Source organism: Cylas formicarius, unplaced genomic scaffold (genome assembly GCF_029955315.1).
Source record: "Cylas formicarius isolate icCylForm1 unplaced genomic scaffold, icCylForm1.1 PGA_scaffold_1__22_contigs__length_36826433, whole genome shotgun sequence".
Lineage (NCBI taxonomy): Eukaryota > Metazoa > Arthropoda > Insecta > Coleoptera > Brentidae > Cylas > Cylas formicarius.
In genome coordinates, this window is record NW_026844264.1 from 14,137,835 (window position 1) to 14,209,923 (window position 72,089).

General features: G+C 34.3%; 4 protein-coding genes and 1 long non-coding RNA gene across 7 annotated transcripts; 3 read left to right on the top strand and 2 right to left on the bottom strand.

Annotated features, from left to right (window-relative positions):
• Positions 1 to 9,599: 9,599 nt before the first annotated feature.
• Positions 9,600 to 12,317, bottom strand: LOC132696526 (general odorant-binding protein lush). The gene is made up of 7 exons (XM_060661398.1): positions 12,176 to 12,317; positions 12,031 to 12,106; positions 11,728 to 11,780; positions 10,520 to 10,555; positions 10,352 to 10,463; positions 9,745 to 9,815; positions 9,600 to 9,686 (listed from the first exon to the last, which is right to left on the bottom strand). Exons 1-7 carry the CDS (start codon positions 12,248 to 12,250, stop codon positions 9,669 to 9,671), a joined length of 441 nt encoding a protein of 146 aa, XP_060517381.1. The 5' UTR covers positions 12,251 to 12,317; the 3' UTR covers positions 9,600 to 9,668.
• Positions 12,318 to 20,072: 7,755 nt separating this feature from the next.
• On the top strand, positions 20,073 to 23,955 carry LOC132696535 (glutamate receptor ionotropic, kainate 2-like). 2 transcript variants are annotated; one of them, XM_060661416.1, is made up of 16 exons: positions 20,073 to 20,180; positions 20,309 to 20,443; positions 20,500 to 20,687; positions 20,739 to 20,908; positions 20,961 to 21,105; positions 21,152 to 21,289; positions 21,347 to 21,711; positions 21,760 to 21,937; positions 22,059 to 22,143; positions 22,363 to 22,504; positions 22,692 to 22,829; positions 22,892 to 23,052; positions 23,124 to 23,396; positions 23,450 to 23,568; positions 23,612 to 23,762; positions 23,816 to 23,955. In XM_060661416.1, the coding sequence occupies exons 1-16, from the start codon at positions 20,105 to 20,107 to the stop codon at positions 23,842 to 23,844; spliced, it is 2,493 nt and encodes an 830-aa protein (XP_060517399.1). In that variant the 5' UTR covers positions 20,073 to 20,104; the 3' UTR covers positions 23,845 to 23,955. The 2 variants fall into 2 exon arrangements, with proteins under 2 accessions (XP_060517399.1, XP_060517398.1); XM_060661415.1 differs by having other exon boundaries at positions 23,622 to 23,762.
• A 438-nt stretch (positions 23,956 to 24,393) lies between these two features.
• LOC132696534 (glutamate receptor ionotropic, kainate 2-like) lies at positions 24,394 to 33,233 on the top strand. 2 transcript variants are annotated; one of them, XM_060661414.1, is made up of 16 exons: positions 24,394 to 24,532; positions 24,590 to 24,721; positions 26,427 to 26,620; positions 26,669 to 26,838; positions 27,130 to 27,226; positions 27,334 to 27,471; positions 28,689 to 28,850; positions 29,026 to 29,243; positions 29,371 to 29,548; positions 29,606 to 29,832; positions 29,895 to 30,032; positions 30,134 to 30,294; positions 30,354 to 30,626; positions 30,742 to 30,860; positions 30,914 to 31,057; positions 31,112 to 33,233. In XM_060661414.1, exons 1-16 carry the CDS (start codon positions 24,451 to 24,453, stop codon positions 31,373 to 31,375), a joined length of 2,697 nt encoding a protein of 898 aa, XP_060517397.1. In that variant the 5' UTR covers positions 24,394 to 24,450; the 3' UTR covers positions 31,376 to 33,233. The 2 variants fall into 2 exon arrangements, with proteins under 2 accessions (XP_060517397.1, XP_060517395.1); XM_060661412.1 differs by having other exon boundaries at positions 27,130 to 27,274; positions 31,112 to 33,232.
• An 8,981-nt stretch (positions 33,234 to 42,214) lies between these two features.
• LOC132696333 (uncharacterized) lies at positions 42,215 to 46,742 on the bottom strand. The gene is made up of 4 exons (XM_060661095.1): positions 46,608 to 46,742; positions 43,668 to 43,963; positions 43,482 to 43,517; positions 42,215 to 42,623 (listed from the first exon to the last, which is right to left on the bottom strand). Exons 1-4 carry the CDS (start codon positions 46,690 to 46,692, stop codon positions 42,300 to 42,302), a joined length of 741 nt encoding a protein of 246 aa, XP_060517078.1. The 5' UTR covers positions 46,693 to 46,742; the 3' UTR covers positions 42,215 to 42,299.
• Positions 46,743 to 59,670: 12,928 nt separating this feature from the next.
• Positions 59,671 to 60,149, top strand: LOC132697431 (uncharacterized). The gene is made up of 3 exons (XR_009618151.1): positions 59,671 to 59,746; positions 59,798 to 59,941; positions 59,995 to 60,149. It is a non-coding gene; the product is annotated as an uncharacterized LOC132697431 (long non-coding RNA).
• Positions 60,150 to 72,089: the final 11,940 nt, after the last annotated feature.

Sequence of the window (72,089 nt, forward strand, 5' to 3'; positions counted from 1 at the left end):
CAGCTGCGGGAGTCTACCGCATTCCGTGTTCATGCGGAAAGGTCTACATCGGAACTACCAAGAGATCAATGGGAACGAGACTTAACGAGCATAAAGCAAGCTGCAGGCTACGACATAGAGATAAGTCTGCAGTGGCTGAACACGCACTGGGCAGCGGGGAACACAGGATACACTTTGAGAGCTGTAAGTTACTAGCATCGGTCAACGGCTATCACAACAGACGAGTCAGGGAAGCCATTGAGATACAAAAACACCCACACAATTTCAACCGAAAGGAGGAGACCCTTAGACTCAACCAAATCTGGAACCCGATCCTTAGGAACGCCCGAGCAGTACCGATCGATATCCCGAGACCAACCGAAGCGGAACAAGCCCCTCCTACCACCAATCGGCATAAATACTACCTGCGCAGGAGAAATCGTCAGTCTACGTCCAACATCGGAAATGGAAGGACCTCTGAAGAAGCTCGCCACTCGTGCTAGCGAAACGTTAGGAAGTAATTCCAATCGACGACGGCCTTTAAACCCGAATGAAGATAATAGCTTATCAACGGGCCGCGAAAGCCTTAACCAATTTATGAATAATAGTATTCCAAGAAATGATTCTGGAGTTTTCTACCTACTTTAATATACACTTCTAGAATAGTCGTTACATATCATTATTGCGGAACCCATTCTGTAGGCCTAAATATAGATTTATTTTAGTGTAAACTAAAACTTATGAAATTTGATTTTCTAATAGGATATCAGATGGTGCTAGCTGATGATGGTGTTTGTGATTTACATATTTTTGCTTACTTATTTTTAAGTTATAATTGAGATTTTACCTCGCTCTGTAATTCAGTTGTACCTGTAAATTAAATCAATTTATTGCTTCCGTAGACACTTTAAAATCAGAATGACTTGTATTCAATACTTTTTCTCTCTTAATAATTTTCATTTTTTAGTCTTGACGGTCTGTCAAGAATAGTCGTTTTATTTGCGACGCCACTACAATTACACTCTGGCTATCTCTAATTAAGTAACGCCAAAAGAATTGCATTTTATTGTAGTGGAAACATCCTGCATTGTCGTTTTCTGCAAATTTATTTTCCGGGGAAACGAGATGGCTGATTGCACAAAACGAGGCCTTGGGCATGTTACGGTTTATCACATACCCAATTTATCACAAAACTGTAGGGTTATTCAGCTTGACATGAAGACTAATACATTTATTATTTCCACCATTAATTACCTCCAGCCTAAACGCCCTTTACAATGATTTGCATGGTTTTATGAACGAAGAGATATAGAAAGGGTAGGACACTGTCTAATGGAAGATATTTGTCATTGGAAACAAAGTATTCGCCGCATTTACGGTTCGGATTCGTGTCTATTGTAGTTTCTCGATTACGCTACCGTCATTCGAACTAAAAGGCATAATTGTTAAATAAATATTATCACCACTACTGGAAGTAGAAAGAACATTCTCGTGGAATGGAAATATTTGTTAAAGATATCGAACCACAGAAGCCCGCTTTACACCAAATATAATCATGGATAATGTGATTAGTCATTTCGTTTTGTTTTTTGGTATACATTATAAAAATAGTGATTTAAAATTCAACAAAGTTTAAAAATAAAAGGAGCCATATTTCTACGCTGTATGAAAAATATCATGAATAATATGTTTCTATACACAAGAATTTACAAAATTTATTTTATGGGAGGAATATTTGAATAAAAAAAGTTTAATGGTTGAGTAATTTTTACCAATTTTTTTATTGTCTGCAATACGTAACATATACATAACATACGCAACATGAAATGTTAGATGAAATAGTTAGTAAGCAGATGAAATGTTGGTAAAAACAAAAAATTGACCATTTACTACAAAATTCATGTACTGCCTAGAGACCCTTAATATCGCAAACTTAACCAATGATATTTATAATTTAATTCTAGGGTACACGAAATTGGCGAAGTTAAATCCAATAATAGATTTCAGACCTTATATGAACTTATAAGCCCTCGTATATCAAGTGATCCGGTTAATCTGTGGATTAAGCTACTTAAATTATGTGTGTGTGTGTGTGTGTTTATACGATACATACGCATTGAAGCTTGGAAGGATTCCGAGTTAAATAACTTGACCCGGGATCGTAGGGTATTGGAAGATAAAATTACGTTTGCGAATATTGAATACGATATGTGCATAATTTGGTTAATGACTTCATCAAAGACACCCAAGTTCGTAAATAAACCCATATGGGGAGAAAGTCACATATTTTTGGGAATTCGCAAATCGAAAAGTCTGCGACAAATAAACTGCTTCGAAACGTCAAAAATCCCGCGTGATTAGAACATCTAACGGGTGATTCAATAAGAGTTTCCACATTACAATCTGAAATATTTTTGAAACGCCACTGTATTTGTTTATTATCATATGAGATTTCTAACCTCAAAACATAAACAAAATTACTCATGGGGCCATATACGACTGAACAACGTGTAAAAATTATGCAAGCCCATTATGAAAATGGTCGATCAAGAAAAAATGCATTTCGGGCTCAACGTGAATTTTTCGACTTTCTGAGAGGACAATTTGGAATGTGATTCAAAAATTCGAGCAAACTGGATCTGTAACTAACCTCAAAGTCCCTCAACGTGCTCGTGCAGGTCGGTCAGATCAAAATATTGCTATTGTTCGCGAAAGTGTAGCCGAAGATCCAAACACATCGATTCGCCATCGATCGCAGCAAGTGGGCCTTACGTATTCAACCACACAGCGAATTTTAACAAAAGACTTGCATCCACACCCATATAAAGTCCAAATAACTCAGGAGTTGAAACCTCGAGATCATCAACAGCGCCGCGTATTTGCAGAATTGATACGAGAACAAGGGGTTCATTTTTTCATTTTCACGTTGATGGCTTTGTAAACAAACACAATGCTGGTATTTGGGGATTAGAAAATCCAATGGAGATTGTTCAGAAAACAATGCATCCTCAAAAAGTGACTGTTTGGTGCCCATTTTGGTGCGGAGGAATAATTGGCCCTTTTTTTTTTCGAGGATAAACGCTGTTACGGTTAATGGTATTCGCTGTCGAAACATGATATCTGATTTTTTCTGGGAGCAGTTGGAAGGTATATACATTGAAGGTTAGTGGTTCCAACAGGATGGAGTCACTTGTCACACATCCAGAGAAACGATGCAATTGCTGCGGAGCAAGTTTCCTGGTCGGATTATCTCATGTAACGGCGATATCAATTGGCCGCCGCGATCATGTGATCTTACTCCCCTAGATTATTTTTGGGGGTCTCTAAAAAGCAGAGTGTATAGAAATAATCCAAACACTATTCCAGAGCTGAAACAGGAGATTAGACGCGAAATAGTCGCCATAGAACCTGAATTGTGTCAACAAGTGATAGGAAATTTCAATAAACGAATTACGTCATGCCACATGAGTTGCGGGGGTCATTTGAATGACATCATCTTTCATACCTAATTGTAATCTAAATTGGCAAATAAAAATGTTTGTATATTTTTATATTCTTCCGAGTTCTTTTTTTTATTTTAATGTGGAAACCCTTATGGAATCACCCTTTAGAAGAATGTGTGTTATTTTGAAAGATAATTGGTTCGGTTTGGAGGGTCGAAAACTGCTTGTTATCATACTTAGAACGTTCTTAAAATGCTCATTTTAAAATAAGATATAAGAATTTTTTATTTTAATCATTATATTTACAAAAAAAATATAAAGGTTCTCTCCATTAATATATATTTTCAAATTTGCGAATATTTCAGAGTTTCCCTTGTCATTTGGCAAGTTACCCAGACATTGATAATCTTACATATAAAATTTAACCTCTAAAAAAATAATTAATAGTAGAAAAGGAAACGTGCCCAACAAAAATAAAAGAAAACAAAACAAATACTGAAAAGCAAATTTTGCGGCAACTTGTTAACACAACGAAAATCTATAGCACATTCCCTAGCTAGATAGCTTTCTCTCTTTTCTGACAAATGTCGTATACTCTCGTAACTTCATTTTTGTTCAATCGTTTGAGAATTTTTTATGTTTTTTGAGCATTTTAATCCGATTTATTATTAAATTGACTTCCGTGTAAAGAACTTATTAGGAAAAATTTCACAAAAATAAATATTGAATTCTTTTTGATCAATCAATTAGCGGATTAAGCGTATTAACACTTACTTTATTACTACATGAATAATGGTTTGTTATTCACTCTGCTACCATTCTCCTAGACGTATCTGAAGTAATTCCAGCAAAACCGGCCAGAGTTATTAAATACTTCCTGGTTTACTTTGCACGATTCCCGGTTGAGTTAGATTTTACAATACGGTAGAATCCTAAAACACACGGCATAATTCAAAGAGTAAACTTTAAAGTTGGCCCGCCACTGTTAAATATTATTAGATTATCACACGCGCTGCCGCAAACAGAGCAATTACTTACCCTAGAACAAATATTAAAGCCTCGTTAAAATTTTGGCCCCACAACCAGGATTTGGTGCCGTGAAATTGCTCACTGTAGCCGATTTAAAATAAATAAAACGCCGGTTTCTGGAAATGACGCTTTCGGTCTCTCATGTTCAGCCTAGTGTGAACGCGGCTGTGAGTTTGCAAAAATAATTGAATCGCGGATCGTTAATTTGGGTGGTACGCCGCAGGAGAAACACGAAAATCTCCTTCGTATTCACTGATCTCCACCCTTTTAACGATTTCACTGATTGTTTGATCTGTTAAAATTGCCCGTTGTTTCGTACCTACAGAAAACTTCTTTAATGTAGAAATTTTGGTAAAATTACAGATATTGCTCCCACCTTACTAAACTTAAAATTCTTGAAATATTCTATTAAACATGAACTAACCAGTCTCGAGATCAATGTATTTCGTGAACCAATGAAAAGTGGTTTTTATGAAAATTTTCTTTCAAAGGTGTGCCACAAGGCGTTTTCAAAATGACGAAAGGTGCATTTTCTGAAAAATTGAAATTGGTCGCATTATATAACAGTTCAAAAATCTTGAACGAATCGAAACGAAATTTTAATTCCCAGGTCTCTTCTGTTTATTTTTCTTTATTAAATCGCTTTTGTTGTTAGGTATCTAAATTGATAGTCTTCAAAATTGAAATTTTCACGTGTTGTATTTCTTTTTACCTAAATAATTTAACATTGGGGTCCTACTTAACCCCAAATATTACTGAAATAAATAGAGAATATGTTTATAAGTATTTTGTAACTAATGATAAAGTTTCCCAACTGGTATTTTGACGTTGCAATGACGTCGTCATACGCAACCCGATGTCGGCAGCCAATGGGGGCACTTAGTTACCTAATTTTACACCTAAATAAAGTATACTTAGATACATGTGGAATTTCAACTATTGTGTTACAAAAACTCATCATCCAATGCTCGCCAGTATAAAGAGCCTTATTCGAAGCTCCGAACAACAGTGAATTAGATATGATAAGAGGGAAAATATATAAAAATAAAATATATTTATCGAAACCAGATCGTTCCAGCTTTGAGTAAACTGAAAAGAGAGCTAGATGAAAGCGAGACCTTTTAGCTGTACCACCCTCCATTTGTAAAACGGAATTTGAAGATCAAGATTGGAGATTTAATTACCTTTAATTACCTAGATGAAACTTGATCAGATAAAAAACGTAATTATTTGGGTAATTGATAATTTCAATATGTTTAGTGTCTTCATATGTTCTATTAGTACTAATGCGACTGTGTTATTCCTAAATAGCCATGATATAATGTTTAATTTTAATTTTAATGTCGCTGGTGAATTGTCCTACAATACCGACTGGTCAGGTGTCTCCAAACGTTAAAACGATAAACTTGTAGACAGGTCATTCGATATTCTCGAGCGAATCTGTGCGCCTTTTTAAAAATGTTTTAAACCCGGTTTTCCTATTGTGTGTTTTTCTTATCAGATCACCTTTACTATTAAATTGATCTTCTATACTAAAAATTTGAATTATTCTCTCCTAAAAATGATTTATAATTCAAATATAAGTAATTCATTATTTACAACGAAAAAGGTGATTTAAGTACATAAAAATAAGTTCACTACTTGGGGAAATTTCAGACTAAAGCATTAAATAATTATTAAGTGCAAGACTGAGGAAGTAGCGATTTTAAAGGCTTGGTTTGCAAAGGATTGTAATTATATTTATGAAATGTTTCTGAAATTTCACTTATTTTCTTACAAAAAATAATTAGAGGCATTGTTGACAAATGGCGAATGCGCAAAATTTATGAAAATGTATTTGCCAAACAAACTTTTTGAATAATAATTTATGATTTATTTGACTAAATTTCCGTTTGATACGTTGATATAATATTTTAAAATTTTAAATTACTATTGCTTGGCTGATTCCTGAGTAAGGGCGTTCGAGCTTTTATTTCGAAAGACTCCAGTCCGGTCAATTCCGGCATTGTACCAATAAAATTCAAAGCACGATAGAGGGGGAAGAATGTGAGGGTGCGATTCTTTTCCCAAAGATTTCTCAAATATTGACCCACGCACGATATTAACGCAATCAGCAATCAACCATCTTCGAGGGCTGGCCGTTGATTAAAAACGACATTGGGCCCCACGCTCTATAAGCCTAATCTCTGCGAAAACATGACAATGCTGCAGCCAAGCGCTTAACATTTTTCAGAGGACTGAAGTGAAACTATCCAAATAACTATTACTATAGTTTACTAGTAAAAATAATTTTTTGTTGCAAAAATAATTGATTTCATGTTTTCGGCGCCAAACATGTTAAATTTTTTCCACAAAACTAAAAAATTCTTAACAAATCTACTGCAACTTCGTAAAAGCATTTTTTAATAATTCTATCTACACAGCGGATTACACGTAATCTCAAAATCCCTGCTACTGCTTAAATATTTAATATTTTATTTTTTTATAACACAAGAAAACTCTCACAAATAATGTTCTTGTATAAAACAATTAATTCTCACTACCCAAATTCCCGCCTTCATTAAGTTTAATATCCTATACCATGCTAATTAAGTTCGATAATAACTTAAGTTCGAATGAAACATTTTTAGTTCCATTTTTAAGAACAAATTGTAATTAAATTGGTAATAAACTTCACAACAAAATTGATTTTTTCAGCATGTATCTAACATCTGTTCAAAAAAAAGCACATTTTTCTCTTACAAAAAGTACATCTTTATTTTATATTTTCTATCTAACCGTTGATCTAATGGTAATCAAATAAATAAATAAACAAAAGTTCCCTTTCAGATCAAAGCTGCTACCAAGGATGAGCATTCTGATTGACACGCGGTAGGTGAGTCATTTCGTTCACTCCCTAGTTAATACCCAATCGATCCGATATCCCAAGACACGTCTCGTCCATTGTGAGGGTCAAAAGTCGCCGGTCATCTTTTATAGGTTAGTTAAGACCATTGTTTCCTCATAGAGACAAATGAGGGGATTCTCGGTTATTTAAGGAAGTACGTGACCCTTCACCCTAAAGCCGACAGTTCTTTGTGTCAAATAATTTGTATCTTTGTGAGATCAGCAGCAAAGAAGTTTCGTTCCAAATTCCAGTGCTTTATATGTGATTGGTAACCGGAATCCGTTTCTTTACTCGCGTTATAATGGAAATGATCGCTAAATGCAGTTCTCGGAAAAATTTCGTAAAAGTATAATAAATATGCTCCTATATCAGTAGAAATGGTGGTCTATATATATATATATATATAGTATTGTTGTTCCTCATAATCAATAAAGTTGTTGGGAAACTGAAACATTTGCCAGAACATCAAACCTAGATTTGTAAGAACAGTTTCATAACCAAAAATACCAAGAAGGCGTAGTTTGGTATTGATTTTGGCTATATTTTCATACTTCACCGCGAATTCTGGGCCGGACACCGAACCAACTTGTCATTACTTTATATGGTCAGGACCATAAATAGACTATCCACCATTTGCCACAGACATTTTCTTGCGTATTCTGGACACATTATTCCCCTAAAACATAGCCACTTGAAACGATTGATCGTACAGCGAAAGATCGAAAACAATACAGCTACTGGCAGATTCCCGTCACGATGGACAGATCAGGTAAACGAGATCACGGGACAACCTCTTGACAAGAATCTAAGAAAGACCAAACATCGACAGCAATGGAGATGTAACATTGGTACTAACAAAACTAAAACGAAAAAAGCCGACCTGAAGTGAACAACTTAAATCTAATATTTAAATGCGTCCTACCATATTCCTTTCAAAATGCGACAGTATTTTTTTCCCCAAAATAACTAGGAACTTTCTTACTGTGAAGAACATCTACTCATGCACTAGCTACGCAACATTTGTGGTACCCTGTTAAAGTCGAATGTTTTATTTTTGATTTGTAAGAATTCAAATCATTAAATAGACACGACTGGGACCTACGCTGTATTTGTTTTGGAAATAATCTGAATACAGTTATATTATTAAGAATTTTATTTTCATAACCGCGTTACCGCATATAGCCTTCGAACATTTGCATGTAGATGTTCGTGGTAGGTTTGTTTAGATAATCTCAGCCTGTTGTCGAAAATCGAAACAATGCCGACCAGTCCATTATTCCTACACGATCCCTTAGGCATACTGTTGTTTTTCGACCAATAACGTTGCGCATAAATCATTTCCGAAGCCATATGTTTCCGCCACAAAAACAATTACGTAGCCAATTACAACGGCGAATATTAAAACCAGAAATCAAAGCGGTCGATGTGGTGATTAAGATAATGCTATTACTAGACCCATATCTATCCTATAATCCATTACAGCCCTTTGTGTGATGCTGGAAGCGCAGTCACTCATTGGTGTTATGGGTTTGTATTTTAGTTTAAATACGCCTGGGAATTTAATTCAATAGTAGAGCGGGCGTTTGAGTTACTCACACAATCGAAAGACGGGTCTGGAAAGGATAAAAGGGTTACAAAAATGCTGCCAACGTTTGTTGCTAATTAATTATTGGGGACTGCGTTTATAATTTTCCAACGAGTTGCCAAAAGAACCTTCTTTTTATTTCCCCCTTATTTTTGAAAAATTAAAATCTTAACAGTGAAGACATTGTCTTGAAAAGAAATATATTTCTTATTATAAGGGATCTTTGGAGCATGTCTTTCTGAAAATTTTTGTTTCTATGATTTTTTTGGGAAATATAAAATTTAACAATACTTAGAGGAATTTTTTAATTTCGAAAAACTCAAAGTAACTAATGGATCGTATTTCAGTATGCAAAATTGCGAAAAAAAAAACATTTCATAGTGAAAGTAATCTTTTAAAGAAATATATATTTCTTTATACACGATTTTTGGAATCAATTGTGGTGGAAATATAAAACTTAAAAAAATATATTTCATGTTATATTTTTATGTTTTTCTTGGCATTTACAAAATTATAATATTTTATTGATCACATGTATGCCAAAAGATACTATACGTCAAAGAGTTAACACTAAAATTATAGTCTATTCAGAACTAAAAGTGGGTATTATTTCAAAAACCTTAAAAAGAAAAACACATTCTTTTGAAAAGCTTCAAAACGGAAAAGAAACACAATATAACTTCAAGAAAATTGTTATTTTCTGGATATAACAATTTTTGGGTTTAAATCTGTTACGCTCCACTTTTCACGGCAGGAAGTATTTCTGAAAACAATCTCAGTGTCAACCAAGTGTCCATCACTACCATTAGCACTGGTCTCACCTCAGGGTCGCAAAAATACATACACTTGGATATCTCATAACCTGCCACGCACTTGTCATCGAGAGTCACAGCTGAAAAAAAATCATTAATCAAATATTAAGCGAAAAATAAATTAAATTTTGACCCAAATAGCCCGAAATATAAGTAAAATTAAAATTTGCTATTCTACCAATGTTAAGGAGAGCCTAGCCTATCTAGGTACTAGCCTTGATAAAGCCTTGTAAAGGTCTAGACTAGACTGGACAATTCATTAAATACAATGGCAACCTAGTTAAGGCAGCCTACGGTCGCTTAAGTTTATTTCATAAGTTTAAGTATGTTTTAAATCGAAAGTCTATGGAGGACTTTTTTTATCCAGGTTTTATAATCGAGAACTTGTATACCGGCCTTTGTATTTTGACAGTGACGTTTCTAAAAGACCAATTTATCACCTCTAGATATTAAATCGGTCCCTAAGGGGAATACCTAAATAATAAGATTATTACTTTTATTCCTCTTTTCTTTGTAATACACGTAATTTTTTATATATTACTAGTATTATTTTACAGAGTTTAAGAATATATTGTTCAGATTGGGCCCAAGCATTCCATGGACTTTCGTTACTTACCTGAATCCTTGCATACTTGAAGGCACCTATCTGTATATGCTTTCAAGGATGGTGGAAGTTGTTTCGTTTGTTGTTCAGCCTGTGCCATATCGAGTTTATTATTTTTTCCGATCTAAATATTTTTCAAATTATTCAAACGATATGAATGTTTCATCGATTTGTACTCACGAGCTTGTATTGGTTTAAGGCGCACTGCATGTAACACTAAATATAAAAAAATAATTAACTTTTTGCAGTGTACAGTAATATAACTAATGATAAAATAATTCTTGCCTGTAATTTGGAAGTCATATTTTTAATTTAATTAAAATTTTGTAGTTTTGCAGTTCGGACAAAAATTGTTGTTATGTACAAGATCCATTATTTTTGACTCATTATTACCCGACAATGCGCACGATAATTTTAAAATATTTTCTACTTTCTAGTTATTTTAATATATATTAAAAAGAAAAGAAAGTTTTATCGTCTGAAAATTGTTTTTCAAAGCATCTCTTCTGTCATAATGCTCTGTTGCCAAGTGGCATTTTTGCTTTTTCTCATTTCCCATATAATTAACGGATATCGCTAGCTCGTTAAGAAATCGACCAATTATCACAATTTATGCAGATACTCCTTTATTATGAAATACACAGATATTCGAAAATCGAGGTTACTAATTATCGTCCCCATCACAAATTTGCTAATGGTATTTTGTTCATTAAATTTGTCGATAATTAATGTGGAATACCGTCTCATCAAATGGAGAAAAATAAGTATGTTTCCAGCAATAATTACTCTTCCCAATTCCGCTTGTCTCGTGCATATGTTTAAATTTGTCCATAGTTTGTTTTACTTAAAATGGATCTAAATAATGGAATCGCTAGCTCTGTTAGATATAGATTTTCTATTTATTAACAAAAATGTATCAAAATATTGTCTTAAAATTTAAAATGTTTGATTTAATCTACACTATAAACGTTTCAAAGTTCTACCAGCTCTTTGAGTAGAAACTAATAAAAAAAAACGATTTCGTTCAAAAATAACATGAGAAAATTGATTATCATAAATAAAAAACTACTGATTTAATCCAGAACAGGAAAAATACTAAATAAGTGTTGGCTGTGATATTAGAAAAGTATTTTTTTATTTGCTAATTATATATAAACTAAGAAAACGACTCCAAAATATTAAATAGTGAGCATGTTGATCAGAATATCAATACAATCTAATTTTTTAACCCACTTATTTTGCTTTAATTTAATACAATATTTATTACTGTTTTTATATCAATTATCATAGAGACAATGTCATGTTATTTTGCCGAATTACTACAAAATTAACCCTATAAGAAGAACATGGTAATTATCGTTATGAAATCTTTCTTTGTTGCCTCTTACCATAGTATTATGGCCAATATCCCAATCTCCCACGTGCATTTTGTCGATTTCCTCTAAAAAAGGTTGTGTATATAATGGATTTTTATTTACTGCCTCCAAAATGCATTGCACCATAAGCGTATAGTCAATGACCAAAACATCGAACAAACTTTTAGGAGGCTGCTGTTATTCCAAAAAGCAACACAACAATTTTTTTTATTCTAATTATTAAAACTCCATATTTGGACATTGGCAATATGCTGATGACCTGAGCGTCTATTTGTAGTATTTTTCGTTCACCTACAACCGTCAGAAAGGTATTACCTGGCAAAGCCTTGGTCTTAGGTAAGCACATGTTTCGTACAAGTCTCACAGCTGCCACCACTTGCTTCTCAGACATCTGGAAAGTGGTAGGTTCGCGTCAGGTGGACTTCCCTTAAAATATCACCACACGATTTGCAATACTCACCGCTGCGAAAGCTACGTCATGGTTACAAACACAAACGATAAACAACAACATCAAATTTGACTCGCGGAGAATCATATTTTCGCGGCGTTATCCCTTCAGCCGAACAAACAAATAAAACTTTATAAAATAATTATTTACCTTTTTAAAGTGTCGCGGAATACGCAGGAAACCGCAAACGTTTAATTACACAAATTATAAAAGCATAGGATATTCGTCGCGGTAATTTACTAATTAATTAACGAGACAATGTTTGAAAAAAAAACCATTGACCGAACGGGAAGGCATTATTATCTATCGTACAAAAAAAATTCAAAATTATGTTCTGGGTAAGCTTCGAATTAAAGGTCGGTCATGATTATATGGCCAAACCCGAAAAAAATCGTTGCCTTTCCTCACGCGATCGTAGTAATTATTTAAGAAAATTGTTTTTGAATTTTAACAATAATGATCATATTTTATCATATTTTGTATATAACATAATTTCTCATTCAGAGAAAAATTTATCTATAACTTCTTAATTTTTTTATAACAATAAATGATTTAAACAAATTCTTATTTCTATTATAAAACTAAAAAGACATTTTTTTGGCTAATGTTTTAAGTTAACACTAAACTCTGACTCAATAACTTTGTCTTTAAAATTTAATGAATTTTCGAGTTTGAATTTATGACTCGAGCGCCATCTACGCTGAGATTTATGAAACGTCTGGTGAATCAAGGAGCTGATGAACTAGTGCAAGGAGTTTATGAATTTAGTACTCGAATTTATTTTATGCCATCATCATCATTATCATCAGTAGCACTACAACCCTGACTGAGTCTTGGCTGCGTTTACAATTCGCCTCCATTAGTGACGGACTTCTGTCATTTGGGGTTGGTACGTGTATCCCATTACCCTGAGATCTGATATTATATTATCTCGCCATCTTAAACGAGGTCGGCCTAGAGGTCTTCTCCCAGCTGGATTGTCACTCCAGACTAACTTTATAATTCTATTTTCTGGACTACGTTCTATGTGTCCAAGCCATCTTAGTCGTCTGGATTTAGTCTCCAGGACAATGTCCGCTTCCTGATATATGTCTCTCAATTCATTGTTGTTTGTTCGTCTGTAGTTTCCCATTTCAGTATCTTTTACAAGGTCAAAGATTACTCTTAGGATTTTTCTTTCAAAGCATCTCAGTTTTCTCCCGTTTTGCTTCGTTATTGTCCAGTTTTCGCACCCATACATTAGTATCGGTCTTAGTATGGTTTTATAGATTTTAATTTTGAACTTTCGCTATACCACTTTAGATTTAAGGACTCCAGAAATAGCAAAGAGACATCGGTTTACGCTCTGGATTCGACTTTTTAGTTCTTCTGTTATGCTGTTGTTCTCTGTTATCGTCACTCCTAAATACTTGAAACTATTCACTCTTTCGAAATTGTAGTCTCCCATTGTGACATTTTGTCCTACACGGTATCTGTTTACCTGTCTGCTGACACACATATATTTTGTTTTTTCTTCATTTACTTTGAGGCACATTTTGCTGGCTTTCTTTTCTATTTTTACAAACATTTCTTTCACTCCATAGACCGATATTTCTATGATATCGACATCATCAGCGTATGCCACAAGCAAGTGCGGTTCATTTGGTGAAAAAATTTCTAGGTTCACTTCTGCATCTCTAATGACTTTTCTAGGGCGATATTGAACAGCAACGGGGATAGTGCATCTCCCTGTCGTAGGCCGTTGTTTATGTGGAAATAGTCTGATAATGTTCCTATACGGACTGCACTTTTTGAGCCGCTAACGCCGCTTTATCAGTGCTATGAGTTTTGCTGGGATGGAGAGTTCTAACATGGCTTCCCACAAAGCGGTCCTCTTCACCCTGTCATATGCCTGTCTAAAGTCTATAAATAGATGATGAATTCCTTTGTTAAATTCCCAGCATTTTTCTAGCATCATCCGTATGGAGAAAATTTGATCTGTGGTTGATCTATTGGATCTAAAACCACATTGATATTCTCCTATTATATTTTCTGCATATGGTGTCAGTCTATGTCTATTATTTTGTATAAGGTGTAAATAAGCGATATAGCCCTATAATTATTGCAGACCATTTTATTTCTCTTCTTATGAATGGGGACAATTATGCTTTCTTTCCACTGGTCAGGCATGTTTTCCGTTTCTCATATATCCGAAATCAATTTGTGTATATTCTTGTGTAATATTTCTCCTCCGTATTTTATCAGTTCCGATGGGATACTATCACTGCCTGCGACTTTTCCATTTTTTAATTTTGCTACAGCCGCTGTCACCTCTTCCAGGCTTAGTGAGTCCACTGACCAGTCAACAGTTTGAAATATTTCTTGTAGAAATCCCTTACTCTGTTGTTTGTGTTATCATCTTCGAGGTCTTCAGACTTTTTTCTTTCTTCCTCTCTTTTCTTTCTTCGGCATATTCGTCTCACTTCCTTACTGTGTTCTTGATACTTTCTGTTGTTCTCTTCAGTGTTATGTTGTATGCCGATCTGTCTCCATTTCTCTCTTTCCTTTATTTTTTCCTCGCATTCGCTGTCAAATCACTTTCTGCTCCTATTTTTTAGCTGGTCACCCAGAACATGTCTTGTTGTTTCTAGTAAGCTATCCTTGATTATTGGCCATTTCTCTTCCATTGTGTTCTATGTTTCGTTTTCGAGAGTTGTTTGGTCATTTCGTGCTCAAACCATTTTTTCCTTCTGTCGTCCTTGAGTGCCTCTACGTTCCAGTTTACAGAGGGTTCCGTTCTTTTGTTTTCCATCTTGATATTTTAATTCGTACTTTAGCTTTTAGAAGTATGTGGTCTGTGTCTCCATCTGCTCCCCTCATGCTCCCAACATCAATTATGTTGCTGCTATGTCTCGCATCGATTACTACATGATCTATTTGTGTCCTTGTTTTGTCATCGTTTGTTTATGTATATATAAATTACACCGTAGTCTTATATAAGCTAGACATTTGTTTATTGCTTCAAAAGATATGATCTTTTAACAAGATGTTGCTTTATGACAAAATCAGTACCGAATTCGTGTAACTTGTCCTTATTGCCACTGAAGAATACAACTGAGTTGTTGACGTTGTCAGTACGGCGGATAAATGAGTCAGTGCCGTAGAAAGGAAAATTTGAAAATTGCTTTTCGGTGTTGACGCTTTGAATTGTGATAAAATCCTTCAAGGCTTTTATTTTTAAGGTAAGATAGATGAACAATATGCATAAAAAATATCAAAGTCTACTTTTAAAGCCTTTGAAATTTTAATTAAAAAAATAGTAGTTAGAACGGAATTGCCCAAATAGGACGATTAACGCCGAATGTTCTATCATAAGTTTTGGTATGTTTTGGTCTCATTCACTCAGCTTTTCTTTTCACATTTTCTGAGCAGAAAACTGTCCGCCGATGTTCTCGAATGACTAGAGTTGGAAAGTCCACCGTTTTTCATTTAAGTAGAGAGACGGCTCTAAAACTTCTCGATGAAGACAGCGTAACTTGAAGAATAATTCATTCGTTCTTTTTCAAAAAGGAAATATCCACCCCAGATAAAATAATTTTGCTTTGCCATAATGACAATAACCTTTGATAACTTGAAAACCCTTTAAAAAATCTGGACTTTGCATGGGAAAAGCATAAGAGATTAAATTGTTTGCATTGGACAAAAATACTAGATAAGTACCTATATATAAATGTAGATTAATGAAGATTATATTATAGCAGCAAACAAGCAGGTCGATCAAAGGGTATTAAGATGCCTTCAGCATATTTCAGTCGTGCCATACCGTGAAATGATAAATGATAAAGTAGATTTCGACTGATTCACTATTAGTTATGAATAACGCAAGATATCACTCACGAGGCATAGAGCGGACTACAACTTCGTATTGAAGAATACAAGAAATTATCCACGGGATAACCACCAAGAATATTGAATAAGAAGAATCATTACAATAATGTGAATTTACACAAATATTGTTTAAGGAAACGAGCCGATATATAACAGAAAAAACAGCGTAACTGTGTCGGGTACACATCGACTAACCAAAACTAGTTTATATAGAACTTATATCGGCCCAGGCTAGACCCAGATTAAAATGAGGAGCTATTGTTTGATCAAGCCAGTGGAGAAGTGAAACCAGAGAACTGGCACAAATGATAGGCTGGAATATCATTTACCTGCACTCGAAGAAGAGAAGGAATTTTGCATTCACTCTGTGGGCCATTCGCATACCTAATTAGATTTTATTACTATGCAGACTTCTGAAATAGACTTTTTTAACTTGTGCTTGTCGTTCCTGTATATCATGGAGTTTTTCTTTCATTCGTAATATCCAATTTTGGTGTTTTGCATGTATATTTTCGATTTTATTTTGCTCTTCCCACTATCATATTTCCGCTGCTCAATACCTACAATATTGTCGAAAATCATTCACTTGTTCTCAACTGGATTAAAAAACGTTTCCTTATAAGGAAGAATTTCCTGCTAAAACCACTTCAGGAGCATTTTAAAAGTAAGTACAGTGTTCAGCTAAAGGTTTCAAATCAGCTGACATTCATCGCGATGATGATGAAAATGATATGATGAAAATTTCACGAGTGATGAAATTGTGCGAAAATTGGTTAGAGCCTTTAAAGGTGGCCGCAGAAATGTTTACGATGAGGAATGAAGTGGCCATTAGCGATGACTTGATTCAAAAAGTGGATTGAAAAGTGATAGAGAAAAGACGATCCACGATTTGTGTCTGGACGTTTAAATTATCGGAAATTGTGATCACGAAGGGTGCCAAACACAAATCTAGCGATACAGTAACTAGGGGGATGATTTTTAAGCTATATTGTCACAAAGACGAAACAGAGAAATTCACACAAACAATTTCTGCTCACAAAATCATGTGTGCTCTGTTTTGGGACAGAAAAGGTGTGTTGCTGGTCGATTTTTTGCCTCGCGAGGAGACGACCAATGCAGCGGCTTACTGCGAGACATTTAAAAAACCGACGGGAAACAATTGTGTACCGTCCCGATCTAGCGCCGATTACCATTTGTATCTGAATTTATAGAAGCATCTGACTGAGTGAAAACGACGGTGATTCTTTGACAATGGAATACAAAAGCTGGTCTCAAGATACGATAAGTGCCTTGATATTAATGGGAATTACGTGAAAAAGTATAGTATGGCCTTTCAAGTGAATAAACTACTTTGGAACAATATTTACTTGTTGTTTTTTTATTTCAAAACGAGACTTACTTTAAAACACTTCTCGTATATACTTTTTGCTGCAGCTGCCTTCATTGTGGAACTTGTTGTCCGCCCCTGAACGAACAGAAAATTAAAGAGTGTAATTGATTAATTAAGCACTTTTTCGTTGGGATTTCTTTTAGGCGCACACACTCTATGTCAAAAAGGAAGACCTCGTCGTGATAAAGGTCGAACCACATATATAACAGCGTAACAGCGGCCGCGAGGGAAAAAAGACAAACGATCTACAAGATTGATGAAAACACGTTGACGTCACCTCTGTATAGTGAAAATAAATTAATAATGTTCTCGTCTCCATCTATTGCCGCCGTTCTTTTGCTCTTCCTACTTTTTATGGCACCTTTGTTATCCCGCCGGGTCTCAAATAAAACTTGCAGAAATTAAGTTACTTGAGCACGCCATTTGCCAGTATAATTAATCAATTTGAAATAGAGCGCGTTTTTCTTGGCACTTGTATACCCGCGCTCATCCAAATAATCGAAAACAAACAGCGTAGCGACGTTAAGAATTATCCTTAGATGTATGAATACAATCCAATAGAGTATTGGAGCAATATTTTGGAAAATTAAATGCTATGACTAAAAAATAAATTAAATTAATTTTTAATTTAAGAAATTGGTAAACTCCACCAACATGAACTGAAATATGTGTATGTCTCATTAAAAAATGTACTTCTATTCAGGCAATGCTAGCATCAGATGATTTAGAAGTAAACAGAGACATTAAATAAGAATATATGTTATTTTCACTTTATAGGGCCATATTAATGAGATATTTGAAGACGAGAATACCGAAGTGAATGTGAACCGAGTACCTATAAGCACATATGAATTTATGATAGACAAATTGACTAATACCAGTTAAAGTAAACAGAATACTCCACATGTTAAGAACTTATTAACTTTTATTTTATTTAAATAAAATCAATAAACAGGAGAAAATTATAGGACTATCACGATCCAATCGCGTGGCAGTGCATATGTGCATACAAAGGGATACTGCCCAGGACGCCAGTGCCAAACTGACCGCCAGAGATACAGTCCACCAACGAGGGTGTATAGGGATAGGTATTCTGAAAATGCAAGACTTTCAGCTGATGGTATCGCAGACTAATAACAGTGTAGAAATAAATATTTACATAGTTACACCTTGTTTTTTAAGGCGAGAGAGGGAACACTCTATAAGTTTTATTTTCTTTTTAAATCTCTTACTTTTGTCGGTAGAATAAATTTGAAAGTGGTGTGGCATTATACGCAATAATCGGCCCAATATTTTACGACTTTGTTCTGAATGGTGAGAGATATTTAAATTTGTTGGAAAACTATTTATTTTGTTAAACTAAATAGTGTGCCATATCATACTATAGTGCCTGATGGAAATTGTTTAAATCAATATTTTCCATTTAGGATTATTCGGTACGGGACCATGGATTGGCCAGCCAGGAACACGGACTTGACACGCCTGGACCTATTTTTATGGGGCTGTATGAAAAGCGAAGTGTTTAAAAATAGTTGTAACAATGTGTTCCCACTTTGTTGTGTTGCTCTGTATATTGAATATTGGTATTGGTATTGGTATTAATGAGGGACGCCATCGCGGGCGTCCAAGCACTTAGGCCACCAGATGGGCCCGTTGTGCCCCCAGGCCGCTCTAGAGGACGTTCAGAATGCCGCCCCTCCTATAGAAGGTCAGCAGCTCCTTTAACCCAATACCGTGCACTGAGTCCGGATCAATCAGGGCCGTTCCGAAGACTCCCAATCTTGCCAATGTCAAGGCAGGGCACTCGGTGAGAAGATGATACGGGGTCTCCTCCCTTTCCATGCACCACCTACACTCCGGGTCGTCTCCAATGCGTAGCAAGCAAAGATGCCTCCTAAGCCTGCAATGTCCTGTGTAGGCCCCTGTTAGTGCTCTACACTCCCATCTGGTCAGTGTATATTGAATATAGGAAGTACAATAAAATTGCGTTCGAAAAAAAAAAAGATGTCTTAGGCCTACAAAACTGTCATCGCAAGTATCAAACAGATGTGGATAAGCAGGTCAAGAAGAACGAGAATCAAATATTCTAGATTTCTTCTACATCGGTTGTTAATGAATCGAACTGGCTAATCGGCCTGTTGGCTTCTTCAGAGCTCAACAGAAATTGGCTTGAAATCTGCTCTCTACCTGCTTGAAGAAGGCGGAACTAAAGGAAGGACATGAAAATTGTATCAGATGACTTGATTCCCATATCATATACAGCCCAAAAAAAAAGGTTGGATTACTGGCGAACTCAGTTTTTATAGAACATTAACAGGATTTCAAAACCTAATCCACAACACGTTTAGTTAACAAAATATTCTTCTCCCATCTTCCGAAATTATATCACACGAGTACCATTAGAGGAAACGGCATTGTTTGCTGAGAGACTAAAACTCAATAGCCGCATGTCCATTCATTCGTTCCGATGTACTGAGATTATAATTACGAGAATGTAATTACATATACATACGCGCGCGTGTGTGTGTATTTATCGTGGTCTTAATTTAACCTAATCTACTTCGCATATGATTATTTATAAACTATACCAAATTAGAACTGGCCCATTTCCAAAGATATCTTTGACGAAGGGCAACTTTTATGTTACATAAAACGATTTAGTAAATTTGTTCAAATATTTGAAAATGAATCTTCTGGAAAGTTGCTTGTTATTGGTGCTGGTGCGAGGATTCTGTTTTGCCAAGACTAGCATTCGCGTAGGTAAGTGTTAATTAAATTAACTTAAAATTTAGATCACCAGATGGTAGCTCCGGCGTATTGTTAAAATTGACTTTAAAAAATGCTATTGATTGAAGTTCCGGAAAATTGTTAGTGAATTAATTCTGTAGCACATTACGGTGAGGATGTATCAACATCTATCAATTGGAACGTACTGTATGAAAATATCGGGAAAGATTTCGATTTGTTACCTCCAGAAACTCGAATTATTAATAAACGCGATTTTTTATCTACAACGCGAATGTGTAAGTAAATGTAGGCTCGGTGTTGCATGAAAATGAAATTATTTTAATTTTCTCAGTATACGATTCGATGTCGCAAGACGGAAAGCTCGTCGCTGTTTTGGGAACAGCCAGCGTTATCGCATCATCCAATTTGGAATCTGTTTGCTCACATCTTTGCCTTCCGTACGTGACGGTTAAAAAAAGAAGCAAAAATCTACACAGCAGTACATTCAGCCTCTATCCAGATTCGGGGTTACTTTCCAAGGTGATGAGAAAGCTTTAGAGTTTTTGTTTTTAACATTCAGCAAACTTCTAGGCTCAAGCAACCATAATAAAAAGTTTCGATTGGGATGGATTTATTTTACTCTATGAGGAAGATGATGGTCTGCTCAACCTTCAGGAAGTCCTGAAACTTCAAAATTATAATAAAGATAAACCTAAAAATAATATTCTGATTAAGCAGCTTGATCCCGGTTGGGACAACAGGTAAAAAAATAATAACCTCTTTCAAATCAAATCTTTCGATGTCTGTATTAAGGGAAGTTCTTAAAAGCCTCAAAAACTCCACCATAAGGAGAATCATACTAGATTGCAATGTCGAAAGAATCTCTGAGATACTCATGCAAGCCGAGGAAGTGGATATATTGTCAGATTTTTCTACCAGCATTTTCCTTACATCACTGGTAGGTAGCAATCTTCGAACTCCTTTTGTTCCCACTACTGTTTCAGGACGCCCATACTATAGACTTCACCTTTTTAAATACTTTATCAAATATAACAACAATTAGACTGTTTAATCCAAACGAGCCCAGTTTTCAATACCGAGTGTTAGCTTATTATCCTGATATCACGCCAAATCAAATTAAGGTAAACAACTGCACAACAACATAGTGATTACGTCTCTGAATCTTGCTCTTGTTTAAGCTGGAAACAGCACTTTTGCATGACGCGATGTTATTGATTGCCATGCTTATCAATACAGTGAATGGTGATATTATTAACCAAAAAAATTACTGCAATTCAACAAAAAAGTTTGACCAAAGCCTCGAACTAGCTCATAAAATACGCATATCAATCCATGACGGACTTACTGGATCTCAGATCGACTTACATAGTGGAAGGAGAAACAGATTTAATTTAGAAATCATAGAAGTCAACAAACCTCACAAACCAATCGCCACTTGGAACTCAAAATTTCCAGACACCATTAACTTGAAGAGGAACGCTACTGAGCGGGAGGCCGAATTACAACGGAGATTGTCTAGCCATAATTTTATTGTCACCTCTAGGTAAGAATATTCTATCAGGAAAAAGTTCATTTCATCCTCGGCATCCAGGATAGGCGGTCCATACCTCTACCAAAGCAAAGAACCTGATGCTATCGGTAATGCTAGATACTACGGATATTCAATGGATCTTCTTAAGGAAATAGCCATTCTCATGAACATATCATACGAATTTAGGATCACGGAAGGCAATTTGTATCCTAATTTGGCCAGCGATCTTGTTGAAAGGGTAATGAAAGTAAATAATATTTGTTCATAATTTTTCTAATCTATTTTCCCACAATTTGCTGCATACTAGCATACTCTTTATTTGTCTTATTGTGCTTTAGTACAGTATTTAAGTATTTCAGAGAGCCGACTTAGCCATATGTGATTTTACGATAACTCCACAAAGACAAGAAATCATTGACTTCAGCATGCCGTTTATGAATTTAGGTAACCATTTGAGCTATTAATAAGCTTTTAAATCTTCAACATTCGACCGTATTCGAATTTTTTAAAACTTTCACGTATCGGCCGTATATAACACTGGGCAATATTTCAAGTTTCGAATGCTGTTGAATTCTTAAAAAGTCTATCACGAAATTGACCATTTGCTTAATAAAATTCTCGATGACTCAGTTAGTTTTATCTGAAGTCGGCGTAAATTTTCAGGAATCGGAATCCTGCATAAAGTTTCCGACGAGATAGAAGTCGATAATTTGTATGGTTTTCTCAAGCCTCTTTCGTGGGCGGTGTGGTTTTATATCTGGACCTTAAATTTGATTATTTCTCTAGTAATGTTTTTCGTTGCGAGGTAAGCAATATTCGATGTTAGCCGTGTTTAATATGATTTCAAAAGTTGCTCTTTTATAATCTTTTTATTTTAATTTGCTTAAAAGAATTTTCAGTTATTCTTATGTAACATCTTTATAAAGAATAAAATACATTCTACTCAAATTTAAATATTATTAATACATGTTTTTGTATGGCTTGTTCGCTAGGCTTGCACCAGGTGAATGGAAAAGCCCGAAACCATGGGACCCGAACGTTAAAGAATTAGAAAATATATGGGATATTAAGAACTTCCTGTGGTTAACCTTGGGCTCAATAACTACACAGGGCTGCGATATACTTCCAAAGTAATGTAGCACATAACACTTGAGGGAAGTAATAATGTTGCAATAGAAATCATTATGTCTAGAGCCCCTTCTACTAGAATCATTTCCGCATTTTGGTGGTTCTTCTCGCTTATAATTTCGAGCTCATATATCGCGAATATGGCTGCTTTTCTCACAATGTCGAAGAACGTCGAAACGATTGACAACGTGGAAGAGCTGGGGAAGCAGTCCAAAGTGAAATACGGTTAGAATTTTCGCAATATATAACCTACATCATATTAATAAGGACATAAGAAAGGGATAATATCCTTTCAGGTTTAGTTGAGGGGGCTTCCACTGCTGCGTTTTTCTCTACTTCCAACAACAGCCTTTACCAAAAGATGTGGAACAACATGAAAAACGAGAAACCGTCAGTTTTTGAAAAAGACAACGCAAACGGCGTTGAAAGGGTACTATCGACGAAAAATTCCTTGTACGCATTTTTTATGGAATCTACTGGAATTGAGTATGAGCTTGAGAGAAAGTGTAACTTGCGCAAAATAGGCAACTTGCTAGATTCAAAGTCCTATGGAATTGGGATGCCTATGAGTGAGTTCATTGCCCGAGTTGTAAATCTCGTATAAGTTAAGCAATGATTCCAGATGCTGATTATCGAGATTCAATAAACGCTGCAGTCTTGACGTTGCAGGAAAATGGGAGACTCGGAGAACTCAAAGAAAAATGGTGGAAGCTCGAGAGGCATGGAAATCCTTGTCCACCCGTAAGTTTCCATAGTTACATTATCGTTGACGGTATATCTATAGCGTTTCGTAGGTCGTACAACCCAGCGATGCACTGAGTTTGGGGAACGTAGGGGGAGTTTTTATAGTTCTAGTCGTCGGCATTGCATTCGCGTACTGCCTTGCTGCATTGCAATTCCTATGGAACGTGCGAAGAGTTTCTGTCGAAGAGAAAGTATGACACTTTCGCTAAAAATGTTCAAGCGAAAAACCCAGTTTGTGTTTTAGATTCCATACGCCGAAACGCTGAAAGCTGAGCTCAGATTTGCCTGCAACATTTTTTTGAAGAAAAAAGCAGTTAAATCGAACAAATCCGAAAAATCTTCACCAAATTAGTCACATATTATATTTAGTTGTTTCCTTTCGGGATGCAAATTTTCCTTTTTTTTTTGCTCTGCTAAAAATGATAATTAATTTCCAACTTAGACATCCATAATATAAACGTTAACAAAAATTATGTAAACTATAAGCAGCTTTTTATTTGCCTATTAACGTAGCCCGAATAAAAGCCAACCAAAACTGCGAGGACGTTTGTTCATAATTGCCGAAAATAATGTGTTAATATATTATCGGCATCCAACTTAATTAAATACATAATAAATACTGAAAATTACTAACGCCGATCGCATCAAATAGCCGCCTGGATTTACTGGTGTCGCAGTTTATAATTATCATTAAGCTCATTAACTGCATATTTGCATGTCTGGGTTTAAAATTAATTACGAAAAAAACTGTTGGCCCTGCACCAGCATCAATTTTGAAAAACGTTTTCAGTGCAAGTTGGAACACCGAATGGCAATTTTTCGAATTTTACTCGGAAAACATACTGAATTATTTTAGTTGATGAATATCAAATGTAAACGATGCTGGTTGGTGTTGCAATATCTGCGTTGGTTTGGTGCAATTTTATTGTTCTGGGCACAACTATTAACAGTATACACGTAGGTATGTATTTTAAGGGATTTGATTGTGACTCACCATTTAACCCACCTGAGGTTGTAGGTGTTTATAGCGAAAATGGTGTTACACCAAGCTGGTATGCGATTAAAGAAAACACCGGCGTAGATCTTCACCCAGTCGAGACAAATTTTGCCACTCTTTCAGAAATCGATAGCTTTGGAGCTATAAACCTGCGTGAGTACCCTGTGTCTCATTTTGGTCTCGACTGGGGGGTATGTCCGATGTTAGTGAAAATAGACCGTTGCATTTTCGCCAACCTTTGGTATCTTTTGTGAAACGAAGATGACTTTAACAAAATTTTCAGTAGAAATTTGAAGTTTTGGGGCACCCCTCGTATATCGGGTATGAAATGTCGGAAAGGTGAAAAGTGCATCCGAAATAGATTTTTACGTTCAGTAACGTTGTCAGTTTTTTCCAAATGGTTTGTACTTTTTGAAAAAAAAAGTTTTGATTTTCTGAACGAAATTTGATTCCGCTTGGCTTCTCAAAAATGGTTAACAGGGGCCATTTTATAAATCAGCTCACAAAAATGAATATTTTTAATTTTCATGAAAGTGTTTGCGGTGGGACATCTAAAAGTTACCTTATTTATTCACAATACTTACACAATAACATAAACTAGGGTACAAAAATATTAATGGATCATAAATTTAAGCTTCCTGATAGGCGACTGGTATATTGCAATTGGTTTTTGGAACAAATTAAGCGAGACCATCATTTTGCTAGGAAGGTAATCTGGTCGGATGAAACATTCGTCAGCGGCGCCGTATATTTAATAAGCAAAATATTTGACACTGGTATATAATATTTGGGAGAGAACAAGCACGTTTTGGTTTCAGTGTGGCCTGGTTCAGAGTGGGGAATAAAATCGTCTATGGTATTTTTGAAGATGTTTTGACTACAGAGTTGTATATTAAAATTTTGCAAGATATCATACCAGAATTATTAGCCGTTTGCGCATTTAAATTCCATATCTTTTTCACAAAATGGGGCATCCGCGCATAATCATAGGCAAGTAAGACCCGTTTTAGAGGACAATGTTGGAGATTATCGGAGAGCTACTAGGGTCTAACAGGTGGCCTGCGAGGTGCTCTGATTTAAGCGTTTTAGATTTTGTTGTTGTTTGTTTGTTTTTAAACAGTGAAATAAATGTCAATCGCCACATTTATATCTTAAAAAATTATATGAAAGTTTGCGAATACAACCTCTTTTATTCTGAAAGCTTTGGGAAGGATAGAAACTGTTGGTGGTTCAGGTTGTGCGTTAGAGAAAATGGTCGACATTTTGAACAGTATTTTTGGCTTTAAAAATTAAAATAAATATGTTCAAATTTGCCAAAAATGATAAATTTTAATAACTTTTATGTTCCTTATCATGTTTAATAAGTGTTTTAATATCTAGGTTTTCGATTTGGTTTATCCTTTTTAATAATATATTACTATTAAAATGTTAATATTAAACTAAGTTGGCTTCATGGAAATTATAAAAGTTATTGTGTATGTATTGTCAGATTAGATATTTAATAAATCCTTTTTCCATGGTATACCGCAAATACTTTCATTGACGTCATTTATACAAATAAGCTGTTATATTTTTTTGAGAAGCTTAAAAGCATTAAAAAAAATCTATATTGGGTGTGATTTTCACCTTTTCGACATGTCATAGGATATCCGAGATACGAGGGGTGCCCAAAACTACCAAATTTCCAAAATCACCCTGTATTTTCAAAACTAAGCAAGCCATGAAAATTTTGTTAAGGTCACCTTTCGTTTCACAAAAAAAATACCAGAATCCCTTAGTCGCTACCAAAATGGGACACAGTGTACAATAAATACGTCGAAATTAAAAATCTGGAAATATTCGTTTCCAATCGTTTCAGTCTGCCAAGCAGCTTGCTCTGAAAGCGGAATATCTGCAGTATTCGGACCAAACAATTTAGTAACAGCTTCAGCATTCGAATCAGTATGTTCCCATCTCGGTATACCGTTTATTTCAACCAGATGGAGACCTAGACAAACCAAAAAGTTCGAAACTACCTTTAACTTTTATCCGGATTCGGATTTGCTGTCACAGGTAGCTCAATCGCTAACTAAAATTCGCAAAATTTTTGAGACTTTTCAGGGCTTGGCTGCTATTATCGAGAGTTTAGATTGGGACCGTTTCGCGATCCTCTATGAAAATAAGGATAGTCTTCTCAAATTGCAGGACGTATTAAAATTGCAGGAATATAAACAGGCTGCTAGCAAGAATTCTATTGTTTTAGAACAGCTCGATCCAGGATGGGATAACAGGTACCCACGGGACGACAAGCCAAAAAAGAATTAAACCATGAAATATTAAAGCAAATGTTTCAATTAATGGGCTAAACAAAAAATAGCGAGTTTCAAAGTTAATAAAAAATAATAAAAATCTTTTTCTGCTAACAAGTGATATAATTTGAAACTTTTTTATTATTAACTTGTTCTCAAAAATTACTTTTAGTACCTTGATTTTTTCTTGCTCTCAGAGGCTCAAAACATTTTTTAGAACTCACCTTTTCAAATATTTGTGTGTCTAAGTTTTGTCGGTACGCTTGTTCGCAGATTCCTTCTCAAGCATATCCGAAATTCAGCTATAACGCGCATTGTTTTGGACTGTAGCGTGGACAAAATCCTGGACGTCCTAACCCAAGCCAAAGAGGTGAGACTGCTTTCAGATTTCGCCACAAGCGTATTCCTAACTTCGCTGGTAACGTAAAAATGTCTATAGCGTTAAATAGTTAGTACGTACTACTAGATTATTTTTAGGATGCTCACACTTTGGATTTCAGCCAGCTGGACACAAAATCGAACATTACGACCATGAGGCTGTTCGATCCTTCCGATCCATTCTTCTCCGACAGAGCCGGAAAATATCTTCCAGGCCAACAGCCAGAAAAAATAACGGTGAGCCCTTCCTCACTTACCTGTTTTAGAGGTTTTGATAGATTGCTCAGTATTTATTTATATAGTAAAATATTAATTTTGCAAGGAAATATTTAAATGAGATTAACAATATGTTGTTGATAAAGGATATCGGGTAGCGGTCTGTGGTTAAAAAACAAGGGAAATAAAAAGCTCCTTTTTCCTTAACAATCAATATTTCGTCAAGTTATTTGTTGGCTTCTTCAGGAGTAAACTAAAATTTAATAAAAACAACAGGCCAAACTATATAACAGACAATTGTGAGAATTACAAAATTAGAGTTTACCACATAGTTCTTCAAAACAATACTCTACAATTAGTGTAAATGAACGAAGCGACATAACGAAACAAACGGAGAAACACTTAGTATACAATTTTTAATAGTGGTAGGCAAAAGTTGCGCTAACGGGTGTATCGAAAAAACAATCAAAAAACAATCCATATAAATAATGACAAAAAGCATAAAAATAACCTACTCCGTGGATCAACGAAGTAAAGCGGATTCACTACTTGATGGCTGAATATTATATTATCTGTTGTTCAACCGAAAAATGTTACGGTATATATTGCTTATTTGCTGTGTATCAGACTTGTAGTTAATAGAATTTTTGTTTTTGTTAATAGAGCCCATTTCAAGAAACAGTCGGCCTTTATATATTTTAGGATTGCTGTGTTGTGTCAAACATTGTTTCAACTGTATAGTCGGCCCAATATAACTTGACAACCCAAACACGACAATTGATATATGACATTAGGGTTGTATAGTATGGGAGTTGGATCTTTGACTATAGAAAATCGTTTTGAGACTTTTTCAGTATTAAGTTTGGCAATTTTTATTTCCTTGAATTATTTGAAAATATTTATGATAGATTCTGTGAAGTTTTTAATATAAGATATCTTTCTGTAACAGACCCGAGCGCCTAATTCCTCTCTTGGACCGTCAAATGTGTTGGAGTTATAGATTATTTTCTTAAATATATGTTTTGGGTATCCATTATTGACAAAAATGTTGAAATTTTTTTTCAATTTATCTTGAACAAAACTTTCATGGCTCAAATGTGTAACTCTGTTTTTTATACCTATAATTGTATTAAATTTTGGGCTCAAAAATGACTTTTACATTTTTTCATTAAACACTCAGCAGGCAGTTAGTTATGTTTTATCTTAATATTTGGATATCCTTATTTATTGCACTTCAGGTAGAAGCTGCCTTGCAGGTTGACGCAATGTCATATATTGCACAGGCGTTGAAAGCGATTGCGACGAAAGATCCTGAAACAGAAGTCGCCTCCTCTCCATTATTTTGCAACAGTTCCGTCAAGTACGAAGACAAAATAGGGTTGATTCGACAAATGCAAGAGGTATTTTTAGCGCAGTGCTCTATTAATATATCATTTACCTAGTCTACATGCAAACCGCGTAGTTAATTCGAATCAGACACGACGCAAGGAGGTCCAAGATAAACAAAAACTCCCGTCCAATAAAACCCCGAAACAAAATGCACTGGCGAAAATTTTAATTCTCTTTTGTTTGCAGACCGCTTCAGCGGATTCTTTAACCGGAGAAATTAACTTGTCAAGAGGGAAACGAGAAACGTTCCAGCTGAACGTAATTGAAATTTACAAACCGGAAAAACCGATCGGTATATGGAATTCGGAATTTCCAGACAGGGTACATCTTACAAGGGATAAAACCGAAAGGGAAGCAGAACTGCAGAAGAGGCTGGAGAATCATAATTTTATCGTTTCTTCCAGGTACCTAAAACCTCCCCATCCATGTACAATTTGGATTTACAGATACTGGCCTTACAAGAGTATCGCAATATCGGCATCTTTTCTTTTATTCTCTTTTCAAAAGTACGCTCATTCATTTGATTTTCAGGATTGGAGGGCCGTATTTGTTCTTAAATCCCGACCCAGAAACCTCAGGAAATGCCAGATACTACGGATATTCCATGGATTTAATTTCGGAAATAGCAAAGATAATGAACATCACTTTCCAGTTCCAAATCACAGACAAAAATCTATACGCAAATTTAGCCAACGATCTTATCGAAAGGGTAGGTAAATGGCCTTTGATTACTTGCGGTAGTGCCATCAGCTAACCTTCTTGGTAGAGAGCAGATTTGGCCATCTGCGACTTTACCATAACACCCCAGCGACGAGAGGTGATCGACTTTAGCATGCCGTTCATGAGTTTGGGAATCGGTATACTCCATAAAAAGGCAGAGCTCGAAGAGAGCGACAACATGTATGCATTTCTTCGGCCTCTCTATAAGACCGTTTGGATGTACATGGCAACGCTGTATTTACTTATGTCCGCCGCCATATTTATAATTGCTAGGTACCTATGAAAATTGTTTTCAGTTTTCGCGCCTTGAACTCGAAAACTTGTTAATGTTCAAGGATGTCGTCAGAAGACTGGGAAAATCCACACCCGTGTGACGACAATCCGGAAGAATTGGAAAATATATGGGATTTCAAAAATTGTTTGTGGCTGACATTGGGGTCGATCACAACTCAAGGCTGCGATATTCTACCCAAGTAGGTGGCTAACATGTCATTACTTTATTATCGTTGAAATAATGACTTGAAATGAACATTGTGCGGCTATAACCTCTTTAATTCTTCTTTGTCACTCGTAGGGGAACCTGTACTCGAATAGCGACCGCTAGTTGGTGGTTTTTCTCATTAATCATCACCAGTTCCTACACAGCAAATTTAGCTGCATTCCTGACGATGTCCAAAATGGACGACTCTGTTGATTCGGTAGAGGAGCTGGCCAAACAATCGAAAATTAAGTATGGTGTGTAACAAACATCCCTAACACTTATCAGGAAATTTTGCTGACTACGATGTTGATAGGATTGGTGCAGGGTGCGTCAACGGAAACTTTTTTCTCACACTCGAACAATTCCGTCTACCAAAAAATGTGGAACACGATGTCTAACGAGAAGCCTTCGGTGTTTGAACCTGACAATGGTAGGGGTGTGGATCGAATATTGTCAACCAAGGACAGCTTGTATGCGTTTTTTATGGAATCTACTGGGATCGAATACGAATTGGAACGCAAATGCGAACTGAGAAAAATTGGAGGGCTACTCGATTCGAAGTCTTATGGTATAGGAATGCCACTGAGTGAGTGATATTCAAAATTTGATCGATCTGAGTAATTTACTAAGAAACGAAGAAACTAAAATGAGAAATTTTGCAATGAACATATTTCAGAGAAAACTATAAAATAAACTTTTAGATGCGGACTATAGACACTCTATCAATGCAGCTGTATTACAGCTTCAAGAATCGGGCAAACTGATTGACCTAAAGGAGAAATGGTGGAAGCGGGAACGGGAAGGCGATCCTTGCCCTAGTGTGAGTAATTTCATAAGGCGTCAAGCAATTGTCATCCGAAAGCTTTTTTCCAGAGTGTCGAAGTCGATAGTGACGCCCTAGCTCTGGCTAATGTGGGTGGGGTATTCTTGGTGCTTGTTTGTGGTATTGCGATAGCGTTCGCTATAGCCATTTTGGAATTCATCTGGAACGCTTACAATGTATCCGTAGAGGAACACGTATGACCATTACGTCGCATCGATACAACATGAGATTATTACATCTAATTGTAGATGTCGTTCTCGCAAGCCCTTAAGGCCGAGGTCAAGTTCGCCTGCAATTTATCAGTAACTAAGAAACGAGCTAAGCCTCAAATATCGGAAGCGTCATCTGCGTCATCTGCGAAGTCTGCAGACAAAGAAAAATCTCCTCTGAGAAGCATAATGGCCAACGCAGGATCATTTTTGACCATAAACACAGCCGCGATGAATAAACTTGGTTCTTCGTCTCGCCTCGTTAGTGTCGAGCCAAAAAATGAAAGTGACGTAAACTTTTAACGCCACGCCACTGAACGTTATTACCGTGCCCCCGACGACGGCCCAATGTTTCGGAAATTAGATCGGAAATATTCCAATAGATTGCGACGCTTGATTGGCCTTTATTTGCATATTAATTCTTTTCCAGTCTCATCGTAAAAGTTCAAACAAACGTTAATTACGAATCGACCGAAGAAATGAATTTTCAATAGGAAAAAGTCAATCACGGATTTTAGGAGATTGGATTTTTCGAAAGCGCTTTTTTTTGCCGACGTTTGTTCGCGGAGAATTTTCAATTTTCTTATTGGGCGGAACAAGATGGAACTTCTCTTGACTTCAGGGACGGCGCCCACTAGAAGTGCTTATTCTTTGCAAACTCGCATAACTGATAAACAAAATTGTTGGTGGTATTCAGAAGCATATTTCTACAAAACTACAAACGATAGTTTGGAAGCGTATTCCGAATAGAAAAGCAAAATTTATCCGCTTTGAGAATATTTTTGTGCTTTTAAATTTTCCAAATTTTAAATTTAAGCCAGATGAATAACGCTATTTTGATTTGGGATATATTTATCATCATTAAGAAACTGGAAAAGATATGATTTCTTTTTTGGTTTTTAGTGCGATTCCCATAATTGCAATAATTACAATTGTTGCATCATTTTGAATAGTAAAAACTTTTTTAGTAATATTCGTATTTAATCCTTAGGAACAAATTTCCTTCCATTTTATATGTGGCATTCCCAGTCTTCATATATTTGGTGTGCATTTTTAATAAGTAAGCGGCTCACATTTATCCGAAAGCAATTTCCGTTTCCTTAGTATCCGTCTTGCATTTTTCCACGACCTTGGACAAAATACCCCAGCCTTTATGCTCTTAATAAACCTCGACAATTAATAATTCATCCTTTAATGCTCCAGCGGAATCAACAGTTTTCGTCATGCTCTGCATCTGGTTTTTCCGAGAAGGTAAAGTAACTTATTACTTTGATGAAAAGTCCCTTAGTTTTCCGGAAACTCATCTGGCTTTACGTTTGTTTGTATTACGCGAACCGGCTCTTTGTTTGCTTGCTGTTTATTTACGGAAAGGGATTTAATATCTCAGCTCGGAGTAGTTTAGGGTTATTTTATGGCAGTTTGGGTGTTTATAAAAGGTGGGAAAACCCGAATTTTATGCGAAATTCCCCAAAATTTTGATATGGGTCAAAGTAGCACCGCCTTATTTAAATGAACTTTACATTCAGTGGCAGCCCAAAACTTGTGTTCTACTAAATAGAATCAATTAAAAAATATTTTATCTGAATTTCGTTTTGTTTAATACCCTCTTTGAAATACAACGAAAAAGTTGGCCAAAAAGTTAACCACAATTTCAGGTCACCTAATGCCCCATCATAAATAATAAAAAAAATAGATTTACAGCTGTCGAAAAATTACCCCCAAATAATTGATGGATGTTCTTTTTTAGATTTTTTGAAAAAGTAACTAAACTACGAGACATATGAGATCCAAGGTTACCACTTTTATGAAACAAATTGGTTCGATATTGTAAAGGGTTATGTTAGAAAACTCAAGTGCACAAAATTTGCAGCTATCAACTTGAAATTTGATAAAACGGCAAAGGCCCACCGTTATACGTAACCTGTTAAAGATGGGCACAATCTATCTGACTTTGGAAAGCATAAGTAAAATAATTTTAAAATATTTTTTTGGGTGATATTGAGTCCAAGAAAACAATAGTTTACCGGAAAGAAAAAATTAAAAACTTTTACTGCAGGTATTGTTTCGAAAGTATACATTGTGTTCCAAATTGTCAGTTTTTGGTGAAACTTCAAATGCCACAATCAGAATTATGCCACTGTTTCATTCCCGAGACACAGAAATAGAAATTTTGCTTTTTTTGGAGTGGTATCACATCATATCACCTTCTATAAATAAAAGGTAAAACTTCATCTAGATAGATAATTTTAAGTAGAATTCAGTGATGTCAACAATTTGTTTTAGACAAAATTAAACAAAATAATAAATAGGAATATGCTATTATATATATTATAAATATATACTATAAATAAAAAATTACTAACCATATTTTACTCTGAACTTGTTAGACTCAATTATCTTGATAAACTTGATAATAATGACTAAGAAAACTTTTCAAAATGGTTCCCCTCCTCCCGATCTAAATACTTCTTTCTGTTCTATAGTTCTATAGTGTTGGCTGGATTTAGGTAATTATTTTGTCTAATGCCAAACGAAAAAAATCTATTATTGAGAGGTCTGGCGATATACCTGACCACCTTACTGGTTGATTTGTACCAATCCAGCGATTGCGAAAATGTGCAGACAGAAATGGTGTTATTTGTGAATTGTGGGAAGAGCGTCGTCCCGCTGAAAGTAAATATTGTGGGGCACGTTATCCAATAAATTCAGTAGCATTCGATTTAAAATTGCTAGATATGTGTCTGCTGTTCAAATCAATCTTTGTTCCCACTATGAAGCAAGCGACGTTAAATCCAAACCTTCCCTGTTGTTGCCGACGTTAAAAATTGATTTTTCGTATACCAATATTTATTATTATTATTACTTTATCCACAACTTCTGATTCCTGTTGCATCGATTTTTGCTGAGTCGAAATTGCTGACGTTTCGCCAACCATCCTATTGGCTTCTTCAGAGCTTGACTGAAACTGGCTCGTATTAGACATTTAAACTCGAAACACCCTAACATCCGTCTTTTGAGTTGGAAGCTAATAATAACCTGCCATTCGTAGATTTTCCTATCAATAAATAATCAGATCTAACATTGGGTCATTGTGTTTACAGAAAACCTACGCACATAGATCGATACATTAATGCATGGTCACATTACCATCCGCCCCAAAAATCATCGGCTATCAACTCTCTTGTTTACAGACATTAAAGATATTAAGCGTTCCATAAAAAAATCACTTCATCACAATCTTACAATAGTAATGAGGCCGAAAGCAATCCTACACTTGCCACTGTGGTCCTCCCTTACATTCAAAACATCACTGACCACATATCAAAAGTTCTAAAAAAGTATAACGTCAAAACCAGATTTACTATTTGTCCAAAAACCAATCGGTCCGTCAAAGACAAAATTCCATTTGAGATGCCAGAATTCCATGCATATGCGGCAAATAATACATTGGAGAGACCGGACGAAAAATATCAGGCTAAGCTCAAAGAACACCAAAGACTAAGACAAATAAACTCATCAGCTGTTGCCGAACACACTCATGAAACCGGACATAAAATTTTATTCGATAAAAGTAAAATTCTTACATGTAATTAGTTCTTCTACCAACGAAAAATCCTAGAGTCTATAGAAATCTTAACCGCGACTCAGGTTATACCCCTCATTAGCGCCCCCCTCAAACAATATATAAGCAGGTACACAGTAAAATACGAGCCAGTTTCAGTCAAGCTCTGAAGAAGCCAACAGGATGATTGGCAAAACGTCAGCAATTTCGATTCATCAAAAACCGACGCAGGAGGAATCCAGAAGTTTTGTAAAAAGTATTACAGTAGCCTGTGGACGTTTCTTTGCAAAATGTATTATTATTATTGCCAACTTACGTTTTGCTTATAATATTCCGTTTTTAATGGTTAGTTTACGTCGGAAGTTCTCAGTGTAATATATAATTTTAAATGAAAAAAAAGGCGAATAGGATACCATCTCAAAAATCACAAATCCTTTTCAATTGTATTTCTTCTGGTTTTATTATTAGCTATAACTAATTAGCCGTTAAAAACAGTGCAGTGCATGAGTTATAATTCTTGTGCTTCTAGATTGTGTGCATTGTATAGAGTGCGTGGGAGATAGGATGAAATAAATGCCGGAAGTGTTAATGTCGGATGTAAATTATTGGCCGCCACAGATAAGAAAATGTGCGCACCCTGATGACTGTTACGTGATGTTTGAAAAAATATTGAATATGACGTTTTTGATATCAAACAACAAGTCCATTTTATGTGTTAGTTGATCAATATATACCAAAAATTTTCACGTCTACGGGATTTAATTAATAATACGCCTTCGCACGGATCAAATTGGTTTCACCTCAGAATATGCAATAAACCGAAAACAAACGCAAATATAGTTTAAAACATTGAAATAATTGGCTATGCTGCACGGTCCGTGTAAATAACCTATTAAACAAACTGAAAAACATTCGCGATTTAAATTCGCCAGCTCAATTCGGCCGAAATGTTATAATTAAATTCCCTAAAACAACTGACACAAAATTAAAATCCGAGAGGGGTTTATTTTGTCGAACGAAATATTTGACGTTTTACAAAAGCGACGGAATTAAAATCGCGACACACAAACCCACGGCAACCGTTTGAAGTTTGTTTTTTACGTCGGACAACGCACAATTTCGTGTGGTGTGATAGATACTCGGTGAAGCTGTGTGATTCGTCGACCTTACAAAAATTGGGTCCCCTCTAATTCCGCAATGTGAATTGCAGCTACAGACGATGAGACATCGGCAATTTATTTCCACAAGTTCAGCACTTGAGCTTGCTGCTGGAGTGACGTCACTAATCCTCTCGAAAAAACTGCGTTATTTGTGAAGGAGAATTATTACAATTACGTGTTCTAATTCTGTTATCTAGGCCTTTCAAAAAATGGAAAGCAAATGAATAATACAATTCGAGACAGTATAATAAAAAGTCATAGCGGAACAAATCCTCCCTTAGTAGCTAGCTTAGTGGGCGATTTCTCATGACTAACGGGTTGACTTAAAAGCTGAACTCTTTTACTAATTTTACTTTTCTTAGAATTCCCGCTTCACTTTTTTTCAACTTTAATATCGATATGCTGTATGTACGACGTTTTCTTGAGAGCTATTATAAGTTTAGGTTCCAAATACACCGATTTACTGATCATATAGCATTCGGGTACTCTTACATTGTTCCTCTGTAAGTACTGGAATTGTAAATTTATTAGGATATTTTATTAAAAATAAAATTATAATTAACAAATACCTACAAAAATATAAATAGAGTCCAGCACATTACTTATCCAAACTTATTATTTCAGACTGCAATTATAGAGGAAGTGTCCGAGTTTTTGAATTAGTATCTCACATTTTAAGTTTGCTCTCAATCATGAAGCTACTTACAATCAGAAGGAAACATGCGAATATTTCAAGATATCGATCAATCCTACAGTAAAAGGAAACACCCTGAAGCAATAACATAGATATATAATACGTACTTGTATAATTTATTCGTTCTATTTTCATTGCCATTAAACGCTAGAAGCGAACATAGCTGTTATACTTTTTAAAAAAATTTCGAATGGATATAGTTTATTCTTGTCATAAATTATTTTCAATATCCACTTTTGAGTCATTTCTAGCATTCTAAGATCCAGCACTCCCCCCCTCCCCCAAACCATTATTCCGTAGTATGTATGTGGTTGAACAAGCCTTGCACTTTTTTTATGTTTTTCTATGATTGCAAAATCTCTATCTCAACTAAAAAAGGTGTATCCTTTAACGGGAAATTTATAAATAATTACATCAAAAACATTATTTGGCAGCAGAGTCAAATACATTATTGCTGTTATGAACTGGTTTTTATTTTGTCCGCCGCAGTTATCGGACCACAAAATAAGCTTTCTTCTTCCGTGATTGTCAATTTCTTTAGTGAAGTTGGTATGTAAACAGGAGCTTTTTTCCATAGAACTCCTTCCACCAAAGTCCTCAGTCCATAGACACATGAATTCCTTTCCTGTAACAGAATTATGAATTCCTAAGTTACATACTGTGACCTGTTGTGTCAGTTGATATTGTTTTTGTAGCAGTCTTTGCTCGTCGATGGTGAAGTTCTTGTTCCGTTACGGCAGTTTTATTTCCTGATTTTATCTGAACAGCCAAATTATCACATGTGGAGCATGTATCTACACTGGGCTTTGCAAAAGATGGGTTAAATTTCCTTATACCATTGCCTATTGAGAGGTGGTTTATTAGTTTTCGGTTGAGTATTTCTCCAAAAATTCACGGTATATCCTACTAATGCTTAAAGCTGATGACAAAAAGAGCTTATCCGGGGTTTTCGCTCTTAATTTTTGGAAAACTTTCAATATGCCCTATAATTCTGGCAGTCCATGTGGGCTATGGAAATATTTTTTCCAGCACCTCCTCATTTTGCCGACCATCAAGAATTTTTTCTCCCAAAAGCTGTACTCTTCTTGGTGTTACAGGAAACGTACTGAATCTCCAGGTAAAAGTAAGTGTGAAGTGAAGTGAGTGTTTCCTTCTACTTTCACTGCTGTGTAGGTAGTGTGAATGACGTCTGTCTCCTTTAGATTAATTGTAGATGAATTACTCTTTGTAGGTAACATTACTACTTACGTCAGACGTAGGAATTTTCTGTGGAATCATTTTTTTGCTTTCTTCGCCGTAATTTTTCTTAAGTTTGTTCTTCTTCGAGCTATCCTCACATTTCTTCTTCTTAGAACAATTCTCTTTAGATTTATCCATACCACCTTTAATATTTATGTGATAAAACTCAACATAACACTTAGAAATGAATGTATTATCAGACTAACACTGCGGTACATGCAACGTTACGACTTGGATCGCCGCTCTACCTTCCACTCTCTGCTAGCGATATCGTCACAAAATAAATTTTAGGCGATGAAAAATAGTTCTTACAACAGATTTCACGTGAAAACCAATAATTGGCACTTACAACGTTATAGAAATGCACGCTTCATTTATTACTGAATTTATTGAAAACTTGATCGAACTGAACCAAGTATCACATTCTAATGCGGTAGTAGGATAGAGACTATTAATTTGATGTAATCCGTCTTGAAGTTTACTCAGACGAAACTGTTACCGCTCCAAGCGTCCAGTTTAGAGCTCTACAAACACAATGATCGTGTTCGAACAGACCGAACGCAAAACGTACTCTAGTGTTTATCTAATCTCGAAGTTTATGTGCAGAGATCTCCTTTGACGAAGCCCCTGTTTGTCTGCTACTTCTTCGAGTGACGCTCGGAAATAAATAGGGGTATAGCCCTACGGACGCTGCCGCTTTTCCGTTTGGTTTTCATCAGCATTTGGTGAATTACAACTAGAATTATCGTTGCAGATTTGAGAATACCAGCGAAAAATGCTTAGTTTCTTTGTGACTACAATATTGCATTGATATTTCCCTTTTTTTATGAGGCAGTGATATGTGTTTATAATTAGATACAATAAAAATATCTATGTGCTATTGAAAAGAACATGATTTAGTCCAGTACCATTTTCTATCACTATGAGAAGAAAACTTAAAATGCAGATTTCTGAAATCATTTAGCAACCAAACAAAGAAAATTGAAATCCGTGTAATAAAAAGTCATGGCAGAACAAATCCCCACTTTGGAGCTATCGCCTCTTTTTGAGTACAACGTTAATGGGCGATTTCTAATGGCTTACGGGTTGTCTCAAAACCTGAACTCTTTAACTAATCTAACTTTTCTTAGGATTCCCTTTAAGTTTGGGCTCCAAATACACCTATTGACTATTTAGTTTAAAGGGTTGTTTCAGTTTTTGTGTGATTTTTAATTATTGGAAACTATACAAATATACAAATACCTACAAAAATATAAGTATATTTTTGTAGGTTTACTTTCAATCATAAAGCTACTTTCAATCAGAGGGGACATAGGAATGTTTCAAGATATCCATCAATTCTACAGTAAAAGGAAACACCCTGAAGCAATAATATAGATAAATAATACGCACTTTTGTAGTTTATTGGTTACATTTTCATTGTCATAAAACGTTAACTACTACCAACCGAAATAGCTCTTTCTACCATTCTATTCCATTATTCCACCATATTACTAATTAGTACACAAGCACCAACTGAAACATAATTCGGATCGAAGCGTATCTATGAGCAAAGGATGTTTGGGATTTTTGTCATTATTTTAAAAAAGAAAAGAAATGTAAAAGTTCATATACATATATCCACGATCACGTCTAGAACTTTGCTAGAAAGACTGCACTTCTACTTATGCACATATTTGATTATGTCATACTCTACAAAAGCAAATTCAATTAACTTCCCAGAATAAAGTACTTATGCACATATTTAATTACGTCATACTCTAAAAAAGCCAATTCAAATAAAGTTAGCAGTCAATGTGTGGTGGTTGACGTTTCAGGTGGATCTGATTGTAATTAGTAGAGACATACGCTTGAAAAATATACAGGATGTCCCCATAAGCGATCATTAAAGCAACTGAACATTTTGCAATTTACTGAGACCCCTGGCGAACAAAATGTTAATCCACTTGCGAAGTAAAATTTATGGTTGGGTAGTATTCAAATCGTTCATTTGGTATAGTTCAGGATTCAGTGCGGTTATAGGTTCCTCAGAATATTCAAGATTAAAAGAAAAGCTTATCGGTTGCAAATCCAAACAACACAAATCAGTCCGTTTTTATTCTTTAAACCTATCTAGCACATTTTAAGAGACCCGCATCAACAACAAACCAGCTAAAATGAATTTGTGTATATACATGCACTTTATGTTGACGTGAAATCTTGAAGTACTTTAATAGCCCTGTTCAAGTTATCGAATGGGCACGAAATATTTTTAACAAGAATTCTCTGAGCGGTTTTTCGTCAAACATCTCTGTAAACCGACAAATAATTACCCACATATTTCACGTCTTTAAAACCACTCAAAAGGGAACGGCGCAACAAGTTGCTTTCTTTATCCAGACAAATGTATCGAAAATACGTTTTAAATGGATACTCTTAATTTTCATTGCGTGGAAACCGGTCAGATATAAATTCTCTTGGACAGTATTGGCAGGTGTCGGACTGTCCCAAAAGGCCAATCTTAATTAGTGGTTTCCAGTTCATTACTCACCGCCGTCGCGACGTTCGACCGACATCGCTTTATCCAACGGACATTGTCGATTGTTGTGAGATATTTATGGCCGATCCCTATATTTTGTCCTAGAGAGAGAAAAGAGGTGATAAATCGTAGTTCTGGTCCGGCAGCCATTCTCCATTAAGAATCAGAGATTTCGCACGAAGCGATTATAAATGACCCCTTGTTTAATTTGGGGTCTAAGTGGACGTTTACAATATTCGCCTACTGAACGTCAGCAAAAATACCCTTCAGGTTTTGGGGACCAGTTTGGTACTATAATTTATCACCTCGGATATATTTTCAAAACGGAGTTTGTGAGCCCAAACAAATGTAATTTAAATGCTACCTTTAAACCAAACAAATGAAAATGTTAGAGTTCTCCAAACCATATACCGTTTTTACGACGTAGTCCGGTATTTAACTTTGGTACATTTTTATGAAGGTCTAACCGCAAGGCTACTTTGCTTGGATTTCTCTTTATAACCCATAATAAATAGATTCGCAATTCCAGAACGACGTTCCAGAACCGTACTTAGGTACTTCGTGGATACAAATGTTGAAAGCTGACGGATTTGTGTAGAGTTTCATCGGTCAGATCAAAGATGTCTGCTGTCATGTTTTTATGGTAGTCAACCTTTGCTTCTTTGACATCTTTTGCAGAAAGCAACAAAACGTTATCTAATCAACCAGCTTCAGAGCCAGCATGTAGGAGGATTAGTCTTTAGCCCTGCGAATCTGGCACATCTAACGAACATTTCCTGCTGTTAGCAGGTCTCATCTAAATATATGATGGGAAGGTTTTTCGCACGAATTTCTTGGATTTCTCTCAAATATCTTGTTCTCCACTTCGAAATTCTTCTCGATTCCATGAAAACTTGCCTCTTATTGATGGTTTTGTAATAAAAACCAGTCCTTCGTAACAACTTACGCAAAGTCTCTTGGTAATAGTCAACGTTCGGAACACTACGCAAATCTTCTTCTCATACGCATCATATGTCAGCCGTCTCACTATTCCGGCATGGTGCATGTCAAGACTTTTTTGGGAACCCACGATCTTTCCGGGTTTTTTTTTCTTGGACACCTTTCACAGCTATGTCACGTACGGTCATCTCGGACGTTAATTTTATGGCTCCACTTTCCCCAGATGTTAGTAATTGGTGAAAGATAAATTATGTTAAAATGTGTATGGCACCTCAATAAAATGGCACATTGAGTCTTGAAAACCAATTGAATAACAATAACAATTACCAACACAAGACGGAATAGAAGTAACTCCAAAGCTTCGACGTCTAAGAAAATACCGTTTCATAAAACTGACAGCATACTCCGATTTCACAAACCCCCAAAATCAACCAACAGAAAACTGGGAAAACATCCATCAAATATCTACATAATATTTTGTATTACTTTCATGGGAAAAAATATTGGAAACTAATGTGTTTTTAATATAGGAGATTAACCTATATAATGGGCAAATTCAACTTGAAATCGAGCAACCTCAAGTAGGGGCTGTTTTAAAAAGATTTATAAAATGCACACTAATATGAATTAAAGTTTAATTACAGAAAATTTCGCTACTCTTAAAGTACCATAGTCCGCACGGCACAGTTCTTGTCCGCTAACATATTAAATACGGCCCTGGCTTATGGTACATGTGATGAAATGATTGGTTCCTTCCCCAGTTTAATTATACGTATTAATTATGAAGTTGAAACTATAAAAGGTTGTAAAAACGGTATATTGTTTGGAGAACTCTAACATTTTATAAAAAATCTTTACTAGATAGTTGAACTCTGTTTACAAGTATTTGACTACTTCTCATTTGGTACATATTTTGTGCAATATCTCATGTGCTAATTATCTAGGTCTCTGAGCGTCTACAACTCTGGCATGTGTAATTATATAGTAAAACTCGAGTTCAAAAAAGAGGGTCAGAAACAAACGCAAGCAATTTAAAAGTCGACTCAAGTTTTATTAATTTCCCTTTTCCAGAATATGCTAATATATCATGTCAATTCTCCTCGAGCACATGATGATTAATCACCGTTGTCACCTGGATGTGCCGGGACGGGATCGAATTTCGTAACACCTTGCCTGATTTTTTCCTGAAACCGGTCGCACGATCGCCTATCCTTTATCTGATCATCCGGACAACTCAGCTGGATTTCCCGGAATAGGCAGTGCTTCAAAGAAGCACCTGAAGGATTGCACGTCGACTGATTCCGGGCAGAATTTTTCGCTTCTGTTATACACGTATTCACCAGTTTCTCCCGGACTGATTCGAACCACTGTTCTTTGTCCATGGTTTCTTTGAGGAAGTTGTTTATCTCATTTTCTTTGGGGTTGCCTTCGTCGTCAATCTACAATGGAATCGGTGTAGAGTTAAGTTTGGTGGAAAATCCTTGCTATCAAAAGTATGTTTGATGGAATTATATAAGGTAGTAAAAATTATTTGAATTGAAAAAATTCTGTTCATAATTCATAGTTTAAAATTGATAATAATAAATCGTCTTTCATTTCATATAAAAAGAGAACACTGAGGTATATATTAGCAACAGTTCATCCATAAGACCCTTGTTAATTAGTCTGCTTAGTTCGGCTTTTATGCTAGCTTTGAAATTTTATAGAAAAAAAAAAGTTCAGTCTGGAATTATAATCACAAAAATCATTGTAAACAACACTTACTTTAAACATAGCCGCGTTATGTCCACGAACAGATAATATATTATTAATTAATTAATATCATAATTATTTTTAAGAAATTTTCTTCGAATTGACATTTCTAACCAAGAGATTTCATTAATTTTCAGAGATATTCTGAAACATTTAATTGAAAAGAAAAATTATATTCTGTAATTTTCTTACGAAATAGTTATTTATTAGTTTTGCACAACGTCTTTAGCACGATCAGTAAACTTCAACTCAGAAACCAGTAGGACACAAACGTTGTGCGCTGAATTACAGAACTGAAGGGTTCAATCAGAAATCTCAATCTTAGAACTACTTTTTAATGTGCCTTCGCTTGTATGTTTCCAAAAATTTAATAAACTGATCTAATCTATAAGACAATTACACTTGACTTACAAACAAGTGTAATAAATATATTCCAGCAATCTCCAAAGAAAGAGCAAACAAAGGATGAAGTTGACATATACACAATTTTAGAAAAAATAGTGAAATGTCATTTTTTCATAGCATCGAAATGAGATTTTACTTACCAGACCCTTCTTTTGAGCCACGCACTGCATAACACACTGAAATAAAAAATTGATTTTATCAGCTGCAATAAGTTATATTTGACTGTATTAGTTGCAGAAATTTGGCCCTCTCTTTTAGAATATGTTCATATAAGATATCCAAAAGTCTTCAATAAGCAAAGCATAATTGGAGGCTATTATTTTTACCATCATATCATTTTTGCGTTTCTCTGCTTCCTCGCAACTGAATGGATCTCTCCTATGTTCGTGTTTCTCCGGTTTCTCAACTCCAATCACCTCCTTGAAACAAGTTCTATATAGCTCCTTTTCTCGATCGTGTCGTTCCTCGAAAGTATTTTCTGCACAGCACAGTGCCGGTCGGCGATGTCTGCGTTTGCATTTATCATCGTTCACGGCATCCTCATCACGTCTGTTTCGTGGGTGAAACGAATTGTCGTACAAGGAATTGTAACCATCTTCAAGCTCCAGTGCGAGATATTGATCTGTGAAAAATTTTCAACTAATGTATATATATATATATATATATATATATATATATATATATATATATATATATATATATATATATATATATATATATATATATATATATATGATGACACTATATTCCGGGATATCATCCGTTCGCTCGTTGAACTCCGACTGGAATCCTGCAAATCTTGCATCCGACTGGAATCCTGCAGACGTTTCGCCAAAATCTCACTTGGCATCTTCAATGCTCGCGCTCCGAAAACACTTCGAACACTGTTTTCGGAGCGCGAGCATTGAAGATGCCAAGTGAGATTTTGGCGAAACGTCTGCAGGATTCCAGTCGGAGTTCAACGAGCGAACGGATGATATCCCGGAATATAGTGTCATCACATTTTTCCATCCGTGAGTCAATACGTGAGATAATATATATATATATATATATATATATATATATATATATATATATATATATATATATATATATATATATATATATATATATATATATATATATATATATATATATATTATATATGCTATTTCAGTCAAACCAATATCACATCATTTTCAGCAATACGTTTTTTCTACAGAAAAAATATCGCTTTGCATTTTTTAAAGTTTTTTATTATTTATTTAGATTTAGAGTGTTTAAATTACGAATAATCGGAAAATGTTTAATTAAAACATTAATTAAAATAAATATGACTTCTATAAAATATTCTGCAAGTATTTGTGTTTAAAATTAATGGCGACTAACTTGCGAATTTTTAATCTTAACAATGTTTTGGGTTTTACAAACTCTGAATCAGCCTATCAAATTTAATATCTAGCTTTTTACTAGCGTCTGCTATGCGCTCAGAAGAGCATGTTAAAAAATAATGTCTGGTGCATCTTTGATTCGTTATAATATGTTTGGGAATTGCTTTTTTAGAAACTGTTACAAAACTATTCCAAAAAAATTCGCATATTATTTCTACTCATCAGTGTTTCTTATCTTCATCAATACGGTCATTTGTTAGCTTCTTTAAAGTTGGACAAATTTATATTACGACTTATTTTGGGAACATTTCTTAAAAATCACATGATGCTGAGACTTTCAATGGAAAATTATATGTAAGTTGTTTATTTATTTATTTATTTCAACGGCTGAGCCAATATACAAAGAAATGATATAAATATAAATAAAAATAGCAACATAGAAAAATACAAACTTAGGAAAATAACCATATAAAAAACACAAAAACAAAAAAAACGGTAAAAATCCATAAAAAAAACTGTATTGCTATAGTTACTTATAATCAACTATTTTTTTAATATTATCTAAATTGGTCGAAGATCTCTAGTAAAGGGATTAAGACAGTAGTTGTTAAAAAATCTCAAGGTTCGAGTTAAAGGAGAAGAGGTAGACTGGAAACGGCCAGTACAATTATAGATACCATTCAAAAATTTGTAACAGAATCTGAACATTGATTGTATTGATAAATGAAATCATTCAATGGTTCTGCCGATTTGCCAACTAAGTAAATAAGCCGTTTTCCACAAAATAACAGAAAATATTAGTTAATGGTTTAGAAATTATCTCATTAGTATGCAAATATACAAATTTTTTGGTTAGTTTGTAGTGGTTAGTTGTATGCCCTGACATACTACCCTTAGTCAGACTGAGATATAATGTGTCAGTTTTGTTTTAAAATGTTTTTAATATTTTTTTCAAAAAGTTTCTGTAGGTGCTTACTTAAATTTTACTTTTTTTACTGGTAAAATTATTAAAATGATGTAAAGTAAAGATGAGTTCAATAATAAGTTGATGGTCAAGTTAGAGGATAAGGCGAATAATTATTACAATTTTTACATATTCCAGAATAATGAATTGGTCAGTAGACTTAGAAGGATTAAACAGGTAGGTTCTTGTAGTACAACAAAAGTGGACGACCGATTTATTAAAAAATATGACAATCAAAAAGTAGGCGTAGCTTTTATTATTTATTATTTTTATTATGTTTATTATTGTTTATTATTGTTAAGCAACGCCACTTGGAGCATGCAAGTGACTGAAAAACAAATAAAAGCAAAAACTGTGTTATTAAATAGTTGTATTTAAATGTTTCTTATTACAATCTTTTTGCTAAATAACGTTTGTTTTAAAATATATTTTGATCTTAAAAATATGATTTTATTTAAAAACCATTTTAAGTTGATTGGAAGTTTGAAATGGAAGTTGAGTACCACATTAACTGTCATAGAATAACGTGAACCGAAATAAAGCCTGTGATATAACCGCCACTAGCTAATCCAACAGCTATTATATTACACCTAAATAAAATCTTCTACTTAACTGAAGCAAATCGCTGATCTAGTACTGAAACATAAAAAAATTGAGAAAACGTTACTAATACATAAATTAAGAAGCCACCCGGCAGAAAATTAGAAGAAAAGCATGTTTATTAACATGCTTTTCTTCTAATATAACATATAAGTTAGGTGCACGGAACAAAGTTATTTTTGATAAGAATCCTTGAAGAAAACGAAAACAACTCTCTAATACCGTAAAATTTGTGCATGCCCTTTTACTTCGTCTTAATGGCAATTCATGTTAAATTGAAGTTAAGTTTACGCTGCGTATAACTAAATTAGCTTTAAACGTTCATAACTTACTAAACGCGGCATCTTGAAAGTCATACGCCATCACGAGGCATAGAGCTGCGGTCACCGAAATACAGACGTTAACTATGTTATTCATGATGTTGCCAAAGGTATTAACACTGAAGATTTCAGGTCCAGAACCGTTTATATAATCGAGTCAAGCTGCAAATTGTTATCCTACCGCGGGAAGTTACCTGAAGCAACAAGCCTTATACAAAGGATCACTATTTTATAGGCAGGATCGTTAATTGTGCCACTTGCGTTTTTTATTTTCATAATTGGTCCAAATAATTCATTTTAAGTATTGGGCAAATTTATTTTATAAAAGATATTGTTAGGTTAGATTGAAGTACATATAATCTAAGTACCGATTGTCGTGTGCATTAGTAAAAGTGGTGGGATTTTCTGAACAAGTAAACAAATTAACTTAACCTGCGGGCCTGGCATGTGAGCATGGGTATTTCGTTAGGCCTGCAATGCTTTGGCGGCTTGGCATCGGTGTCGGTACATTATATTTTATTAGACAAATATGTGGCTCCTGGCTCCAGTAATGTAACTGCAAAACAGTATTGACAGCATTTACCAGGAAATGCTTTAAAGGGGTATTCGCAGAGCTTGTTAATTAAACCCAATAATATTTGGTGGTAAAATGATCAGCAGTTTTTTGTTGGCATATGCACTGATTAAAAAAATTCCAATAACATTTCATAAAATGTCACAGTGCTGCAAACGCCCTTTTAGTTTATCGACAACTAGGATTTTCTTGGCACTATAGGCTGTATCAGAAAAATGTAGAGTGATGAAATGAGCAATTCCGTCCATTTCCACTCATAGCAACTAATAAAACTACTACTAAAACAAGAACACAGAACCATTGGAATAAGTTTTGTCCTTCGTTAAGGAAGTTAACTCCTTCTCGATTTGACGTTGTTGGCTTTTAGAATCTTTTAGGGTACCCCGTAAGAAATGGCCCACGGGGGTCCTGGGGTTGCCATCGAAGTTTGCCGTTTTCTCCAATCCGGTATGACGGCTATTGTGAGGAACGCCATACTAAATGTTGGCATTCTATTTCTGGCACTTGCTTCTCGATAAGCTGTTTTATGTGGTTGCTTAAGAGTTGATAAGAGTTGATAATTTTTGTCATAAAATAGTGACCCGTTTATTCTTGATTCATCATATAATGCAAATATTTTTTGTTATATATCTTGGTTGTGGTGGTAAATATTGACGCCGGTAAATGTTTGTAAGGTTTCAAGCAAGTTTGCCTCTTGAAAATGCAGTAAGATGTCAAATTAAATGTCATAGTTTAAAACACGATGGCTTCTTTGTTTTTATTGCAACAAACTTTGATTTCGTCGGAAGCACTGAGAGATAAAGTCCAAATTCTTTTTTTCTGGAGGACATCTTAAATTTTATTTAGTAACGTAACTTCTTAGCGCCTTTTAATATTTGATAAATACCATTCCAGCATATCGCCTTTTTCTTCTGGGGTGTATAGATTGCAAAACTTTAGAATTATAATAAGGAATATCGAAATAAAAATAAATTAACAAATTAATAATAAAAATAAAAAATAGCTATGTTATTCTGTTAAACATTAATAGGCAAACTCAAAAAAAGTTACTTTCTATTATTGCCCGATTTTTTTTATTGTTACCGCCATTGTCATAACTAATTAACACCCAAACATAAAAACCGCAGCGGCTTTTTATTGCAAATATTTCGAAATCTATAAAATTTTGTACATACAAAGTGATCCCCTTTTTTTAAGGATAAATACTATAATTATAAAAAATTGGGTTTTAACACTTGAAAAAAATGACTTAAAATAATTTCTTCATTTAATGGACTTTGACCACTCTGTATTTATTTTTAAAATTTCAATACATATTACTTTTACAAGGAAATCATTTCCAAAAAGTAAAACCTAGATACAGGATATTACGTATATGTGTGTATGTATGTCTAGATAGTTCTGATGAATTCGAAAATACACACTCGGTTGATATAACTATATACAATATTTAAAAAATATAAGTTGAATTCAAACAACTTTTGTGTCCAAATTTTTTTGATATTCTTTACAGCTTTTCAAATAAGGTGTCATCACTTAATAAACGGGGCCCCTTTGCACAGAATGCCTAATTTTCATTCTGTTAAAATAAAATTATTTACTTTTTTCAAGTATCCTACCTCGATACCTTTGGCAAGCCATTTTCAGTGTTGGTGAACGGATAAGAATAAACAAAATCTGTAAATTCATCTTAACTCGATAAAAAGAAAGAATTTTGCAAAAGACTACTGCCAAACAATGAAACTGGCCCAGTTATTCATCGGCCCGCTCTGTAGTCCTTTTATATACCTTTCTAGAATAGACATTAGGAGAAAACAAGATTATAGCAATTTTCAACAATCTTTTTATTAGCGATTTAATTTTCACCCCAAATGAAGCCGAAAAGAAAACTATTGCAGCAAAATAACTCAGTTTCAATTTCGACAATCTTGCGTCTAAAAAATGGAACAGGAAACTTCACACTATGAAACGAATGAAGAAATAGCTACAGCAACAATTACAATAGTCTTAGAAAGTCATCGAAAACAGATACACACCTCAGATCAGATAAAAATAAAAATGTAAATTTTGTACCACGTAGGTAAATATTATTTGAAACTGGGCTTTCCATAGCCGTTATCTAAAAGCATTTGCCGGAATTACCGTTAAAGCGCTTTTGCGAATTTACATTTATTTGCTAACAATCACACAGATAATTGAGACGAACCTGTTCACCACAGACGTATTTAATTTTCCATTATTATAAGCAAATAGACGTTTGTTGTACTGAATATACGAGCGATTCTTGGTATACGAAGTTAACGTGGAGATGATCTGTAAACAACATCCAAGCCAACGGTATTCGCTTAAATCCAAACGCAAGACGTTGGGTAAATTATTTGCCAAAATTTCGTACACCCTCAATCACACAATAACTAAGGAATAATATCATAGATTAACTCGATTAGGGGAAGTGTTGTTTTAGTTTTAGCAATTGAAAAAGCATCACTTACAGAACATAGTCTATAAGGACATTTTAAGGTTAAAAGGGAATACAAATACAGACCCTCAAATATTTTGTATAGATAACTTTTTACTTTTTTTGTTCTGCTTAGGATTTTAAAAGTAATAGTATATTTTGCAACAAGTGCGGTAAACGGCATTTGACGCACGTGTTTATTTGACACGAACGGAGCGCAGCGGATCGAGTGTTTAATAGACGAGTGAATTAAAAAGTTTACCGATCGTGTTAATTATGTGATAGAATATGCTGATGAAATGCTAGCTTCAGTATTCCCAGTATCTGCGACGCGACGCTTGCATAAAAACTTTATATATATAACAACTTTGTACTTTGCGCCCAGTTCTCCTTGTAACGGGTTAAATAAAACCTCGTAGTTCTATTTGTAAAATAAAAAGTGTTTTTTAAAAACGAGATCCTTCGTTAGAAAACCTTAACTGGCGCAGTCGTGACGGATTTGGGGTAGTTTTCGGTCAAAGCCACGTCATCGGGACGATTTGATTGCGAAACGTGGGTTTCAACCCTTAAACTCCAAAACGAACCTGTGATAGACTGTCTGACAAACCCAACGTGATTGAGTTCGACTGAGGGCAAGGAAGGCAAGAAATCACCCCCGCAGCAGCAGTGCTACGCAAGGAAAATTCCAATAGGAAGAATAGGCTGACGACTAAGAGAAATCAAGGTTAGTGCCCAAAATTCCTATTGTTCTCCTTTCATCTTCCCTGGTTAGGACGGTGGAAATAATTTTAAGGATTCTTAGTTTTAAGTTCAATTTTAAGAAATTTCAAAATCAATTAAATTTATGAACGAAGATAAAGACGTCGACAATTTAAGTGCGTTTTTTACTTCGTTAAATTTAGTGGAACAGAAAGTAGAGAATAGTCAAATCAATTTGAAAATGAATTCTAATCAATCGTCGAATTCAGGTGTAAATTACACTTTGTTAAAAATGTTTATAGATAGTATTCTGCCATATAATGGTGATTCCAACACTTTAAATAGTTTTCTATCAGCTGGAGATTTCCTTTTTGATACATATGGTCAAGGAAACGACGAAATTTTAAAACAATATTTGTTAAGAACTATAAGAATGAAACTTGTTGATCGCGCACAAATTCTAGTAGGCTGTAGAATGGAGTTAGTAACGTGGGACAATATTAAAGTAGCTTTGTTAAATTGTTTTGGCGATAGACGAAATTTAGAATGTTTAGAACAGGATTTGTTTATGGCCACCCCCTTTAAAAATGAACATCCTTTAGATTTTGGGAAAAGATTACAAGTTTTAAGAAGTATCTTTGCTCAAAAAATTAATGCATTTCCTGCCGATACTATGGATAATGCAAGCAAAGTAATTCATTTACGTCAATACGATCAAATTTCTTTAAGGACGTTTATTAGAGGATTACCAGGACAATTACAAAGTATTATAAGACTTAAAAATCCGAGCTGTATAGAATTAGCTATGACCCAAATTATTGAAGAGGAAAATTTTCAATATACACAAAATATCTTCAGAACTCCAATTCAATCAAAAGTTTTACCTAATACTTCTATCGAACCCGTTAAACAATTTTCACAAAATCCAAATTATTTTAGTAACCAAAATTTTAATTATGTACAACCGATTCGCCCTACAAATTATTTTCAAAACAATAATCACCATAATCAAAATTTTAGAATTAGGCATGATCAAAATCAGTTTACTCCCCAGACTAATAGTTTTCCCAGAGGTCCAATTAATATGCCTCAACCACGCGAAGTTCCAAGAAATTTTCCTACAAATAGGCAAGTTTTTGGCCCACCTAAGAACGTATTTAAACCGACAGGTCATGTACCTAACAATAAACCCGAACCTATGTCAACAAGAACAAACTATACTATACCACGTCAAAATAATCAAATTAACCATTTCAAACCTACTGGCCCTAGAAATTTTATTTCTCAAGAATTATACCAAATCGACGAAAGTAACGCGGTACAAACAGATGAAACATCTGCGGTATTTCAAAATGAAAATATTCACCAAGAGGAATACTCTGAAATTGAATTTTCAAATCAAATTGAATACTTTAATGACACTCAAAATTTTGACGAACACCCTGAAATTGAAAATCAAATCTCTCAAAATTTTACAATAACGAGCCAATGCGACTCAACGAAATGACATTAGAAATGTATACCGAAATTAATAATAGTTTACCGTACATCCAGATTAAAGAACCCGCAATTAAACTTTTAATTGATACTGGTTGTTTTCACTCGATTCTTCGACCTTCCATTGCAGAAAAATTTTATTATGAAAAAATATATCATTCCCCAACTATTATTAAAACAGGAACTGGTGAAAAGGAAACTCTATTTAAAGCAGATATTCCGGCTTTCCCAGAATTAAAGGCTAATACCAACCTATCTTTTATTCTTTTTGACTTTCATAAATTCTTTGACGGTATAATAGGATTAAACGACCTAAAACGTTTTAATTTTTCTATCGATCTTGTCAATAAACAATTAAGGAATAATACAACTAATATACCAATTTTATTTAGACAACCACAAAACGAAATATATTGTATTACTGTGAATGCACACGAAATTGTTAACGTAAGAATTCCAGTAACACAAAACAATGATGTTATTATTCCCGAGCAAGTCATTGAAGGTCTCTATTTTCCAGAAACACTTACTACTGCAAAAAACGGTTTTGCGCAAACAGAAGTTTTTAATTACACTGAGAAAAATATAACGTTAAATTTCCCACAACCTCTAAAAGTTTTATCTTTTCCGGACTTTCATATAGAAAATTTTGAACTTTTTGATTTAGAACACATCTTACCAAAACATAAAGAACAATTTAGTAAATGCGACATTTCCAAAATAATTCGTTGCGAACATTTAAATTTAGAAGAAAAATCTGCTATAATAAGGCTTTGTAAAGAATATAACGATATTTTCCATCATGAAAACAAAAAGTTAACATTCACCAATAAAATCAAACATTGTATAAGAACAACGGATGAATTGCCTGTATACACTAAATCATATAGATACCCCTTTATCCATAAAGAGGAAGTTCAACGGCAAATTAATAAAATGTTAGACGACGGCATCATTAGACATAGCCAAAGCCCTTGGAGCAGCCCCATTTGGGTAGTCTCGAAGAAACCTGACGCCAGCGGCAAGCAAAAATGGAGGATTGTTTGTGACTTTCGTAAGGTAAATGAGAAAACGATAGACGACCGCTATCCATTGCCTAATATAAATGATATACTCGATAAATTGGGACGGTGTAATTATTTTTCAACTATCGATCTTTCATCTGGTTTTCATCAGATCGAAATGGATCCGGAATCAATTGAAAAAACAGCTTTTAGTGTCGAGAATGGTCATTTTGAGTTTGTTAGAATGCCTTTTGGATTGAAAAACGCCCCCGCGACATTCCAGCGCGTCATGGATAATGTTTTGCGTGATGTACAGGGAAAGGTTTGTCTAGTATACATGGACGATATCATAGTATTTTCGTCATCCCTAGAAGAACACATCAAACATCTTAAACTTGTTTTCCAAAAACTGCGACAAGCTAGACTCAAAATTTAACTAGATAAAACGGAATTCCTACGAACCGAAGTAGAATTTTTGGGTCACATAATAAAAAAAAACGGAATTAAACCGAATCCCAAGAAAATTATTGCAATCCAGAAATTTCCTGTACCGAAAACAGCAAAAGACATAAAATCTTTTCTAGGCCTTCTAGGATACTATAGAAGATTTATTAACGGATTTGCAAAACTCACCAAGCCATTCACAAATTGCCTAAAGAAAGGAGCGACCATCAAACACACGCCAGAATTTCTAGAAGCATTCGATCTTTGTAAAAATATCTTGTGCAATGATCCAATACTACAATATCCAGATTTCGAAAAACCTTTTATATTGACAACGGACGCCTCTAATGTTTCTATAGGAGCGGTTCTCAGCCAAGGAAAAATTGGTAGTGATCTTCCCATAGCCTTTGCCTCTAGGACATTGAACCCGGCTGAAAGTAATTACTCAACTATAGAGAAAGAATTATTAGCAATCGTGTGGTCAACAAAATATTTCCGACCATATTTATTTGGCCGAAAATTTGTGATAGTTACCGATCACAAACCTCTACAATACCTGTTTAATATGAAAGAACCAAATTCCAGATTGCTAAGATGGCGACTAAAACTGGAAGAGTTTGATTACACAGTTCATTATAAGAAGGGCAAACTGAACACTAACGCTGATGCCCTATCACGCATCGAACTAAATATGATAGATAAAGAGTCACTTTTCGGAAATCCTGGAGATATTAATGAAGATATCGATAAATACATACATGAAGAAGATCAAAATATAAGCCTTGAACAATTGGAACAAATTGAAGACGTGTTTAACCCTCTAGAAAATGTAAACACTCCAAAAATTAATATCATCTCGGACATTCAACTTAAACCGCCAAATATTCCTAATACTGGTGAGACAGTACACTCAGCAGCTGAAGATCCAATATTAAATATACCAATTACCGAAAATATTTTAAATACTTACTCTAATCAAATAATATTTAACCAAAAAACAAACGGTCGTTATCACGTGATTAGGAGTTACCCATTCCAAAATAAATCTAGATTTTCTGTTTATTTAAGTCAAAACTATCAAAATGAAATAATTAAATTCTTTTTAGATTATTTGGATCCAACAAAAATGTACTGCCTTTATGTACAAAACACCGAAATAGATTTAAATCGAGATCTATCTGTTTTGTTACCAAATACATTTAAAAACCGTGCTTACAAATTGGTAATATCGAAAACTCTTTTAACTGACGTCACTGACAGGACAAAACAAAAAGACCTAATTGCATATCATCATGAAAAAACCTGTCATCGAGGAATTAATGAAAGCCTAATAGCATTAAAAAGGCTCTATTATTGGCCAAATATGAAAACTGATCTAACTGAATATATTAATAATTGTGACACGTGCCAACAAACAAAATATGATCGACATCCACCAAAATTAAAGTTTATGTTGACACCGACCCCTTCTGAACCATTAGAATCCATCCATATGGATACTTTTTAAATATGTAACGTAAAATTTCTTACAATTATAGACGTATTTTCACGGTACGCCCAAGCTTATCCGTTAGAACCCGCTTGCACAGCAATTGCTATCTTAGACGGTTTAGCGACCTTTATAAGTCATCACGGCCTACCTCAACAAATAACGTGTGATAATGGTACGGAATTTAAAACGTCTTTGCTTTTAGATTTCTGTAAATTGCATAAAATTGCAATTCATTTTACAACTCCCGGCAATTCTAATAGTAATAGTCCAATAGAGAGATTTCACTCTACTCTTGTCGAACTGTATAGGGTACTAAAATTAAAAGAACCTAAAGAAGCCCCTAAAAATTTAATAAAATACGCCATTATAGGTTATAATTCATCAATGCATAGCGTAACAAAACAAAAACCTTTTGACGTTATTAATGGAAAAGTAAACGGTTTAGATCCCTTTGACTTAACGGATGAAATCATTGTAAATAATTATATCACAGATAGACGTGAAAGACTAAAAACTATCTATCAACAAATTTACGAAACATCGTTAGAAACAAAAATACGTTTAAATGAAAAACAAAACGAAAAACGAGAAAATCCACCTGAAATGAAACAAAATACAAAGGTTTACGTTACTGACAAAACAGCAAAACGTAGTAAGGACAAACCCCGAAGAAAACCTGTTATTATAGATCAAGATATTGGGAATAAAATTATTACAAAAAATAAAAAACTAATTCATAAATCTCAGATCCAAAAACCTAAAGCTTTTTCTTCTTCGCAGGTTAATGAACCGGACAACGCTGTTCCTTCTTGCAGCTACGCTGTTATTAGTGATAGCGAATAATGATATTGAAGTTATCCCAATTAAAACACCACTTCTCCCCTTCCGCTTAGGAAATGCTCGAATAATTCAACATCAACATACATTTTTGCATTTTGTAGAAACATCTCAACTTTTTAATCAATTACGTAATTTAGAATACGCTTACGCTGTAATCTCAAAATCATTAAACTATACAAATAAACATAATTATCAGAATGTACACTATATTAATGGAAATAATTTACTTAATAATGTTCGATATTTAATTACTCAAGTAAAATTTAAACTTGGTAACATAAAACCTAATAACCGTACAAAAAGAGGTTTAATAAATGTTGTAGGTAAATTATCGAAATGGCTTTTTGGCATTCTCGATTCAGAGGATGGAGAAAAATACGATAAAATTATCACAGAACTTGTGCGTAGTAAACATTCATCTGACATCCAACTAAAAAAGCAAACCTCGTTGATTCAACAGCTGATTGACAACTATAATGATACTATAACACTTCTACAGAAAAATCAAGAAGCTATTAAAAAACATATAGACATTTTTGAATATAATTCAAATAAAACTATTACTGACATAACTACTTTCATTAAAGCTCAAAATACACTAATGCAAATAATTCTAAATTGCCAAAGTTTTATAACTTTTTTGGATAATTTAGAAAATGCCATTACATTTGCGAAATTAAACACATTACATCCTGTAGTAATATCGGCGGCTGAATTTGAACAAATAATTTTTAAATTGACTGTTCTCTATGGTGATGATCAAATTCTAATTTTTGAAAATCAAAATAATTATTATCAGTTAGCAAACTTACAAGTTAAATTTACAAAAGATAAAATAATTTTTGCCGTCCATATTCCGATTTTTCTTAAAGATATTTTTGAAATATTCCACCTGTTCCCAGTACCTGTGAATCACTCCTTAATTATACCTAATTCACCCTACCTAATATTGGGCACTGACATGCAACAATATCAAGAATCAATCTGCCCAATCATTGAAGACACCTACGTTTGCGAAAATCAACTTACCCAGCCCATCGGTGATTGTGTGACAACCCTCATTAAATATGCCGAAAACAAAAATTGCCACGTAGTCAATGTAAATGTTTCAACGCATATAATACGACCAATCACTAGTAGATTTGTTTTGATAATACCATCGGAACAGAAACTTAAATTACAAATGAATTGTCAAAACAAAGAAATAGCTTTTATTGAAGAAGCCTGCCTAATCAATGTTCCATATAATTGCGGTATAAGAACCCAAAATACTGAGCTTTGGAATAAAGAAGAAATTTTTAAAGCAAACCCATTCTCACTGCCACCCATTAAAATTGAAAATATGGAACATCACGATATGAAGTACCAGCCACTCCAACTACAATCGATTGATCTCAATACGATCAAAAAACTACGAGAAGCTGCGAAATCATCGATCCCCGACATTGGTTATGAAATTCATCCAGTCACTTGGAGTCTCGCCACTTCAACAGGAATGATGTTTATTTTAATCTTGTTAATAGTTATAGCATGGAAAATCTACAAGAGCCATTTGCTGCAAGATTCCAAGAAAACCAAGAACGACCAGTCTTCCGAAAACAACCCTTCGTCCCTGTTGTTTTCCACTTCGGAGGGAGGAATTATGTGATAGAATATGCTGATGAAATGCTAGCTTCAGTATTCCCAGTATCTGCGACGCGACGCTTGCATAAAAACTTTATATATATAACAACTTTGTACTTTGCGTCCAGTTCTCCTTGTAACGGGTTAAATAAAACCTCGTAGTTCTATTTGTAAAATAAAAAGTGTTTTTTAAAAACGAGATCCTTCGTTAGAAAACCTTAACTTGTTGCATACTATACTTTTTCTACGACCGTTAGTTTTTGGGTACATTTTCGCGAAACACGAATACATCGGTAAACTTATTAAGTCACTATTTCCTTTTTTCTTTTTTTTTTAAACACACGTAAATGTTTTCTTACAAAACTGATTTAAGTAACATTGAAATTAATAATCGTCGTCTAAGTTGGTCTAAATTAGTTCCATATTCATAATACTTTCCATCCTAAACACGAAGGATGATTGTAAAGATATTTATGAACAAAATGCTTGTTTTTCTTTGAGTTTGACAGATTCATGTACATGCAACAAGCAACAAGTGTAACACCAATTTACAGGACAGATGATTCGAGCATACAATAATAGAAATAATAGTTCAATAGCGAACTAGGCTTTGGCTAGGGATCAATAAAAAATATCACATTCTCGATTTTTAAATTGAGATCCTAAACCGTTATTTATAGTTATATTAAGTTAAGGTCAAGTTAATGTTATGTAGATAACAAATATCTTAATATAATTCATAGTTAATAACAATTCTATTGCGAAGGTCAAAAAAGTTAAAATAGTTGAGAACAAAAATATCAATATCATTCAAAATTTGAATTAAAAAAAAGTTTTCCGATGAAAATGTAATTATCTGTCAAAAAAATGAAGGTACAGGTACCATTCAAGATCTGATTGACCTATTTTCCAAGTCTCAAAAAGAAAGTACATTGCTCAAATCGGACACCCTATACACCACAAATCTTAAAGAATGATTAAATTTGACAAATAATAAAAACGAACTGGATGGGGTCCGCATTTTGTTTTTTGAACATATTCCCGCTGCCTCCGGAAAGTTCTGGAACTAACAAACTTTGGTCCACAATTTTTTATCGTGTTTCCATTTCCAGGATAATATACGATAAGGTGTTTGCCATTATTCTCCCCAAAAGAAATCGCAAATAGCGCATTATCTAGCTGCAACGTAAAAATACACCGATGCAGTCAGACTCCATAAATCAGCGGGGTTATTTTAAGGAACGCAATGGAAGGTGTGGTTTAGGAACTATTTTCTCACCAACCCGCTGATTTATTCTCGGTGTTTTGCTCCGCGGGTTCTTTTATAAGTATCTCTGGAATGCACGAGCCCCGTTCCAGTAGGATACTTTAGCTCGTGAACGGAGCTACAACGTAAATTTGTCAGATTGTTATCCCAGATAGCGAACGGGCATTCGTTTGAGTCCCTTCCGGTTGTAAAACTGTACAGTTTTATGAGATTTAAAGGGCCCAGTAAACCTGATATAGACAATAATCGAGCCGTTTTACTACACTTTTAGGGTTCCCTTGTCCTTATAGGCCGTGCGCGCGATCATAAACCCGAATTACAACTGCGGATATGTGTCAATATGTTATTTTCTTAATGGACCTTAAAACTGTAACGTCGGACGAAATTAGTTCCAGGGTTGGCTACGTAAGTTTAACCGTCAGAATACAGAAGCGCTACAAGTACATATTTTGTAGAGAATATACAGGATTTCACAGAAATAGAGGACAGTGGTAGTTATTAAAAAACTCGATGATAATCCTTTCCACTAATACTGTTAATACTTAGCAATAAAGTTAAGTATCTCATTGGTTTCAAAAGTTATGGATATCGTTAAGTTATAGTTATGGTAAATGTAAAAGTTGTAGAGATTGTTAAAATGTCAGGGTGGCTCAAAAGGGTGACGAAAATAACATACATTTTTTTGAAAGAAACAGCCTATTTTTAAATTCTGTATTAAATTCTTTTAAAATTCAAATTCAAAAACACAGTTTTTTCAATATTTGAATTTTTCTGATAAAAACGGTAGTTTTCACACTCGCAAAAAAACTACGATAGCGCCATTATTTTTAAACGTAGATTCGAAGATGCAACGGGCTTTGAATTAGATGCTACAGGGTGTTCAAATTAAGGCAATGTATTTGGATCCTTTTAAATTGAAAAATCTGGATTTCTTAAATGGCTCGGCATATATATTTTTTGAAATATGTTGCAAAAACCTACAATTTTTGTTAAATATATCATACGCCTACATATTTTTAATATTTTGCGATTTATTTTAACTTTTCCAATATTTATCCTTCTTTCTGTCTAAACTCTTGCTTTAAAATTGGTTGAACATGACAAAATGACAATGTCAAGATTTCACCTGACAACTCAATAAATAAATTCAGAAAATTAATTGTGGTGTCAGTAAATAAAAAAAAATAACTATGCAGTGTTGAATGGAACGGTTTGATGCTAGTGTTAATCTTGACTATGAAAAACGGAAAGTGGTAAACCAGAAGGCTACTAATGAGGAAAAGAATTGAAAATTTTACTTCAAGTTCAAGATAAATCCCCAGTCCAGTAGCCGTCGAGTAACTAGCTTATGCGATACATAATCTACCGTTAGTCACACCACTAGAAAACACAATTATCATACGTTCCATATGAAACTACGCCATCTGGACCGTGATTTTGAACAATGGGTAAACGTCTGCATCGTTCTAAATGAACCAATAGAGCCAGATACAAATTGTAGGTTTAAAATAATGTTTTCTGATGAAGCTACTTTTCGCAGCAATGGTGCATTTAATCGTCATAACATGCATTTTTATTCAACAGTTAATCCATTCTGGCTACGGGAAGTGCAAGAACAAACCATTGTGGTCTGAAATATAATACTTCAAAGTTATTGCTCCATTGAACTGAGGTGGGTTTTACTTGATGAAAATTTATTTATCAAAATAAATAATAACTAAAAGTTCAAATTTTCACGAAATTATATATTTTTACATGACAATTGTTTCGACAACACCGTGTCTTTATTAAATGTAGGTTATTGGTGAATTTTTTTTTCGCGAGCCACTTAAGAGACCTAGATATTTCAGCTTTTTGCACAACGATTTACCTTAACTTCTTCCAGAAGTTGTTAACATCGAGATCAAACAAATGTGGTTTCAGCAAAGTGGAGTTTCTCCGCATTACCATGGAGAAGTTCGAAAATTTTTATATAACCATTACAAACAAAAGGATCGGTAATAGCAGATTCATTCGATGGCTCCCTCGAACATGTGAATTAACACCACTTGATTCCTTTTGTAGGGAAATGTTAATGATTGTGTTTATGTGGATCCTCCTTTAACATCAGAAGATATTCCAATGAAAGTCTAAAAAATAATCGAAAAAAGCTAAACATGTGTATCCAAGCAGAAGGGCACATTTTTAAATATTCATTAGCCATAATATTAATTTAAAGTTTCAATATAATATGTAATAAAAACGGGAATGCTGCTTGATTTTAGAAAACTACAACAGGACAACAGAATTTACAATGGCAAGAAAGCATTTTGTAACTTTCATAAATCTTACATCTCAAGGTTCTAATTTAGGTCTATAGTTTTGGATTTATGGAATGTGCTGGTGCACTGAATAAAGTATTTGCTGTACATACATATAAAAAGTATTATATTTCAAATTCCATACTTGTCGCTGTTATACACATAGCTACTGGATACACAGACGCCTTGTCTATTCTGATAAAACCAAAGCGACGATGTGGCGTTCAAAAAATAATATGTCAGTTCATCAAGTCGACATCTTTCAGAGTAGATGTAGTATTTTTACGGCAGTATTTTGCCAAAATATGCTCATATCTCGTTAAATGTTGTGTGAAAATGAGCCAAGTATGTAGAGATCGCTGTTTAATATAAAAATGTGGTTAGTGCGTAAAATTTAGAGGCACATCCGCTCGAAATGCATACATTTTTACCTTACTAGGACCACTATACTATATTAGATATTGCTTATATCTTATATACAGGCCACGAAAAATATTATTCGGTTATAGGATTGTAATTAATGTGACATCCAAGCATCCAAGTGAGAGGCAAATATTTTGCTATATTGCCAAACGTCTCCGCAGTTCTTATAATATACGATTATCGTAGGCAGTTCTTCGATTCCGTTTCCGCCAGGGATAAGTTTTTGGTACAATTCAAAACTATCCACCCGCCATGAAAAATAAAATATATTTTACTACGAAATTCCTCTAAATTATTTATACGATGGCGTGTGCGCCTACTGATGTAACTCGAATGAAAAAAATCATTTGGTGCTTGATCCGGGGACCTAGGTGGCCATTCGACTGTGCCCATTAGGGCATTCAGAAAATCCTGGGATATTAGGAGCCTAAACAGCTGGAATTATTTAAATTTAAATTCCGATCAAAGGAAAATACCAGCTCATACGTTGACCTTTTCCTTATACTGAGTCCTTAAATGAATGGACATGCGTTGGTTCTCTTGTGAATATCCAACATCCACTGCCGGATTATGATGACCATGTAACGGAAATGAAGATTGAGCGGTGAATAAAATATTATTCTCTAAAAATCTTCACTTTGGTTACCTCGGTCATGTGTTTCTCATGATTTGCTGGTAAAATTTCCTGCGTGTCTCTCTACTGTTCTTAGTTTTCTCTCAAATTCCCGAGAAATTTGAATACTATGGCAAGGAAGGTTTACATTTGCTAAAGCGCAAACTTCCAACTGGCGACGTTACCTTTGGTGATTTAAGGGATGCTCGGTAACAAGTCGCTCGACAGAAGATTGTAAGCATTTTCTACAATTAAGTAAAGCACCATGCTTTTCAATATTATTAATTATCCGTGAAATTGTAAAATGTGCATGAATTCGACTATTTTCAAACAAAAATTCAAATCTGTCAATAATTTCTCGGGCGAACTACCCGAGAAATAATAATTAATAATTTGAAGCTTTCTTCGGTCGAATATCCTACTATTTTTAAAAAACACGAGTAGTTTTTGACACTTTTACTTAAACCAAACGCCTCGGTTTTTCCTTACTCCGTCACACGACAGGGGGTGCGCGGACAGCGAACATTTCTTGTCTCTTTCTTACTTTCTTACATTCTAGATCCTCGGTGTATCTCTTACAATAACGCTATAACCGAATAATGTTTTTCGTGACCTGCATATGCTATACTATATATACTTTTATCACGCTGACAGTTAAAAGCAGAATCTCTCTCTCCCTGTACACAACATTTTCACACTACTGCTAACTTATTATTATTAGAGCACCGAAATTAAAGAAATTTGGATAATACGCGAACTAAATTAAAAAATTGTCAAACCAAATAATTCTCGGGGCGCTTTAAAATAATCTCCAAGGATCCCGGGAAGCTTGTAAAAGCCGCGATCTGGAAACTTCGGAGTTCTCATGGGGTCATCTCCGTACTTTCTTAATTAGTTAGAGCAACTTTGTTAATTTCCAACTTCGCGTTGTCAACAAAGGCTCCACATTTTTGCCGTCGAATTTGCATTTTATCCGAATCAAGTTTATTCGGGAGTCGAATTTGAATAATTTCCGAAGTCGTGCTCCCATCTGCCACGGAATTCCACCATTAGTACATGTCGTGGAAAAGAATTTAAGTTTTTGCAACAAGCAGCTATACAAAATACACTGGATTAATTATAGCTAACCCAAGCAGGGTAATTTTCATTTATAATCAGTGTAATAATTTCACAATTGAGTTGGCAGGCGACTTCTGGTGCTAATTTGGATAACGGTTTTTCTTAGATTTTTTTCCGCACGTTCAGCAACAACCTTTTATAGTTTGTTTCTGTTCTCTTTGTTTGTTCGCAAGGCAGTTACACGATAGTGCCGTAAAGTCAATATATTTTAACATTCTTTAAATGGAGTTTTGGCTAAATAATCTGATAGCAGGAGAAATACAATATAGTAAAGCAAACGTAACAGTAGCCTAGTTGATAAATACATAAAATGATTAACAAGAAATTTCCTCAAAACGGACACATTTTCCATTAAAATTCACATTCGCATTTTAAAATTATATTCTATGCCGACATTAAATTAATAATACATTTAGTGGAAAATTAATTGAAAGTGTCGTTTTATATCCGAAAGGGGCAAATTAAATAGAGCAAAGCGGTAAAATAAAATGATTTATATTTCGCTTTGAAATTTTTACGTGAATTAAAAAGTAAAAATTCGACAGATTTCGTTTACTGTTAAAATGTTGTTATTTGTATAGAGGAGTCTTGGATTTGATTAAAACATAAGGCTAACGCTCTTTTAGTCAATTCATTTTATAATCAACATTAAGAAAAATTATGCGAGAAATAGGTGATATTTTAGAAACATTTTGACAAAATCAGTGTTGCGAGGGGTCTCCACTAAACGAAAAACGATTTTGAAATGTTTTAGGAGGAAAAATTGTTCATCATGTACACCTTTCTTATTGTGTTCAACAATATATGTATGTATGTACCTTCGCTATATGTTATAATAGCAATTCATGCAGAGTGACACAAGAAAGTTATTTTTTTTCTTAATTCTTCACTTATGCACCTGAATATTCATCACTTCAATTAGACAGCTATTCTAAAACATTTGTGGATCTGTAATGAATAGTAGGATATTCTTAAGTTTTTCAGATAGCTCCGTATCCAATTTGAAATATTGCCCTTTTCGGTCGTCCAGATATTTTAACGAGACCCTCAATCGCCCTCAAAATTTACGTGCTTAAACGGTTTTGTTTTCTTGCATCAAATTTACGTTAGACAGAAAAAGAGTAGACTTACACATTTAGTACTTATATAGGAAGAGTTTAAGAAAAATTAGAAAATATATAGCACATAAGCAAATAATATACAGTTCGGTGACAATTACTACACCAAAATTTCCAATTATTGTCGAAAGTTTTGGCACATTTTAGGTGCACTTAAAATGGTTTCAAGTCAGTTCTAGTATAGAAGGTAGTAACAAAAAATAAATATTGCACAAGTGTAAAGCCGTCTTATGAGAGAAAATTGATGAGATTTACCAACAACAGGTAATTTTTTCAGTTTTGTTAACAATTTGTATTTACATATTAACATAAATATCAACAAACAAGTCCTACCAAATTAACATTAAACAATAAAAGCACACATATAAAAAGAAAAAGGTTATTTTCTTAACGTTTTTCTTGTTATATGGACAGATATTTAATTATATTGTGAATGGTACCCGGAATAATCTAATATGATTAGCCCAAACTTTTTTAATATAAGTTTTATAAAATTTTCACTAATGCTGCATAAAATAAGTGAAGAAGCCTATATAATCACTCTAGCTGCCAACGACAACGTTTGGCGTTTATGAAACAACTTCTTCCGGTTTTTAAGAGGGCCGTATACACATAACCATTTCTAGCTGTACTTCAAATTTATGTGAAGCTTTCAGGATAATAAGGAAACATTTTGAAATAATGGCGCGAATGTAAAATTTGTAGCGGAAGCGTTTGAGAGAGATGTCGAGATATAAGGAAGTATAACTAAAACTTGGGAAAGCTTTACATCGGAATATATTCGAGTTGATTTAAAGCGCGCTAAGATATTTATGTTTTCATTATTCGTTGTAAAACCGTCGACAGCTCTAAGACGCGTGTTATGTGTGCAATTTTTATTTTTATTTATTTGCTTTATTTTAGTTGGGCGGTTTCCTTCCTTTACCTTCTTTTTTAAATATTTATTTAACTTCTTGTTTGTATTCAGAGTGAATCCCGATAAGTGTTCTATAAAAAGTTCGTAACGTTCTCAGATTTAGTAGACGGCTACAATTAAAAAGTTATATATTGCTTAAAAATAATTGTCGCTGTAAACAATAATAAAACATATTCTCTGTGGTACCATAATTCCATATTTTGCTCCTATACCTATACTCCTATGTATTTGTTCGTCATTTATTTGACATTTGCCGAAATACTGGGCTACTCAACAAAATATTTGTTAACCAGAGCTGTTATTATTAGTTATTATTGAAATATTTACAATTCGCTTGTGGTCGGTATCATTTTTGGGTAATATTCATAACAAAATACAGAACTTTCTTTTTAATCCATAGAAACATTAAATGGCGTTAAATAAATCAACTACAATATAATAGGAGATACGAAAAAAAGTTTCGGACAAAAGTTTCCTGAAGATTTAAAATACTATAATTTTGTTGATACAGGGTGTCCTAAAAGTGTTCGCCACGATATCAACTTTGTTATCTGAAATGGAACATCCTATATATTTAGGCATTTTCGGAATCCATGATTAAAATAAAGGTCACTTTGTTAAGACAGTCCTATTCGAATTTTCATAGTTTAGGCGGAAATTGAGGTTGCGTGTTTTCTTCATATTTTGATTGCACCCTATAAAATTGTGTTGTTACGCTACTGATTGCAACCAAAATTTAACCACAGACTAAGGAGATGATGCACTACTCAATCCGTTTGACAGATACGCCTCAGCTTATACCGGATGTCCCAAATAAGTGACGCCTTTGTTATTTACCCTATATTTAAATTTTAATTACTTTCTGAGATATTCGAGGTTTAAGGTAACACCCTCATAAATTCTTGTGGAATTTAAAGCTGCCTACACTTGTTGGCAATATTAGGTACTTTTTTAATAGCTACGACATGATAGAACTCCTTTTAAAGGTTTAATACTCCATACGTTCTAAATAGAAATATGAAAAACAACAAAAACATTATATACCTTAATGCGTAAAAGAAAAGATTATGACGTCATAGCCAACTACATTTTTTACATATTTTAATATTACTTTGTTGTTTTGATGCCAGGTGAAACGAACATTTTAAGAGGAACATTTTTAATTACATTTCATGGATCAATTTGACGAACTCTCTTTAGCTCACTATTTGCATTTATAGATTTATTTATTCAAATCTCTTACCTTGTTTAGTTAGCCTATAAACTTTAATTATTTACTTTCGTTATTAGATATTTTCAATCAAGCTAGATAATTTATTATTAAATGTTTCTTTAAAGTTGAATTCTACAGATTTATTAAATCTGTTAAAGTGTGTAGTATAGAGCTGATTTTTTTCAAAATTTCGTATATCTGGAGTATTATATCTTTAAAAGAAATAGTACCATGTCTTTGCTATTTAAAAAATATTTAATATTACCAACAATTGACCTAATGTGTGAAAAATCGTCGGTGAGAGGGGCAAGTTCGTCGCAAATACCGCGAATTAGCTTTTTATTTTAAAAAGAAGGCGCTTCGCGGATTCTTGTCCCAGAGGGACACATTGTTTTCCTATCAAGCTCCTGCGGACCACTATGGAACATTTTCAAAATCGATGTAATTTCACTGTGAATATACCCTCTATAAAGTGTCCTTCACATCTCGTCGAACTTACGGCACACTTCGGTAAACATTAAAATTTGTACTGGTAATTGCAATTTAAAATTATATTTTTTCAAATATCTTGCGTCCCCTGTACTATAGACGAAACCTTCAACTCTCTCTCAACACAGTTTACGATATCAAATTATCACATATTTAAAAGTTTTTCGTGTATCGCCAATAATTCACCCACAAAAGCGGAAATTTCTAGGATCTATTAGAATTTTTTGCCCACAAACGACGTACCCTGTATATAATTCCAACAATATTCGAAATAAAGGATATAGCCCTGGATCTCCTTAATTTCCTGGTATCCGAATTTTTCCAATGGAGTAAATGGTTTTCAAAAAATTACTTGTATTCTGAAACCATGAAATACGTTGTAATATTAAATGACGTCATCGCGTCTAGATTGAGGTGATTTTCATTTTGATTTTTTCAAATATCTCGAACAGCGTATGTGAAAGACAAAAACCGTAAAAACAAAAATTGTAGCCCTAGATACGGCCTATAACACTGTTGGAACAGATTTGCTATTGTTTGTACGAATTTTGATTTACGGTTAACAATTTACTCTTTAAAAGAACAATTTTCAGGGTCTTTTAGATTTTTGTCTATTACTAAAACACCCTTTATAAAATCGAAAAAGTGCCTAAAACAAAAATTATAGTGCCGGGTCTCCCACGTATTACGGACGTAAAAGTTTTCCGATCGGATGAATGGCTTTGGAGGAAAAGCTGTTTTTCTGGATGCCAAAATAACCACAAAAAAAATTAAAAATAAAAAAAAATACTTTGCGTTATTTTATTGCTCCCAATTTAAAGAATCTAAATGCGGGTCCAGACTTCTACTTTTCTCCCAAGTCTGAAGTTGGTAGCTGCAAATTTGGAGTACTTATTATGTTTTTTAATATTGCAAGGAATATCGCGAACACCCGGTACAATATTTAAAAACCGTAAATACAAAGGTTTATGGTCTATATCGTCATATAAAAGAAACTGACATCTAAAACACAGATTTGAAATTATTGCCAATTTTCAATAATAGGGGGACCCATTTTTCAGGTTTTTTGAATTTGCGGCACACACTGTATATTTTTGAAAAATTGTCAAGACTAAAAGTTTATGGAGTCGTTTCCTTTGCGTCTTCTGGTTCAAGAATTCTTATCGTGTCTCATACCGAGGTCCAAAAAAACAGTCGAAAATAGTGAAAAAAATATGGGCACCGTCGTCGGACCAGTTCCATTTCTTATAAGCTTATGTGCCTCGTGGAAGGTTAAAAAGGAGGCAAATTTCAATTTTGTAGCTCCAACAGTTCGAAAGTTATTCAGGAAAAACCAAAAGACGAGAACGGAGAACGGACACACAAAAAAAAATATTTTTTTTCGACGGTGATCATTTCTGTACCAACGCCGATCCAGTAGGAGTTACCGTTACCGGTTTTTATACGAGCGAAAAGTTCAATTTCATCGATTTTCGTTATCGTTATCTTAAACCTCGAATATCTCAAAAAGTTAGTAAAATTGAAATATAAGATAAATTACAAACTTACCTTATTTTTTGTCTTAGATTTGATACCTGAATAAAAGTATAGTTTGTTCTATATGAAAATCTTGAGATTTTCTTAATTGAATTCGCCAAAACGGCACCTCCTATTTGGGAACCCTGTATAAGCTGAGGCGCTTCTGTCAAACTGATTGAGTAGTGTATCATTTCCTTAGTGCGTGTTTAAATTTTCATTGCAATACTTGTATCAGTAGCATCACAGCGCAATTTGATATGGGGCAATCAAAATATGAAAAAAAAAAACAGAACCTGAATTTCTGCCTGAACGATAGAAAATTTGAGTAGGAATTTCTTAAGAAAATGTCCTTCATTTTAACCAAGGATTTCAAAAATGTCGAAATATACTGGGCGTTCCATTTAAAATAACAAAGCTGATGTCGGGTGGGACAATTTTGGAAGACTCTGTATCAACAAAATTATAATATTTTAAATCTTCGGGAGAATCCAAGAATCTTCTGTACGAACCTTTTTTTCATATCTCCTATGGGTTTCCAGATCGTATAGTGTATTGTTTTATTTTTCACACGGTGTTCAATTAATAAGTCAAGAGAGATGAATCGTAGGCTGAATTCGTCTGAACACTTGTTGCAATTGGTGCATCTCTAAAAATCTTCTTCATACAAATATTAACTGGCGTTAAATAAATCAAATACAAAGTAATTATATACAACAAGTACAACTAATAAATCAACAGAAATGAATCATCGGCTAAATTCGTCTGAACGCTTGCGATTAGCCTTTTCCAATTTTCCGCGACACGGCTCTGGTAATAAAATAGAGCGACAAAACAATGCTCTATATCCTCTGCAGGCCCGAGTCGACGATAGGGGACAACAAGCAGTTGAGCCAGACAATGAGTGAACTTCTTCAGTCGATAATTGCAGATTTATGGAGATTTAATGTCTAACCGACCATTCACGTGGAAGGATTCGATAATGACTATTCCTTAACGAGTTATTAGTTTTTATATGTAGACAGCCGTGTCCCTTTCGCATTATTTAGTATAATAGAGTTTGGCACTGAGAATCGTAAAATTAATGACTAAATTTTAGATGCCGTAAAAACTAACGTAGATTTAAACCTGATTTAAGGTCAATGCCCTAGTTCGCGATTATGGCAAACATAAAAATATACTTTTTATACTAAATCAGTTAGGAAGCATTGTAATATTTTGCAAATTATTAATTTGTGTTTTACTTAGAAGCTTTTCTCGTCATTTTTGTAAAATATGCGATTGAGCCAGAACCCGAAGGGAACCGATTAAAAGGAAGGCCTCCAAAAAGATGCTGGTAGTCAGAATCACAAATAAGGCTAAATGTTTCTCAGGAAACACATGATTCTGAACTGATGATGAAAACGTTTACCGTTTTTACGTCCTACGTAATATGTAAATATTGTCACCGAATTTGGTGGTCATTTGATCTCGACCACAAGCATACTCGAACTTCCAGTTGTTTCGTGCTTTAAAACTTTAAACTCATAAGGAGTGTACCAAGTAAATGCAAAAAAAATAGCAAAAGGAACCAGAAAAACTTGAATTATTTAGAAAACCGAAAGAAAGAAAATTGGTAAAAAAAACCAAAATGAAATGAATTTTAAGAACTGAGAGGAAATGTGTACGCAATTTACAAATATTAGTAGTGGGAAATTGTATATTATGCGCCAAGTGCGGTAAACCGCATTTGAATCACGAGTTTATTTGACACGAGCGGAGCGCAGCGGGTCAGTCTTTAATATTTTCTATGTAGACAATAATGATGTTTGCCATCTTTATACTAATAACAACAAAAGAGGAAATATATCATTTAAAAGAAAAATACCATAAATTAAAAATTGCGTACTTGTCGCGAAGTGTATGTGTATATTTTGAATTATTAGTTTCAAATAAAATACAAATTTGTTCAAGAAGAAAGGTGTACGTGTTGTTCCTCGTTCGTCAGACGGCGATCACTTTTAGTTCCTTCTCCCTATTCCTGAGGGTCAGCTAGCGTTATTGCCAAGTGTAAGTGTAAATATTCAAAACTGGGTAACACTTTATACAGTTTTTCATCTAAGTATTTTTTAAGTACTTAAGGTTTAAACCCACTTTCCACTACTTGTCTTCTTTTACCATCCAAAGCTACTTAAAATTGGTATTATTATAGTCAAGATCGAGCTGTGAATCTGTGATAAATCTGTGAACATTTTTTTTTGCTAATATTGAAGAGGAAACCAAAATTAAAGCAATTCGACTTGCCTTCCAGAAGAGTTTGACAAGCACTTGTTTATTGCTACAAAACCCTCATTAATCCACATCCAAACAAAATGAAAACCATTCTTTTGCCCCATGTGGTACTGCTTTATACTCTTTAACCAGTTTCTTCACTAACAAAGTTCGTCGCTCTTAAGCAAATAAACTTTGCGGTATTGCTTTTCCCACGCAAAATTCATATTCTTCCAGAATTTTCGTAGCAGTTTTCTCCTTATTAAAGAAACAGCTTTATCAAATTTCTTCTTTTATCCTAAAACTAGGATTATCATGTACGGCACTTACATTTCAAACAATGACTTTTTCTTTCAGTTTACAAATTCCTGGGCAAAAGATCATCGACACACCAATTTCAGCGGTATCAAAACTACGAGCGGCGAATAGTTGGAGCAAAATTAAACCTAAAACGAATGTATGATTGAAAATCCCAGCGGGAAAACGTAATCTAAAATTGCTGCATACATAAGCGGGTGATTGAATTAAATGTAGAATACGCAAACCGTATCAACAGGAAAAACAATAATGGGGATAGTAATTTCTAAAATCGGTTCATCAAAGCCCCTTCCGGCGGGGAGAACACCCAAAAAGGGGCATCGGAAAATCAACCGGATGCAGACCAAATTAATGGGAGGGCAAAATACAAAATAATGGGCAGTTAGTGCAAGACATGAACAAGTACGCATAAATGAAGAGTAGCGGTGACTAACGAATAAATGTCGATGGCAATAGATACAATTTATTTCATCTAACAATCGTATTGTGTTTAGTTTTAAATATAAAATGTCCATAACTCACTAATTAAATTAGAATTTGATACATTTTTCAGTGAACGAATACTTTTCTACGTACTATATTCTACCTATAGTTCATTCAAAGGCAATAAAACTGCCTCATTGTGTACGTTGGTAATAAACGTAGATTAATTTAATGAAATTCAAAAGTTTAGCAAACCGTGTTTATATATATATATATATATATATATATATATATATATATATATATATATATATATATATATATATATATATATATATATATATAATTTTTTTTTCACGTATTGATTCACGGATGGAAAAATGTGATGACACTATATTCCGGGATATCATCCGTTCGCTTGTTGAACTCCGACTGGAATCCTGCATCCGACTAGAATCCTGCATCCGACTGGAATCCTGCAGATGTTTCGCCAAAATCTCGCTTTGCATCTTCAATGCTCGCGCTCCGAAAACACTTCGAACACTGTGTTTCAACAATAGAATATAAAAATAAATTTTCTAACCTTGAACGTGAATATCCAGGTGAAAAAACTTTTTAAGAAAGACTATTGACATGGCCGAAACGTCAACGTGGAAATAAATTATGTTTTAAATAATGAAAAACCAGTTTTTTCTTTTGTTTGTGTTAAATCTGACCTAAAAGCCAAGAATTTTACCGTACGCATATATTATACCTTTGGGTCAAAGAATAACGAAAACCAAAAAAAAAATGTATTGACATGGCTGAAAAAATATCTGTTTTCCACTTTTTTAACACCGCATCGTAACTGAACATGAAAAGACAATGAAGAAACTGGTGTAAAACTAATAAATTAATAT

What these genes read in the sequence shown, in the direction of transcription:
- LOC132696526 (XM_060661398.1), bottom strand. Translation starts at nt 12,250, where the DNA reads ATGATTCTCCGCGAGTCAAATTTGATGTTGTTGTTTATCGTTTGTGTT. An exon ending in ATGACGTAGCTTTCGCAGCG is followed by an intron (nt 12,107 to 12,175) that starts GTGAGTATTGCA and finishes ACCACTTTCCAG; the next exon opens with ATGTCTGAGAAGCAAGTGGT. An exon ending in ATATTGGCCATAATACTATG is followed by an intron (nt 10,556 to 11,727) that starts GTAAGAGGCAAC and finishes TTTTATATTTAG; the next exon opens with TGTTACATGCAGTGCGCCTT.
- LOC132696535 (XM_060661415.1), top strand. Translation starts at nt 20,105, where the DNA reads ATGAATCTTCTGGAAAGTTGCTTGTTATTGGTGCTGGTGCGAGGATTC. An exon ending in AATTTTATTGTCACCTCTAG is followed by an intron (nt 21,712 to 21,759) that starts GTAAGAATATTC and finishes CTCGGCATCCAG; the next exon opens with GATAGGCGGTCCATACCTCT. An exon ending in GGCTGCGATATACTTCCAAA is followed by an intron (nt 22,830 to 22,891) that starts GTAATGTAGCAC and finishes CATTATGTCTAG; the next exon opens with AGCCCCTTCTACTAGAATCA.
- LOC132696534 (XM_060661412.1), top strand. Translation starts at nt 24,451, where the DNA reads ATGCTGGTTGGTGTTGCAATATCTGCGTTGGTTTGGTGCAATTTTATT. An exon ending in GGCTGCGATATTCTACCCAA is followed by an intron (nt 30,033 to 30,133) that starts GTAGGTGGCTAA and finishes TGTCACTCGTAG; the next exon opens with GGGAACCTGTACTCGAATAG. An exon ending in ATGTATCCGTAGAGGAACAC is followed by an intron (nt 31,058 to 31,111) that starts GTATGACCATTA and finishes ATCTAATTGTAG; the next exon opens with ATGTCGTTCTCGCAAGCCCT.
- LOC132696333 (XM_060661095.1), bottom strand. Translation starts at nt 46,692, where the DNA reads ATGAATAACATAGTTAACGTCTGTATTTCGGTGACCGCAGCTCTATGC. An exon ending in AACGCAAAAATGATATGATG is followed by an intron (nt 43,518 to 43,667) that starts GTAAAAATAATA and finishes TTTTTATTTCAG; the next exon opens with TGTGTTATGCAGTGCGTGGC. An exon ending in TGGCTCAAAAGAAGGGTCTG is followed by an intron (nt 42,624 to 43,481) that starts GTAAGTAAAATC and finishes ATTCCATTGTAG; the next exon opens with ATTGACGACGAAGGCAACCC.